General features: G+C 45.8%; 1 protein-coding gene and 1 pseudogene across 1 annotated transcript; both read left to right on the top strand.

Annotated features, from left to right (window-relative positions):
* Window positions 1-20792: 20792 nt before the first annotated feature.
* On the top strand, window positions 20793-20901 carry LOC137347856 (U2 spliceosomal RNA; annotated as a pseudogene).
* A 5967-nt stretch (window positions 20902-26868) lies between these two features.
* Window positions 26869-64362, top strand: LOC137347503 (zinc finger protein 585A-like). Its single transcript, XM_068011948.1, has 15 exons — window positions 26869-27337; window positions 28239-28359; window positions 31382-32622; window positions 33421-33515; window positions 34898-35032; window positions 42445-42542; window positions 42768-42958; window positions 43907-44062; window positions 45702-45765; window positions 47343-47452; window positions 55413-55538; window positions 55655-55749; window positions 55884-56001; window positions 60552-60605; window positions 61191-64362. Exons 3-15 carry the CDS (start codon window positions 31708-31710, stop codon window positions 62304-62306), a joined length of 3273 nt encoding a protein of 1090 aa, XP_067868049.1. The 5' UTR covers window positions 26869-27337; window positions 28239-28359; window positions 31382-31707; the 3' UTR covers window positions 62307-64362.
* The last annotated feature ends 7727 nt before the right edge of the window (window positions 64363-72089 follow it).

Raw genomic sequence — 72089 nt, 5'->3', positions numbered from 1 at the left:
TCCAAACTGCAGAAGCCACATCCATATCTATCCTCTCCCAAACTGCATAAACTACATCCTTATCTATCCTCTCCCAAACTGCAGAAAGCACATCCTTATCTATCCTCTCCAAACTGCAGAAACTACATCCTTATCTATCCTCTCCCAAACTGCAGAATCTACATCCTTATCTATCCTCTCCCAAACTGCAGAATCTACATCCTTATCTGTCCTCTCCCAAACTGCATAAACTACATCCTTATCTATCCTCTCCAAACTGCAGAAACTACATCCTTATCTATCCTCTCCAAACTGCAGAAACTACATCCTTATCTATCCTCTCCACACTGCAGAAACCACATCCTTATCTATCCTCTCCCAAACTGCCGAAACTACACCCTTATCTATCCTCTCCCAAACAGCATAAACTCCATCCTTATCTCTCCTCTCCAAACTGCAGAAACCACATCCTTATCTATCCTCTCCCAAACTGCAGAAAGTACATCCTTATCTATCCTCTCCCAAACTGCAGAATCCACATCCTTATCTATCCTCTCCAAACTGCAGAAAGAACATCCTTATCTATCCTCTCCCAAACTGCCGAAACTACACCCTTATCTATCCTCTCCCAAACAGCATAAACTCCATCCTTATCTCTCCTCTCCAAACTGCAGAAACCACATCCTTATCTATCCTCTCCCAAACTGCAGAAACTACATCCTTATCTATCCTCTTCCAAACTGCAGAAACCACATCCTTATCTATCCTCTCCCAAACTGCAGAAACCACATCCTTATCTATCCTCTCCCAAACTGCAGAAACCACATCCTTATCTATCCTCTCCCAAACTGCAGAAACCACATCCTTATCTATCCTCTCCAAACTGCAGAAAGCACATCCTTATCTATCCTCTCCCAAACTGCAGAAAGCACATCCTTATCTATCCTCTCCCAAACTGCAGAAACCACATCCTTATCTATCCTCTCCCAAACTGCAGAAACCACATCCTAATCTATCCTCTCCAAACTGCTGAAAGCACATCCTTATCTATCCTCTCCCAAACTGCAGAAACCACATCCTTATCTATCCTCTCCAAACTGCAGAAACCACATCCTTATCTATCCTCTCCAAACTGCAGAAACCACATCCTTGACTATCCTCTCCAAACTGCAGAAACCACATCCTTACCTATCCTCTCCCAAACAACAGAAACCACATCCTTATCTGTCCTCTCCAAACTGCAGAAACTACATCCTTATCTGTCCTCTCCCAAACTGCAGAAATCACATCCTTATCTATCCTCTCCAAACTGCAGAAACCACATCCATATCTATCCTCTCCCAAACTGCATAAACTACATCCTTATCTATCCTCTCCCAAACTGCAGAAAGCACATCCTTATCTATCCTCTCCAAACTGCAGAAACTACATCCTTATCTATCCTCTCCCAAACTGCAGAATCTACATCCTTATCTATCCTCTCCCAAACTGCAGAATCTACATCCTTATCTGTCCTCTCCCAAACTGCATAAACTACATCCTTATCTATCCTCTCCAAACTGCAGAAACTACATCCTTATCTATCCTCTCCAAACTGCAGAAACTACATCCTTATCTATCCTCTCCACACTGCAGAAACCACATCCTTATCTATCCTCTCCCAAACTGCCGAAACTACACCCTTATCTATCCTCTCCCAAACAGCATAAACTCCATCCTTATCTCTCCTCTCCAAACTGCAGAAACCACATCCTTATCTATCCTCTCCCAAACTGCAGAAAGTACATCCTTATCTATCCTCTCCCAAACTGCAGAATCCACATCCTTATCTATCCTCTCCAAACTGCAGAAAGAACATCCTTATCTATCCTCTCCCAAACTGCAGAAACCACATCCTTATCTATCCTCTCCAAACTGCAGAAACCACATCCTTATCTATCCTCTCCAAACTGCAGAAACCACATCCTTATCTATCCCCTCCCAAACTGCAGAAACTACATCCTTATCTATCCTCTCCAAACTGCAGAAACTACATCCTTATCTATCCACTCCAAACTGCAGAAACCACATCCTTATGTATCCTCTCCAAACTGCAGAAACCACATCCTTATCTATCCTCTCCCAAACTGCAGAAACCACATCCTTATGTATCCTCTCCAAACTGCAGAAACCACATCCTTATCTATCCTCTCCCAAACTGCAGAAACCACATCCTTATCTATCCTCTCCCAAACTGCAGAAACCACATCCATATCTATCCTCTCCAAACTGCAGAAAGCACATCCTTATCTATCCTCTCCAAACTGCAGAAAGCACATCCTTATCTATCCTCTCCAAACTGCAGAAACTACATCCTTATCTATCCTCTCCAAACAGCAGAAACTACATCCTTATCTATCCTCCCCAAACTACAGAAACCACATCCTTATCTATCCTCTCCAAACTGCAGAAACTACATCCTTATCTATCCTCTCCAAACTGCAGAAACTACATCCTTATCTATCCTCTCCAAACTGCAGAAACCACATCCTTATCTATCCTCTCCAAACTGCAGAAACTACATCCTTATCTATCCTCTCCAAACTGCAGAAACTACATCCTTATTTATCATCTCCAAACTGCAGTAACCACATCCTTATCTATCCTTTCCCAAACTGCAGTAACCACATCCTTATCTATCCTCTCCAAACTGCAGAAACCACATCCTTATCTATCCTTTCCCAAACTGCAGTAACCACATCCTTATCTATCCTCTCCAAACTGCAGAAACCACATCCTTATCTATCCTTTCCCAAACTGCAGTAACCACATCCTTATCTATCCTCTCCCAAACTGCAGAAACCACATCCTTATCTATCCTCTCCAAACTGCAGAAACCACATCCTTATCTATCCTCTCCAAACTGCAGAAACTACATCCTTATCTATCCTCTTCCAAACTGCAGAAACCACATCCTTATCTATCCTCTCCCAAACTGCAGAAACCACATCCTTATCTATCCTCTCCCAAACTGCAGAAACCACATCCTTATCTATCCTCTCCCAAAGTGCAGAAACCACATCCTTATCTATCCTCTCCAAACTGCAGAAAGCACATCCTTATCTATCCTCTCCCAAACTGCAGAAAGCACATCCTTATCTATCCTCTCCCAAACTGCAGAAACCACATCCTTATCTATCCTCTCCCAAACTGCAGAAACCACATCCTAATCTATCCTCTCCAAACTGCAGAAAGCACATCCTTATCTATCCTCTCCCAAACTGCAGAAACCACATCCTTATCTATCCTCTCCAAACTGCAGAAACCACATCCTTATCTATCCTCTCCAAACTGCAGAAACCACATCCTTGACTATCCTCTCCAAACTGCAGAAACTACATCCTTATCTATCCTCTCCAAACTGCAGAAACCACATCCTTACCTATCCTCTCCCAAACAACAGAAACCACATCCTTATCTGTCCTCTCCAAACTGCAGAAACTACATCCTTATCTGTCCTCTCCCAAACTGCAGAAATCACATCCTTATCTATCCTCTCCAAACTGCAGAAACCACATCCATATCTATCCTCTCCCAAACTGCATAAACTACATCCTTATCTATCCTCTCCCAAACTGCAGAAAGCACATCCTTATCTATCCTCTCCAAACTGCAGAAACTACATCCTTATCTATCCTCTCCCAAACTGCAGAATCTACATCCTTATCTATCCTCTCCCAAACTGCAGAATCTACATCCTTATCTGTCCTCTCCCAAACTGCATAAACTACATCCTTATCTATCCTCTCCAAACTGCAGAAACTACATCCTTATCTATCCTCTCCAAACTGCATAAACTACATCCTTATCTATCCTCTCCACACTGCAGAAACCACATCCATCTCTATCCTCTCCCAAACAGCATAAACTACATCCTTATCTATCCTCTCCCAAACTGCAGAAACTACACCCTTATCTATCCTCTCCCAAACAGCATAAACTCCATCCTTATCTCTCCTCTCCAAACTGCAGAAACCACATCCTTATCTATCCTCTCCCAAACTGCAGAAACTACATCCTTATCTATCCTCTCCAAACTGCAGAAACCACATCCTTATCTATCCTCTCCAAACTGCAGAAAGAACATCCTTATCTATCCTCTCCCAAACTGCAGAATCCACATCCTTATCTAGCCTCTCCAAACTGCAGAAAGAACATCCTTATCTATCCTCTCCCAAACTGCAGAAACCACATCCTTATCTATCCTCTCCAAACTGCAGAAACCACATCCTTATCTATCCTCTCCAAACTGCAGAAACCACATCCTTATCTATCCCCTCCCAAACTGCAGAAACTACATCCTTATCTATCCTCTCCAAACTGCAGAAACTACATCCTTATCTATCCGCTCCAAACTGCAGAAACCACATCCTTATGTATCCTCTCCAAACTGCAGAAACCACATCCTTATCTATCCTCTCCCAAACTGCAGAAACCAAATCCTTATGTATCCGCTCCAAACTGCAGAAACCACATCCTTATCTATCCTCTCCCAAACTGCAGAAACCACATCCTTATCTATCCTCTCCCAAACTGCAGAAACCACATCCATATCTATCCTCTCCCAAACTGCAGAATCAACATCCTTATCTATCCCCTCCAAACTGCAGAAACCACATCCTTATCTATCCTTTCCCAAACTGCAGAAACCACATCCTTATCTATCCTCTCCCAAACTGCAGAAACTACATCCTTATCTATCCTCTCCCAAACTGCAGAAACCACATCCTTATTTATCCTCTCCAAACTGCAGAAGGCACATCCTTATTTATCCTCGCCAAACTGCAGAAAGCACATCCTTATCTATCCTCTCCAAACTGCAGAAAGCACATCCTTATCTATCCTCTCCAAACTGCAGAAAGCACATCCTTATCTATCCTCTCCCAAACTGCAGAAACTACATCCTTATCTATCCTCTCCAAACTGCAGAAACCACATCCTTATCTATCCCCTCCAAACTGCAGGAACCACATCCTTATTTATCCTCTCCAAACTGCAGAAAGCACATCCTTATCTATCCTCTCCCAAACTGCAGAAACCACATCCTTATCTATCCTCTCCAAACTGCAGAAACCACATGCTTATCTATCCCCTCCAAACTGCAGGAACCACATCCTTATTTATCCTCTCCAAACTGCAGAAAGCACATCCTTATCTATCCTCTCACAAACTGCAGAAACCACATCCTTATCTATCCTCTCCAAACTGCAGAAAGCACATCCTTATCTATCCTCTCCAAACTGTAGAAACCACATCCTTATCTATCCTCTCCCAAACTGCAGAAAGCACATTCTTATCTATCCTCTCCAAACTGCAGAAAGCACATCCTTATCTATCCTCTCCAAACTGCAGAAACCACATCCTTATCTATCCTCTCCAAACTGCAGAAACTACATCCTTATCTATCCTCTCCCAAACTGCAGAAACTACATCCTTATCTATCCTCTCCAAACTGCAGAAACTACATCCTTATCAATCCTCTCCAAACTACAGAAACCACATCCTTATCTATCCTCTCCAAACTGCAGAAACTACATCCTTATCTATCCTCTCCAAACTGCAGAAACTACATCCTTATCTATCCTCTCCAAACTGCAGAAACCACATCCTTATCTATCCTCTCCAAACTGCAGAAACTACATCCTTATCTATCCTCTCCAAACTGCAGAAACTACATCCTTATCTATCCTCTCCAAACTGCAGAAACTACATCCTTATTTATCATCTCCAAACTGCAGTAACCACATCCTTATCTATCCTTTCCCAAACTGCAGTAACCACATCCTTATCTATCCTCTCCAAACTGCAGAAACCACATCCTTATCTATCCTTTCCCAAACTGCAGTAACCACATCCTTATCTATCCTCTCCAAACTGCAGAAACCACATCCTTATCTATCCTTTCCCAAACTGCAGTAACCACATCCTTATCTATCCTCTCCCAAACTGCAGAAACCACATCCTTATCTATCCTCTCCAAACTGCAGAAACCACATCCTTATCTATCCTCTCCAAACTGCAGAAACTACATCCTTATCTATCCTCTCCAAACTGCAGAAACCACATCCTTATCTATCCTCTCCCAAACTGCAGAAACCACATCCTTATCTATCCTCTCCCAAACTGCAGAAACCACATCCTTATCTATCCTCTCCCAAACTGCAGAAACCACATCCTTATCTATCCTCTCCAAACTGCAGAAAGCACATCCTTATCTATCCTCTCCCAAACTGCAGAAAGCACATCCTTATCTATCCTCTCCCAAACTGCAGAAACCACATCCTTATCTATCCTCTCCCAAACTGCAGAAACCACATCCTAATCTATCCTCTCCAAACTGCAGAAAGCACATCCTTATCTATCCTCTCCCAAACTGCAGAAACCACATCCTTATCTATCCTCTCCAAACTGCAGAAACCACATCCTTATCTATCCTCTCCAAACTGCAGAAACCACATCCTTGACTATCCTCTCCAAACTGCAGAAACTACATCCTTATCTATCCTCTCCAAACTGCAGAAACCACATCCTTACCTATCCTCTCCCAAACAACAGAAACCACATCCTTATCTGTCCTCTCCAAACTGCAGAAACTACATCCTTATCTGTCCTCTCCCAAACTGCAGAAATCACATCCTTATCTATCCTCTCCAAACTGCAGAAACCACATCCATATCTATCCTCTCCCAAACTGCATAAACTACATCCTTATCTATCCTCTCCCAAACTGCAGAAAGCACATCCTTATCTATCCTCTCCAAACTGCAGAAACTACATCCTTATCTATCCTCTCCCAAACTGCAGAATCTACATCCTTATCTATCCTCTCCCAAACTGCAGAATCTACATCCTTATCTGTCCTCTCCCAAACTTCATAAACTACATCCTTATCTATCCTCTCCAAACTGCAGAAACTACATCCTTATCTATCCTCTCCAAACTGCAGAAACTACATCCTTATCTATCCTCTCCACACTGCAGAAACCACATCCATATCTATCCTCTCCCAAACAGCATAAACTACATCCTTATCTATCCTCTCCCAAACTGCAGAAACTACACCCTTATCTATCCTCTCCCAAACAGCATAAACTCCATCCTTATCTCTCCTCTCCAAACTGCAGAAACCACATCCTTATCTATCCTCTCCCAAACTGCAGAAACTACATCCTTATCTATCCTCTCCAAACTGCAGAAACCACATCCTTATCTATCCTCTCCAAACTGCAGAAAGAACATCCTTATCTATCCTCTCCCAAACTGCAGAATCCACATCCTTATCTATCCTCTCCAAACTGCAGAAAGAAGATCCTTATCTATCCCCTCCCAAACTGCAGAAACTACATCCTTATCTATCCTCTCCAAACTGCAGAAACTACATCCTTATCTATCCGCTCCAAACTGCAGAAACCACATCCTTATGTATCCTCTCCAAACTGCAGAAACCACATCCTTATCTATCCTCTCCCAAACTGCAGAAACCACATCCTTATGTATCCTCTCCAAACTGCAGAAACCACATCCTTATCTATCCTCTCCCAAACTGCAGAAACCACATCCTTATCTATCCTCTCCCAAACTGCAGAAACGACATCCATATCTATCCTCTCCCAAACTGCAGAATCCACATCCTTATCTATCCCCTCCATACTGCAGAAACCACATCCTTATCTATCCTTTCCCAGAATGCAGAAACCACATCCTTATCTATCCTCTCCCAAACTGCAGAAACTACATCCTTATCTATCCTCTCCCAAACTGCAGAAACCAGATCCTTATTTATCCTCTCCAAACTGCAGAAGGCACATCCTTATTTATCCTCTCCAAACTGCAGAAAGCACATCCTTATCTATCCTCTCCAAACTGCAGAAAGCACATCCTTATCTATCCTCTCCAAACTGCAGAAAGCACATCCTTATCTATCCTCTCCCAAACTGCAGAAACTACATCCTTATCTATCCTCTCCAAACTGCAGAAACCACATCCTTATCTATCCCCTCCAAACTGCAGGAACCACATCCTTATTTATCCTCTCCAAACTGCAGAAAGCACATCCTTATCTATCCTCTCCCAAACTGCAGAAACCACATCCTTATCTATCCTCTCCAAACTGCAGAAACCACATCCTTATCTATCCCCTCCAAACTGCAGGAACCACATCCTTATTTATCCTCTCCAAACTGCAGAAAGCACATCCTTATCTATCCTCTCACAAACTGCAGAAACCACATCCTGATCTATCCTCTCCAAACTGCAGAAAGCACATCCTTATCTATCCTCTCCAAACTGTAGAAACCACTTCCTTATCTATCCTCTCCCAAACTGCAGAAAGCACATTCTTATCTATCCTCTCCAAACTGCAGAAAGCACATCCTTATCTATCCTCTCCAAACTGCAGAAACCACATCCTTATCTATCCTCTCCCAAACAACAGAAACCACATCCTTATCTATCCTCTCCAAACTGCAGAAACTACATCCTTATCTGTCCCCTCCAAACTGCAGAAACCAGATCCTTATCTGTCCTCTCCCAAACTGCAGAAATCACATCCTTATCTATCCTCTCCAAACTGCAGAAACTACATCCTTATCTATCCTCTTCCAAACTGCAGAAACTACATCCTTATCTATCCTCTCCCAAACTGCTGAAAGCACATCCTTATCTATCCTCTCCCAAACTGCAGAAACTACATCCTTATCTATCCTCTCCCAAACTGCAGAATCTACATCCTTATCTATCCTCTCCAAACTGCACAAACTACATCCTTATCTATCCTCTCCAAACTGCAGAATCTACATCCTTATCTATCCTCTCCCAAACTGCAGAATCTACATCCTTATCTATCCTCTCCCAAACTGCAGAATCTACATCCTTATCTATCCTCTCCCAAACTGCAGAATCTACATCCTTATCTATCCTCTCCCAAACTGCAGAATCTACATCCTTATCTATCCTCTCCCAAACTGCAGAAACTACATCCTTATCTATCCTCTCCCAAACTGCAGAATCTACATCCTTATCTATCCTCTCCAAACTGCAGAAACTACATCCTGATCTATCCTCGCCCAAACTGCAGAAACCTCATCCTTATTTATCCTCTCCAAACTGCAGAAACTACATCCTTATCTATCCTCTCCCAAACTGCAGAAACCACATCCTTATCTATCCTCTCCCAAACTGCAGAAACTACATCCTTATCTATCCTCTCCAAACTGCAGAAAGAACATCCTTATCTATCCTCTCCCAAACTGCAGAAACCACATCCTTATCTATCCTCTCCCAAACTGCAGAATCCACATCCTTATCTATCCCCTCCAAACTGCAGAAACCACATCCTTATCTATCCTCTCCCAAACTGCAGAAACCACATCCTTATCTATCCTCTCCCAAACTGCAGAAACCACATCCTTATCTATCCTCTCCCAAACTGCAGAAACCACATCCTTATCTATCCTCTCCAAACAGCAGAAACCACATCCATATCTATCCTCTCCCAAACTGCAGAATCCACATCCTTATCTATCCTCTCCAAACTGTGGAAACCACATCCATATCTATCCTCTCCCAAACTGCTGAAGCCACATCCTTATCTATCCCCTCCAAACTGCAGAAACCACATCCTTATCTATCCTCTCCCAAACTGCAGAAACCACATCCTTATCTATCCTCTCACAAACTGCAGAAACCACATCCTTATCTATCCTCTCCCAAACTGCAGAAACCACATCCTTATCTATCCTCTCCCAAACTGCAGAAACCACATCCTTATCTATCCTCTCCAAACTGCAGAAAGCACATCCTTATCTATCCTCTCCCAAACTGCAGAAAGCACATCTTTATCTATCCTCTCCCAAACTGCTGAAACCACATCCTTATCTATCCTCTCCCAAACTGCAGAAACCACATCCTTATCTATCCTCTCCCAAACTGCAGAAACCACATCCTTATCTATCCTCTCCAAACTGCAGAAAGCACATCCTTATCTATCCTCTCCAAACTGCAGAAAGCACATCCTTATCTATCCTCTCCAAACTGCAGAAACTACATCCTTATCTATCCTCTCCAAACTGCAGAAACTACATCCTTATCTATCCTCTCCAAACTGCAGAAACTACATCCTTATCTATCCTCTCCAAACTACAGAAACCACATCCTTATCTATCCTCTCCAAACTGCAGAAACTACATCCTTATCTATCCTCTCCAAACTGCAGAAACTACATCCTTATCTATCCTCTCCAAACTGCAGAAACCACATCCTTATCTATCCTCTCCAAACTGCAGAAACTACATCCTTATCTATCCTCTCCAAACTGCAGAAACTACATCCTTATTTATCATCTCCAAACTGCAGTAACCACATCCTTATCTATCCTTTCCCAAACTGCAGTAACCACATCCTTATCTATCCTCTCCAAACTGCAGAAACCACATCCTTATCTATCCTTTCCCAAACTGCAGTAACCACATCCTTATCTATCCTCTCCAAACTGCAGAAACCACATCCTTATCTATCCTTTCCCAAACTGCAGTAACCACATCCTTATCTATCCTCTCCCAAACTGCAGAAACCACATCCTTATCTATCCTCTCCAAACTGCAGAAACCACATCCTTATCTATCCTCTCCAAACTGCAGAAACCACATCCTTATCTATCCTTTCCCAAACTGCAGTAACCACATCCTTATCTATCCTCTCCCAAACTGCAGAAACCACATCCTTATCTATCCTTTCCCAAACTGCAGTAACCACATCCTTATCTATCCTCTCCCAAACTGCAGAAACCACATCCTTATCTATCCTCTCCAAACTGCAGAAAACACATGCTTATCTATCCTCTCCCAAACTGCAGAAACCACATCCTTATCTATCCTCTCCAAACTGCAGAAACCACATCCTTATCTATCCTTTCCCAAACTGCAGTAACCACATCCTTATCTATCCTTTCCCAAACTGCAGAAACCACATCCTTATCTATCCTCTCCAAACTGCAGAAAACACATGCTTATCTATCCTCTCCCAAACTGCAGAAACTACATCCTTATCTATCCTCTCCAAACTGCAGAAACCACATCCTTATCTATCCTCTCCAAACTGCAGAAACTACATCCTTATCTATCCTCTCCAAACTGCAGAAACCACATCCTTATCTATACTCTCCCAAACTGCAGAAACTACATCCTTATCTATCCTTTCCCAATCTGCAGTCACCACATCCTTATCTATCCTCTCCGAACTGCAGTCACCACATCCTTATCTATCCTCTCCAAACTGCCGAAACTACATCCTTATCTATCCTCTCCCACACCTGTCCTTGTCCTCTCATAATCAAACCATTCTTATCTTTATCCAATATTTCCATTACCTTTACATTAACTGTGTCAGTTTATTATTGCTGATGCATTCTGGATCTAATCAAGCTGCTCCAATGTTCATTCTAATTCAATTTGCATTGTGGTTAATCACGGACTGTCACATCTGCTTTTATGTTCCTGTTGAGTCTGGTTTTGATCAAGTGAACTTCCTGTGCTCAGAATTCAGTTAAGCCACCTGTCCAGCTGCATGGATTTCCTCAGGTTAACTTGATTGTGTCCCTGGTGCATCTGTTCGCCATTCAGTCATTGTTTGTTTCTCAACCTGTATCGAAGCACATTTATTTTCCAGCAGGAACTGTTTTCAGTTTTGGCATCAAACCTCAGGACAGACACCTTTTAGATGGTCCCGAGCACATTCACCAGGGTGGAACAGGTTACATTATAAAAACAGGCTGCAGAAGCTGGGGTTATATTTCATTGAGTTTAAAAGTTTCAGGGGTGATCGAATAAATGTATTTAAATGATAAAGGGGAAATACAGTGAAACTATTTCCTCTGCTGCAGAATCCAGAACAAGGAGGCACAATCTAAACAGTAGAGCTCGGAGTGAAACTAAGGACAACTTATTCACACAAGTTGTGGTGGAAATCTGGAACAATCTTACCAAAAGGCTGTGGATGCTGGGGGTTAATTGAAATTCTGAAGACATCAATCGATAGATTCTTGTTGGGTTAAGATTTCAAAAGAAGTGGATCAAAGGCTGGAAAATGCATTTGAGGTGCAGATCAGGCATGATCCTACCACCTACCTACACAAGGGGCAATTTACAATGGCCAATTTACCTATCAACCTGCAAGTCTTTGGCTGTGGGAGGAAACGGGAGCACCCGGCGGAAACCCACACAGTCACAGGGAGAACTTGCAAATGCCGCACAGGCAGTACCCAGAACTGAACCCGGGTCGCTGGAGCTGTGAGGCTGCAGTGCTAACCACTGCGCCACTGTGCTGCCCTATCCCTAATTTTCCGTGTCCCTTTTCCTGTAAATACTGGCTGGAAAGGGAGCCAGCTCTCAAGAGGCTCCACACCGCTGGCTGCTCATGTGTAAGTGATCTCCTATCAGATTAATGTGCTTCTGCTGTGTGTGTGTTTAATAAAGTGCCTGAAAGCCTCACTGTAACACGCTCACAGATCCCAGCTGCAGTGTAATGTCTGTGCTGTCTGCTTCCTCTCCAATATCCCCCTGATCAAACTCCAAAGGGAAATGTCTCCTTCAAGCTGACGGTGTTGACAGTTCTGCAGTTCATTTCACAGTGTGAGTGTGTCAGAATGAAAAGCTTTAACAACAGCTGATGTTTCACAAAGGGAGACCTCACCAGACCAAAGGACGTTGGTGGAGTTTAATGGGCTGTTTGTGTCACTGGGCTACAGGAGGATATTTTTAATAGAAGGAAAACTAGTCACAGCAAACAGACAGTTTAACAGACTGTCCATGGTCCACTCTAACCTCCACCTGCTCTCTCTCTCACTATTTATGGATACTGCTGCAGTAATTGCTCCTCTGACCTTTCCTCTCTTGTCCCTCCTACACCACTAATACACAGCCCTACACAATCTCCCTCCCCCCACTTCCTCACTGTGCTGGAATCCATACCAGTCTCCCCATCTGCTCCTTATTCTCTCCCTGGATCCTAAAACTACTGAACTCAGCCTTCCCCTCCTGAAGTCTACAGGCTCTGAAAGTGAAGCCTGGTGTCCCTCAGTCCCTACACCTTGATGTGCCTCCTGTTCTCTCTTCTTTTCCAGTTTGGTTTTGTTCCACACTCTGAACCTTGGCCCTTCCCCTGGGATTCTCAGTATGAACAGGGTGGGATGTGTTTTGAGACAGGATGTCCCAGCTCTCCACCCTGGGATTCTCAGTGTGAACAGGGTGGGATGTGTTTTGAGACAGGATGTCCCAGCTCTCCACCCTGGGATTCTCAGTATGAACAGGGTGGGATGTGTTTTGAGACAGGATGTCCCAGCTCTCCACCCTGGGATTCTCAGTATGAACAGGGTGGGATGTGTTTTGAGACAGGATGTCCCAGCTCTCCACCCTGGGATTCTCAGTATGAACAGGGTGGGATGTGTTTTGAGACAGGATGTCCCAGCTCTCCATCCTGGGATTCTCAGTATGAACAGGGTGGGATGTGTTTGTGACAGGATGTCCCAGCTCTCCACCTTTAAAGGAATAAGGAGAACCAGTTGGGCTGAAGCGTGTTTCTTTATGACATCATTGCATTGCCCAGCAACCAACCTCCCTGAGCCCTGCTCATTATGGGCTGGGAGTGTTTAATGGAACAGTATAAAAGGAGCTTTAATCTGTGTCTAACCCATGCTCTACCTGCCCTGGGATGTTTGATGGGACAGTGTACAGTGAGCTTTACTCTGTATCCCAGCCAGGGTCAGCACTCTCAGGAGAGGAATATAAGAACATAAACAGGAGCAGGATTAGGCTACCCGACCCTTCCAATCTGCTCCACAACTCAATAAAATCATGGCAGATCTTCTGCCTCAACATGATGAATATGATGAAGAAAAATTATGCTTAATATGACAGATGTCAGGTAGATAATACAATGGAAAACCAAACTGAATAGCGAAGGTTCTGAGGGAAGTGAAAAAGCAAATAAGAGAAGCAAAGGCAGAGCATGAAAACAGCCAACATAAATGGGAATTCCGAAGTCTAGGCATATAAATAGTAGAAGAGTGGGCAAAGCTGGAGTAGGGCCGATTCGGGACCTAAAGGGGGATTTATGCATGGAGGCAGGGGAAAATTTGAGGTATTAAAAGAATACTTTGCATCTGTCTTTACAAAGGAAGAAGATGCAACCCAGGCCATGGTGAAAGAGGATGTAATTAATACACTAGAAGGATTTAAAATTGATAAGGAGGAGGTATTAGATAGGCTCCCTGTACTGAAAGTGGATAAGGCAGCAGGACAGGTGAGATGCATCCAAGGATACTGAGGGAAGTGAGAGTGGAAATTGCAGAGGCACTGTCCATCATTTTTCAGTCTTCCTTAGACTCAGAGTTGTGTTAGGGGACTGGAGAATTGCAAATGGTACACCCTTGTTCAAAACAGGATGTAAAGATAAGCCCAGCAACTACAGAACAGTCAGTTTAACTTCGGTGGTGTGGAAACTTTCAGACACAATAAGTCATGACAAAATTAATTGTCACATGGACAAATACGAGTTAATTAAGGAAAGCCAGCATGGATTTGTCAAGGGAAAATCATGTTTAACTAACTTACTGGAGCTTTTTTGAGAGCATAATCGAGAGGGTTGATGAGGGCAATGCTGTTGATGTGGCAGACATGGACTTCCAGAAGTCATTTGATACAGTGCCACACAAACGATGTGTGCAAAGTTATCGCTCATGGAATAACAGGGACAGTAGCAACATGGATATGAAATTGACTGAGTGACAGGAAACAGAGAAATGGTTAATGGATGTTTTTTGGGCTGGAGGAAGTTTTGTTGTGGAATTCCCCAGGGGTCAGTGTTGCGACCATTGCTCTTTCTGATATATATTAATGACCTAGACCTTGGTGTACAGGGCACAATTTCCAAATTTGTGGATGATATGAAACTTGTGAACTGTGAGGAGGATAGTATAAAACTTCAAAAAGATATAGGCTAACTGAAGGAATTGGCAGACAAGTGGCAGATGAAGTTCAATGTGAAAAAATGTGAAGTAATTCATTTTGGTAGGATGAACATGGGGAGACAATATAAAATAAATAAATATTAATACAGTTCTAAAGTGGGTGCAGGAACAGAAAGATCTGGGTGTATATGTGCATAAGTCATTGAAGGTGGCAGGACAGGTTGAGAGGATAGGACAGTATCCTGGGCTTTATTAATAGGGGCATAGAGTTCAAGAGCAAGGAGGTCATGTTGAAATAAAAACAAGAAATGCTGGAAATACTCAGCAGGTCTGGCAGCATCTGTGGAGAGAGAAACAGAGTTAACGTTTCAGGTCAGTGACCCTTCATCAGATTTCCAGCATCTGCAGTATTTTGCTTTTATTTTAGAGGTCATGTTGAACTTGTATAAGACACTAATTTGGCCTCAGCTGGAGTATTGCGTCCAGTTCTGGGCACCACATTTCAGGAAAGTTGTGAAGGCATTGGAGAGAGTGTAGAAAAGATTCATGAGAATGGTTCCAGGGTAAGGAACTACATTTATGAAGATAGATTGGAGAAGTAATAAGGGTGGCGCAGTGGTTAGCACTGCAGCCCCACAACTCCGGTGACCCGGGTTCAGTTCTGGGTACTGCCTGTGAGGAGTTTGCAAGTTCTCCCTGCGGCCACGTGGGTTTCCGCCGGGTGCTCCAGTTTCCTCCCACAGCCAAAGACTTGCAGGTTGATAGGTAAATTGGTCATTGTAAATTGCCCCGAGTGTAGGTAGATGGTAGGTGAATGGTGGGGATGTGGTAGGGAATATGGGATTAATGTAGGATTAGTATAAATGGGTGGTTGTTGGTCAGCATAGACTCAGTGAGCTGAAGGGTCTGTTTCAGTGCTGTATCTATAAACAAATAAGTTGGGGCTGTTTTCCTTGGAAAAGAGAAGGCTGAGAGGAGATTTGATGGAGGTAGTCAAAATCATGAATGGTTTGGACAGAGTAGATAAGGAGAAAATGTTCCCACTCGTGAAAGGATCAAGAATGAAATGGATTTAAGGTAATTGGCAGAAGAAGCAATGGCGACATGAGGAAAAACTTTTCATGCAGCAAGTGGGTTAGGATATGGAATGCACTGGCAGACAGTACGGTCGAGGCATTTTCAATCGAGGCATTCAAAAGGGAATTAGATAGTTACCTGAAAAGGAAGAATGTGCAGGGTTATTGGGAGAAGGCAGGAGAATGGCTCTAAGTAAATTGCTCACTCGAAGAGCTGGTGCAGACACAATGGGCTTAATGGCCTCCTTCTGTGCTGCAACAAATCTGTGATTATTTGATTCTATGAACACCACCCTCCCACACTATCTCCATAGATGGGAAATGGATGAAGAAAAAAAGATAATGAAAATAATAATGAAGAATAGAAGCTGGAGCACTGGAAATAAAACTGGGAGAGAGGAAACACTAGTTACTAAGATTGTTGCAAGAAATTTTCTTGGGAGACAAACAGCTGTAAGGCATTTGATGAAGATACATTTGTGTGACATAACAAACATGAAATACACAGACAATTCCTGTTTATATTATGTTCCCAGCAGATCTACCAAGGCATGGCTGAGTGAGCCACAGGAGCTTTTGATTTACAACCAAAGAAGTGTTACACGGTGTTATGGACCATTTATCAGACCCACTGATTTACATTTGTAAAATATGTGCATTTCCCATATTTATTGAATGGAAATTATAGCAGTGTTTAGGGGACTAAATTGGAGATACAAGCACAGACGTGTCAGGAATCAAATGTCTTAATGTGTGGACTATTAATGCTCCTGTGAAGAGTCTCGGGACATTTTTACACTATGTTCACTTTGGAGAAGGACGATGTAGGTGTAGCGATTAGGGAGGGGGATTGTGATATATTTGAACATATTAGCATTGAAAGAGAGGAAGTATTAGCGGGCTTAAAAGTGGATAAATCCTCAGGCCCAGATGAGATGTATCCCAGGCTGTTATGTGAGGCAAGCGGGGAGATAGCAGGGGCTCTGGCACAAATTTTCAAATCCTCTCTGGCGCAGGAGAGGTGCCAGAGGACTGGAGAACAGCGAATGTGGTACCATTATTCAAGAAGGGTAGCAGGGATAAACCAGGTAATTACAGGCCAGTGAGTCTAACATCACTGGTAGGGAAACTATTGGAAAAAATTCTGAGGGACAGGATTAATCTCCACTGGGAGAGGCAGGGATTAATCAGGGATAGTCAGCATGGCTTTGTCAGGGGGAGATCGTGTCTAACAAGCTTGATTGATTTTTTTGAGGAGGTGACTTGATATGTAGATGAGGGTAAGGCAGTTGATGTAGTCTACATGGACTTCAGTAAGGCTTCTGATAAGGTCCTGCATGGGAGATTGGTCAAGAAGGTAAGAGCCCATGTGATCCAGAGCAATTTGGCAAATTGGATCCAAAATTGGCTTAGTGGCAGGAGGCAGAGGGTGATGGTCGAGGGTTGTTTTTGTGATTGGAAGCCTGTGACTAGTGGTGTACCCAAGGGATCGGTGCTGGGAGCCTTGCTGGTTGTAGTGTACATTAATGATTTAGATGTGAATATCGGAGGTATGATCAATAAGTTCGCAGATGACACAAAAATTGGTGGTGTCGTAAATAGTGAGGAGGAAAGCCTTAGATTACAGGACGATATAGATGGGCTGGTAAGATGGGCAGAGCAGTGGCAAATGGAATTTAATCCTGAGAAGTGTGAGATGATGCATTTTGGGAGGACTAACAAGGCAAGGGAATATACAATGGATGGTCGAACCCTAGGAAGTACAGAGGGACCTTGGCGTACTTGTCTACAGATCACTGAAGGCAGCAGCACAGGTAGATAAGGTGGTTAGGAAGGCATATGGGAGACATGCCTTTATTAGCCGAGGCACAGAATACACAGGGAGGTTATGATGGAGCTGTATAAAACCATAGTTAGGCCACAGCTGGAGTACTGTTTTCCTTCGAGCAGAGAAGGCTGAGGGGAGAACCTGATTGAGGTATACAAAATTATGAGGGGCATTTATAGGATAGATAGGAAGGAAACTTTTCCCTTAGCGGAGGGATCAATAACCAGGGGGCATAAATTTAAGGTAAGGTGCAGGAGGTTTAGAAGGGATTTGAGGAAAAACGTTTTCACCCAGAGGATGGTTAGAATCTGGAACACACTGCCTGAAGGGGTGGTAGAGGCAGGAACCCCTCACAACATTTAAGTATTTAGATGTGCACTTGAACTGCCATAGCATACAAGGCTACGAGCCAAGTGCTGGAAAATGGGATTAGAATAGAAAGATGCTTGATGGCCGACACAGACACAATGAGCCAAAAGGCCAGTTTCTGTGCTGTATAACTCTATGACTACATTAAATGCACATTGTTGTTGACTGTTCAATCTCACTTTGAAGAGCTGGAACCTGTTAGAAGCCGCTAAGGCGCTGTGCAAATGACTACTGGCAACACCGATGCAGTCATATTCAGCTGGCCTCAGACACCGGAAACATCAGAGGAATGTATGATGGCATTAAGAGAGCTTTTGGGCCAACCATCAAGAAGATCGCCCCCCTCAAATCTAAATCGGGGGAAACGATCATTGACCAACGCAAGCAAATGGACCGCTGGGTGGAGCACTACCTAGAACTGTACTCCAGGGAAAATGTTGTCACTGATACCGCCCTCAATGCAGCCCAGTCTCTGCCAGTCATGGATGAGCTCGACGAACAGCCAACAAAATCAGTGATGCCATTGATTCTCTAGCCCCTGGAAAGGACGGCATTACCCCTGAAATAATCAGGAGTGCCAAGCCTGCTATACTCTCAGCACTCCATGAACTGCTTTGCCTATGCTGGGATGAGGGAGCAGTACCACAGGACATGCGCGATGCCAATATCATCACCCTCTATAAGAACAAGGGTGACCGCGGTGACTGCAACAACTACCGTGGAATCTCCCTGCTCAGCATAGTGGGGAAAGTCTTTGCTGAGAAGCTGGCTGAGCGTGTCTACCCTGAGGCACAGTGCAGCTTTCGAGCAGAGAGATCGACCATTGACATGCTGTTCTCCCTTCGTCAGCTACAGGAGAAATGCCGTGAACAACAGATGCCCCTCTACGTTGCTTTCATTGATCTCACCAAAACCTTTGACCTCGTCAGCAGACGTGGTCTCTTCAGACTACTAGCAAAGATCGGATGTCCACCAAAGCTACTAAGTATCATCACCTCATTCCATGACAATATGAGGGGCACAATTCAGCATAGCAGTGCCTCATCAGACCCCTTTCCTATCCTGAGTGGCGTGAAACAGTTCTCACACCTACACTGTTTGGGTTTTCTTCTCCCTGCTGCTCTCACGTGCGTTCAAGTCTTCAGAAGAAGGAATTTTCCTCCACACAAGATCAGATGGCAGGTTGTTCAACCTTGCCCGTCTTAGAGCGAAGACCAAAGTACGGAAAGTCCTCATCAGGGAACTCCTCTTTGCTGATGATACTGCATTAACATCTCACATTGAAGAGTGTCTGCAGAGTCTCATCGACAGGTTTGTGGCTGCCTGCAACGAATTTGGTCGAACCATCAGCCTCAAGAAAACGAACATCATGGGACAGGACGTCAGAAATACTCCATCCATCAATATCAGTGACCACGCTCTGGAAGTAGTTCAAGAGTTCACCTACCTAGGCTCAACTATCACCAGTAACCTGTCTCTTGATGCAGAAATCAACAAGCGCATGGGAAAGGCTTCCACTGCTATGTCCAGACTGGCCAAGAGGGTGTGGGGAAATGGCGCACTGACACGGAACAGAAAAGTCCGACTGTTTCACGCCTGTGTCCTCAGTACCTTGCTCTACAGCAGCGAGGCCTGGACAAAGTATGTCAGCCAAGAGCGACGTCTCAACTCATTCCATCTTCGCTGCCTCCGCAGAATCCTTGGACCGTCTCTCCAATGCCGAAGTCCTCGAGGCGGCCAACATCCCCAGCATATACACCCTACTGAGCCAGCGGTGCTTGAGATGGCTTGGCCATGTGAGCTGCATGGAAGATGGCAGGATCCCCAAGGGCACACTGTACAGTGAGTTTGTCACTGGTATCAGACCCACCGGCCGTCCATGTCTCCGCTTTAAAGACATCTGCAAACGCAACATGAAGTCCAGTGACATTGACCACAAGTTGTGGGAGTTAGTTGCCAGTGATCGCCAGAGCTGGCAGGCAGCCATAAAGGCGGGGCTAAAGAGGGGCGAGTCGAAGAGACTTAGCAGTTGGCAGGAAAAGAGACGGAAGTGCAAGGAGAGAGCTAACTAAATAACTGAGGCCAAAGAAAGAAGAAGATAAATGCACGTTGTTGTTGACTGTGGGCAGGAATTCAGCTGCAGTCTGAGCTGGAAACTCATGGGTGCAGTCATGTCAGGGAGAGGGCGTTCACCAGCTGAATGTGGAAATGGATTCACTCAGTCGTCCCATTTACTAATACACTAGCACAGTCACACAGAGACTGTTCAGATATTTCACATATGCGAAGGGATCGACTCAGTTTTCCCACCTGCCAACATCCTAGATTTCAAAGTTCAAAAGATTTAATGCATAATCAGCAGATTCTTACTGGAGAGAAGCTGTTTAAATGTGTGTGTGGGGGAAGAGATTCACTCGTTCACCCCACCTGCTGACACACCAGAGTTCACCTTACTGTGGGAGTTGGATTCTGCTGTTCTTGCTGCTGTTTTGGTGACTCTCGATTACCCATTCCCCTTGTTTCTGGTAGATAATGAACAGTCCATGCTCGGCCTTTTGGCTAAGATCAAGTGTAGTATCTGTTCTTATCAGTGCTTATTTGATTGAGAAGAGACCATGATCATTGCTTTTTGATCCTGGAGAAGCTTTGAGTAAAATGGCTATAACCAATTTTCGAGCTTCGGGCCAGGGAGTGCGCAACACCGTTCGGGTGGTCGTGAAGGACAAGGAAGGAGATGCACCGGTCGATCGCACCTTCTTCATCAAGAAAATTCTCTTCGATTGCTGTGGATTTCAAGCGACGGACGTCTTCTGCCTGCAGGATTTCCCCAGCAGTGGATACTTCGACGTGACGTTCCGGAACGTGGCGGGATGCATCAAGTTCCTGAAGGCGTTCAAGGAGAAAGGGGACCGGGCGCCACTGTCGATCCTCACAGCGGAGCCGCTCTTCACGCTTCCGTCACAACGGGACCGGGTGGTGACGATTCACCTCTACAACCCCCATGTTCCGGTGGTGGATGTACTCACCTTTCTCGCCAGGTACGTCGAGGTGGCCGGCAGCAGCACTGATGTCAAGGACCCCTTTGGGATCTGGACCAGCAAGCGGCAGGTCAAAGTGACCTTGAAGGTAGATCCCAGTGGAGCCATCATCCACCCTCCCTCCAGCTTCGCTATTGGGGGAAGTCGAGGCTTCTTGGTCTACGCTGGGCAGCCCAGAGTATGCCGCACATGTGGCAAATCTGGTCACATGGCAGCCAACTGCAGCACGGTTGTTTGCAAGAACTGCAAGGAGGAAGGCCATCAGACCAAGGACTGTAAGCAGACTAAGTGTTGCAACATGTGCGGTGCGGCAGGCCATCTCTACAAGACCTGCCCCAAACGTTGCCTCAGCTATGCTCAGGCGGCAAGGTCCAAGGAAAGGCCGGGAGAAGGTTCGACGAAGGCGTCCGCTGTTCGAAAGGAGACCAGCAACTTTCTCCGCAGTGAGGAACTTCAACCTGAGAAGGAAGGGGAGGCAGCTGAAACCAACGACCCAGCACCTACCCAGTGCCCGGAAACCCCTCCTCCACAGACAGAATCAATGGAGGAGGAGGCAGCAGATGGACAAACAGGTCAGTGGCAAGTGGTCCAGAGGAAAACCACAAAGAAAAAACATCCCAAAGCCACCACCCAAACCAGTGGCAAGAGGAGGCTCTCTTCTGAATCAGACTGCAACAACTCCTCTTCACTGGACGGGGAAATGCTGGAACGACAGCCCCTTCAAAAGAGGCGGCAGAACTCCGAGATGGATGATAAAGCATCCCAGCCCCCGGGCACTGGAAGCTGTGATGGGCCCGGCGTGCCCCAACCCCAATGCCCCACACGTAACGACGTGGCCAACGCATCTCAGCTCCGGGACACCGGGAGCAAAGACACGTCTGGCGCACCTGAGCTCCGGGAGACCGGGAGCTGTGATGTTTTCGAGGAGGAACAGATGGAAGCAGCTGAGGACAACCCAATGCTCTCTGCCTACAAGACCCCCCCGATGTCACCCGAGCGGCACAAACCCTGCATGAAAAATCAGGAGGGGTTTCTGGGCCCAACCAACGTGAAACTGCTTGCGCACACGATGGGTATGCAGGAACATCCCGAAGGACTGGGACTAGCGAGGACAAATGGTATGGGAAGCAACAACTAATTTTTAGTAAAAAATGGGTGTAAGAATTGCTTCCATTAATGTACGTAGCATTAAATCTACTACGCGATGTGTTTCAACCTTGGATTACCTCGCCAAGGTCAAAGCTGACCTCCTGTTTCTGCAGGAGTGTGGAATACCACACCTCAGCACCTACAGGCAGTGGTCGCGATGGTGGTCCCACGGGCCATCAATCTGGTCGGGGGATAATGACTGCCGTTCCTCCGGCCTGGGTATTCTGCTGCGGGGAGGTAACTTCACCATCTCCGAAGTTAAGGAGGTGGTGGGCGGCCGCCTCCTCGTAGCAGATGTGATGTACAACAACGCTCCGCTCCGGTTGATCAACGTGTACGCCCCGGTACAACGCAGCGAGCGGCTGACCGTCTTCCAGCAGCTCCCACTGCTGCTGGCGACGTCCAGGCCGGTCATCCTAGGCGATGACTTCAACTGCATCATCAATGCGGCTGGACGATCCGGCAGTGACGACAGCAAACTGGACGCTACGTCCAGATTCCTAATAGAAACAGTTAAGGATGCCAAACTGCACGACGTCTTCAGCAAACCTGCAGACGGAGCGCAGCGCAGATACACATGGTCAAGATCGGACGGGTCTGCCCGTTCCAGGATTGACTTCCTGTTTGTGTCCCGTGCTGTCACGGTCGGATCCACCGACGTCAAGCCGGTGTTCTTCTCCGACCACTGCCTCTTACTGGCCGACTGTCACTTACAGGACGACCAGCGGGTTGGCAGAGGGACGTGGAAGCTCAATGCGACACTGCTGACCCCAGAGAACGTTGAGGAACTCAAAAGGGATTACAAAGGTTGGAGGACCGTGAAACCCCTCTTTGAGTCTCCAGTTCACTGGTGGGAAGCGATTAAGGAGAACATCAAGAGGTTCTTCATCCACAAAGGTGTTCAGAAGGCGAGAGAGAGACAGAGGGAACTGTCCCGACTCCAGAAAATTATGCAAAATCTACTCCGGTTGCAGTCAATGGGGGTCGAGGTCAAGGAGGACCTCCAAGAGGTGAAGAGCCAGCAGGCCTCGCTCTTTGCCAAGGAGGCCTCCAAGATCATCTTCCGGTCCAGAGTCCGCTCCATCGAGCAGGATGAGACGTGCTCGCGTTACTTCTTCCAAAAGGTACACAGAGAGAGCTGTTATTAGCAGCCTGAAGGAAGAAGATGGCTCGGTAACGTCTTCACAGTCCGACATACTAAGGATCAGCAAATCCTTTTATGCTGGGCTGTATGACGCAAAGCCCACAGACAGCAGAGCCTCCCAGTCCTTCCTGTCATCTATCACAGAGGTCTTAGATGACAGCAGGAGGGAGGGACTGGACAAGCCACTAACTCTGGACGAGCTGACAAAGGCCGTCGAGTCTTTCGAGACGAGTAAAACCCCCGGGAGCGACGGCTTACCGGTCGAGTTGTACTCGGCCCTGTGGGACTGGGTCGGCCCGGACCTGCTGGAAGTATACAAGAGTATGCTCCTGGCCGGCAGCATGTCAGAGACCATGAGAAAAGGCATCATCACCCTCATTTACAAGCAGAAGGGGGAGAGGGCAGAAATCAGAAATTGGCGGCCCATCTCACTGCTTAATGTTGATTACAAGATTCTGTCCAAAGTCATAGCCAGTCGAGTCAAGTCTGCTCTGGAGTTGGTGATTCACCCGGATCAGACCTGTACTGTACCCGGCAGGAAGATCTCTGATAGTCTCGCGCTACTCAGGGATACGATCGCCTACGTACGGGACAGGAGGGTGGACACCTGCCTCATCAGCCTGGACCAGGAGAAGGCTTTTGACAGAATATCGCACACCTACATGATGGACGTGCTTTCCAAAATGGGGTTTAGGGAGGGAATCTGCAATTGGATCCAACTGCTCTACACAAACATCAGTAGCGCAGTGTCAATCAACGGGTGGGAATCGGAAAGTTTCTCGATCAAATCAAATCTCTCTCCCCGGTCTTGTTTGTTTGCTGTATTGAACCCTTTGCTGATTCTATTAGGAAGGATGCGAGCATAAGAGGGGTGACAATCCCAGGCAGCGGAGGCACTCAGGTCAAAACCTCCCTGTACATGGATGACGTCGCCGTTTTCTGCTCGGATCCGCTGTCCGTGCGCAGACTGATGAGCATCTGCGACCAGTTCGAACTGGCCTCGGGAGCCAAAGTTAACCACGGCAAGAGCGAGGCCATGTTCTTTGGCAACTGGGCTGACCGATCCTTTGTCCCCTTTACCGTCAGGTCAGATTACCTGAAGATGCTGGGGATATGGTTCGGAAGTGCCGGGGCGTGCACCAAAACATGGGAGGAGCGAGTAGCCAAGGTACGACAAAAGTTGGGCATGTGGGGGCAGCGATCTCTCTCCATTGTGGGTAAGAACCTGGTCATCAGGTGCGAGGCGCTCACGTTGTTGCTCTACGTGGCGCAGGTCTGGCCCATACCCCACTCCTGCGCCGTGGCAGTCACCCGAACCATTTTCCGCTTCGTCTGGGGATCTAAAATGGACCGGGTCCGGAGGGACACGATGTTCAAATCTCTGGACATGGGCGGGAAAAATGTACCCAACGTGGCCCTCATCCTGATGACCACCTTCGTGTGCGGCTGCATCAAGCTGTGTGTAGATCCCCAGTACGCAAACTCCAAGTGTCACTACGTGCTGAGGTTCTATCTGTCCCCGGTGTTGCAAAGGATGGGCCTGGTCACATTGCCGCGGAACGCTCCATGCAGTTGGGCCGTGCCGTCCCACCTATCCTTCGTGGAGCAGTTTCTGCGGGAAAACACCTTTGACCACCGGTCCATCAGGCAGTGGTCTGCACGGAATGTCCTCAAGGCCCTACGGGAAAAGGAAACGGTGGATCATGTCGGATGGTTCCCCGAGCAGACCGTCAAAGTCATTTGGCGGAATGCCTCATCACCAGAACTTTCAAACAAGCACCAAGACGTAGCTTGGCTGGTGGTGAGAAGGGCCCTCCCCGTCAGATCCTTCATGCACACCCGAAGTCTCGCCCCCTCCGCACAGTGCCCCCGCGGTGGCTGTGGTGGGGAAGAGACGGTCGCACACCTCCTCCTGGAATGTACCTTTGCAAAGCAGGTGTGGAAAGAGATGCAGTGGTTTTTGTCAAGGTTCATCCCAAGCAGCTCTGTAACACAGGAGTCTGTGCTCTACGGGCTGTTCCCAGGGACGCACACCGAGACAAACATCAACTGCTGCTGGAGGACTATCAATTCGGTGAAAGACCCCCTTTGGTCTGCCCGAAACTTGCTGGTCTTCCAGCGCAAAGAGTTGTCCACCAACGAATGTTGCAGACTGGCACATTCCAAGGTCCAGGACTACGTGCTGAGGGACGCACTAAAGCTTGGGGCAGCCGCAGCAAAGGCTCAATGGGGAAAGACAAGGTTCCCCCACCAAGCTGGACTGAGGGGCTGGATCCATGGGAAACCCCTCGAACTGTATCGTTAATATTCTCAATTGCTGTAAATGTAAAACTGTAATTGACATGACAATTGTGAAACGGAAGGGTTGGGAAGAAACTCATGACAGTATTGAAGGAAACTGATCTGCCTTGCAATGCTTGTATTTTTTGGTGCTGTTTGGAAACTGTTTGGCAATGTAATTTTTACAGATTTTTATGAATGAAGTATATTTTGGAAATTAAAAAAAAGTCCATGCTCTGGGGTTTCTGTATAAGTTATTTCCTAATTTCATTGATTAACCCTCCAGCCCCACTCTCCAACCCCTCAAAGCAAACATCAAACGCGTTTGCCTGCAACGGAACCACTAAATAGCGCAGGGCTGGCACATGCGCAAATGCAACTTCATCGACTGAAACATCAGTCCCCAGGCTGCTGCCAGGAACAAAGATGGCGCTGCTCAATTTGACACAAAAAGCGAAATATACCCAAATCCCCTCAATGGCCGATTCTCTTTCCCGCTTCCCGCGCCCGACTGCTTGCCGTTCCCAGCTAATCGCCACTCACTATCTCCACTCCCCCGTTGCCCGCTCGCTATCCTCACTCCCTCATTGGCCGCTCGCTATCCCCACTCCCTCATTGGCCGCTCGCTATCCCCACTCCCCCATTGACCACTCGCTATCCCCACCCCCCATTGGCTAGTCGCTATCCCCACTCCCCCATTGGCCGCTCGTCGCCACTCACCCACTCGGTGCGTGGTGACGTCATAGCAGCAAGTGTTCGGTGATACTGATGACGTCGGCAATCGTTCTGCTCTGTCTGCAGAAACAGTGATAAAAGCTGCCTTGTTGATTGCTCCGGTCACATGCTTCATCCCATTGCAGCAAAAAAAATACATAATTCACGCAGTCGGGCCGTCATGGCAGGGCTTTTACCCAACATTCCCCGATTCACACCAGGAGACCATACGCATGCGCCTTATGGCAGTGCAGTGATTCGTATCTGCAGCTGGTAAGCGGCAGCGGGAGGCTCAGAGACACCCGGTGTAGGCCTCAACATCTCCGGCAAGAAGCTCTTGGTCTAGCATCTGTACCGAGCTGGAAGGCAGCTGCGGGGTTTCTCCCGGTGACAGGCCCGGGTTGATTACCGCCATCTGTCCAGCTCTTTTGGAGGAACTAAGAATTAATAAACTGTAATATCAAAGGACAAAACTTTAAAGGAAACTTAGCTCAGTTATAAAGGGGTCTGGGGGAGGGAGGAACCATTTGGGACACAGCACAGGGCAGGAGGTCCCCCCCTCCCTGGTTCCACAAAGACTCCCCTTGGACTGGGCCACACCTGGGCAGGGCTGGCTCAAGGTGCAGGAAGCTGCTAGGCTGAGCTGTAGACTGGGAGGAGTGGGGGGTTTGACTGACAGGCCTGGGGAGGGGGATATCAGGGCAGGTACACACACTGCTCCCCCTTTTCCTCCTGGGATGTTTTACTGGAGTTGTGTTGGTGAGTGTTTCTAAACTCTCTCCCTATCCCAGTAATGTAGGTGGATTGTAGGTTGCTGTGAGTGTTGGACTATATTGCCTCTCCTCATTCTTCCTCCTCCCATTCTGAGTTCCAAGCTGCAGAGTCCAGCAGCTTGATGTCCCTGAAACATTAACTCTGTTTTTCTCTCCACAGATGCTGCCTGACCTGCTGCGTGTTTCCAGCATTTTCCCCTTTTTCAGATTTCCAGCATCCGCAGTATTTTGCTTTTTTATTGTAGCTATTGCTCACAGAACTGAGTTGAGAAACACAGACGGACCAATTAAGAGCCTGTTTGAATCAAGGTGGGTGTTGGAAGTCAGTCCCTGACCTCCTGTATAGGTCTTTTTTGTTGCATTAGTTTGAGATGGAGTTTAATCCCGAGTACTATTGAACTGAGTTGGGCCCAACAATTTCCAATGTGAGACCTCTCCCCCATTCCCTAGTTCAACAAGAGTCATGTTCACTGTTTTATATTAGAGTCTGGAAAATAATGTTCATTGTTTTATGTAAAAACAAGAAATGCTGGAACCACTCAGCAGATCTGGCAGCATCTGTGGAAAGAGAAGCAGAGTTAACGTTTCGGGTCAGTGACCCTTCATCGGTCACTGACCCGAAACGTTAACTCTGCTTCTCTTTCCACAGATGCTGCCAGATCTGCTGAGTGGTTCCGGCATTTCTTGTTTTTATTTCAGATTTCCAGTATCCGCAGTATTTTGCTTTTATTTCATTGTTTTATATTTGGGTTTGTGGAGGGATTATGTTCACTGTTTTATATGTGCACAGGTGCTTGCGTGGCCATCCTGGGCCAGGAAATAGGAGCAGAGAATGTGTGCATTTCTATTTTGGGCTGACTGACTGCTTTTGTAAACTCCTTTTACAGGGGCTTGGAAGGAGAGAATTTTCAAACGGGAAACTTGAACCAAGCATCACGTCAGGATCTGACAGTCACTTGATTCATCAGGACCTGAATATCTTTGGCCTTTGAACGTGCAAGGAAAAAGGTTTGTCTATCTGAGGGAAAAGATTTCAGGTATTGATGTGACTGGAAAAACTCTGAGAATGCCAAAAACCTGGTTAGAGCACATCTGGAATACTCTGTTCAGTTCTGGGCACACACTTTAGGAAGGATATATTGGCTTTGGAGGGAATGCAGTGCAGATTTACCTGACTGAAACTTGGACTCCAAGGATTAAATTACAAGAGATTATACAAATGATTCGTAGTCATTACGGCACAGAAGGAGGACATTCAGCTTTTTGATTCCATGCCAGCTCTCTGGAGAACAATCCAATCAGTCCTGTTTCCCCCGCTCTATCCCTATAGTCCTGCAGGTTTATTTCCCTCAAGTGCCTATCCAATTCCCTTTTGAAATTATTGATCATCTCTGCTTCCACCACCCTCGTAGACAGCAAGTTCTGGGTCATTATCACTCACTGCATTAGAAGTGTTCTTCCTCACATCCTCCTGTAGCTTTTTTGGCCAAAATCTTCATCTGTGCCCCCTAGTCCTTGTGCCATCAGCTGATGGGAACAGCTTTTCTTTATCGACCTTCTCCCTACTTGTCATAATTTTGAACACTTTTAGTTTTAGAGATACAGCACTGAAACAGGCTCTTCGGCCCACCGAGTCTGTGCCGACCATCAACCACCCATTTATACTAATCCTACACTAATTCCATATTCCTATCACATCCCCACCTGTCCCTATATATTCCTGCCAGCTACCTATACTAGGGGCAATTTATAATGGCCAATTTACCTACCAACCTGCAAGTCTTTGGCATGTGGGAGGAAACCGGAGCACCCGGAGGAAACCCACGCAGACACAGGGAGAACTTGCAAACTCCGCACAGGCAGTACCCAGAATCTAACCCGGGTCCCTGAAGCTGTGAGGCTGCGGTGCTAACCACTGCGCCGCCCATTCTATCAGATCTCCCCTCAATCTGCTTTGCTCCAAGTGGAACAACCCAATTTTTCCAACTGAACCTTGTAGCTAAATTTCCTCATCCCTGTGGCCGAACCAGCATTTAATACAATTCCAGCATAACCTCTCTGCCCTTATATTCTATGCCTCGGGTAATAAAGGCAGTATGCCATATGCCTTCTTGACCATCTTCTCTACCTGCCCAATCAGTGCTTGGGGTCCCAGCTGTTCACAATATATATGAATGATTTGGATGTGGGGACCAAATGTTGTATTTCCAAGTTCGCGTATGACACAAAACTAGGTGGGAATGTGTTGAGGAAAATGCAAAGCAGCTTCGAGGGATTTGGACAGACTTAGTGAGTGGGCAAGAACGTGGCAGATGGAATATAATGAAGAAAAATGTGAGATTATCCACTTTGGGCGGAGGATTAGATGTGCTTAAATGGTAAGAGATTAGAAAGTGTAGATATACAAAGGGACCTGGGTGTCCTTGTCAGTAAGTCACTGAAAGCTAACATGCAGGTGCGGCAAGCAATTAAGAAGGCTAATGGTATGTTAGCCTTTATCACAAGAGGATTTGAGAACAGGAGTAGTGATGTCTTGCTTCAATTGTATAGAGCCTTGGTTAGACTGCATCTGGAGTACTGTGTGCAGTTTTGGTCCCCTTACCTTAGGAAGGATATTATTGCCATTGAGGGAGTGCAACGAAGGTTCGCCAGACTTGTTCCCGGGATGGCAGGACTGTTCAATGAAGAGAGATTGGGGAAACTGGGCCTGTATTCTGCAGCTAAGATGTTTCCCATGGTTGGGGAGTCTAGAACTAGGGGACAACATTTCAAAATAAGGGGGAAGCCACTTCGAACAGAGATGAGGTGAAATTTCTTTACTCCGAGGGTTGTGAATCTTTGGAATTCTCTACCCCAGAGGACTGTGGAAGCTCAGTCATTGAGTATGTTTAAAGCAGAGATTGACAGATTTCTAAATACAAATGACATAGGGAATATGGGGATAGTGTGAGGAAAAAGGCATTGAAGTGTAAGATCAGCCATGATCATATTGAATGGTGGGGCAGGCTCGACGGGCTGAATGGCCTACTCCTGCTCCTATGTTCCTATGTTTATCACCTTCAGGGATTTGTGCACATGCACTTTAGGTTCCCTCTGTTCCTTTATACTTCTCAGTGTCCTACCATTTATTGTGTATTCTCTTGTCTTGTTTTAGCTGTCCCCAAATACATTACCTCACACTTCTCTGGATTGAATTCCATTTGCCATTGTTCTGCCCACCTGATGAGTCCATTGATATCTTCCTACAGTTTACTGCTTGCTTCATTATCAACCACATAGTTAATTGTATCATCTGCAAACGTCTTAGTCATACCTCCTACATTCAAGTCCAAGTCATTGATATATATCACAAATGCAAGGAACCTAGTACTGAGCCCTGTGGAACCCCACTGAAAACAGCCTTCCAGTCACAAAAAACACCCATCAACCATTACCCTTTACTTCCTGCCTCTGAGCTAATTTTGGATCCACCTTGCCACTTTGCCTTGGATCCCATGGGCTTTTACGTTCATGACCAGTCTGTCATGTGGGGCATTAACAAAAGCCTTGGTTACACTTTAACGCCACTCTCCTAATCTTTGGTCGCTCGGTGTGGCGGGGCAGGGGTGAGGTGGATAAGTCGGAGGATCTTCTGGACCTTATCTTGGGCCTGGTTAAAACATCAATGTGTAGGTCCAGGATGTGCAGGGACCATATTGGGGGTGGAGATATCACTCTGGCTGCTGTCCTCTTTTCCATAGTCTTCTCCGTGCCCGGTGGGCCCCGGAGAGGGAGCACACTTGATACCTTCTACAACTGGTGGACACCTCAGGTTACAGAGTGTCTCACAGACACTGGTAACAACATTCTGGTTTAGCTGGGAATGTTCCCTTTGCTTTTGTTGAGACTTATTTTGGCTTCTCTTAGTTTGAATGGAGCACATATTTGGGGGAAACAACAGAAGAAAGAATATTTCATAGAAAATAGAATTGCCTGTTCTGAATTTCTATTCTGTACTTACAGTGATGGCTTTTGTAAACTCCTTTTACAGGGTATCTGAAGGAGAGGATTTACAGAAGGGAAACTCAAACCAAACATCACATCAAGATCTGACCGTGTCACTCGATTCATTATGACCTGAATATCATCAGCCTTCGAATATGGAACAAAAAATGTTTGTCTGTTCTGTCTATGGGAAAAGATTTCAACCATCATCAGTGACTGGAAAAGCAGCGAGACACACACCTGAGTGAGAGTGTTCCAGTACACTGACTGTGGAAAGAGCTTTAACCAGTTACACAACCATTCACATGTTCTGTGTGTGGATGTGGCTTCAACTGATCATCCAACCTGAAGAGAGACACGGACACCCGCACCATGGAGAAACCATGGAAATGTGGGGACTGTGGAAAGGGATTCAATTACCCATGCAAGCTGGAAATTCATCAACGCAGTCACAGTGGGGAGAGGCCATTCATCTGTTCCCTGTGTAAGAAGGGATTCACACATTCATCCACCCTGCAGAGACACAAGCAAGTTCACACTGGGGAGAGGCCATTCAGCTGCTCTGTGTGTAAGAAACGTTTCTCCCAGTCATCCTCGCTGCTGATGCACCAGCGAGTTCACACTGGGGAGAGGCCGCACACCTGCTCTGTGTGTGGGAAGGGATTTAATCGATCATTCAACCTTCTGACACACCAGCGAGTTCACACCGGGAAGAGGCCATTCACGTGCTCCGTGTGTGGGAAGGGATTCATAAATTCATCCAACCTTCTGACGCACCAGCGAGTTCACACTGGGGAGAGGCCGTTCACCTGCTCTGTTTGTGGGAAGGGATTTAATCGATCATCCAGCCTTCTGACGCACCAGCGAGTTCACACCGGAGAGAGGCCATTCATCTGCTCCGAGTGTGGGAAGGGATTCATTAATTCATCCAACCTGCTGACACACCAGCTAGTTCATACTGGGGAGAGACCGTTCACCTGCTCCTTGTGTGGGAAGAGATTCACTGGAGCATCTCACCTTTCGCGACACCAGCACATTCACACTGGGGAGAGGCCGTTCACCTGCTCTGTTTGTGGGAAGGGATTTAATCGATCATCCAACCTTCTGATACACCAGCGAGTTCACACTGAGGAGAAGCCGTTCACCTGCTCTGTATGTGAGAAAGGATTTAATCGATCATCCAACCTCCTGACACACCAGCGAGTTCACACCGGGGAGAGGCCGTTCACCTGCTCAGAGTGTGGGAAGGGATTCACTCAGTCATCCCACCTGCTGAGACACCAGCGAGTTCACAAGTGACTGCAGCGGTTGGATTCTGCTGTTATTGCTGCTGTTAATCACATCCAGGACCTTACCATATTCATTCTGACAGTTGGCCTATGTTTCTGCTGTGTTCATCAGCTGTGTTTGAGCTCAAATTTATTAGAGACATAGGAGCAGGAGTTGGCCAGTTACCTGGAGGGATTTGGGAGCGATGGACCTGCGTGGAGACAACTACCAGGAGCGGATAGAGAGACGCAGGCTTGGGGCCTTCCATTTACCTGGAGGGAGTCAGGAGCAGCAGTGACGGTGGCGGACCCTGCGTGGAGACCACTATCTCTACAGTTCGGAGTCTTAAAAAATAGAAGTGGGGGAGTAAACTAACGTCATGGGAAAGCGGCAGGTTGATTGGCTCGGGAGCACTACTGCTTAGGGACTGAGTCTAAACAACTGGGACTTAAACTTTAAAAATATCAAGTATGAGAGCAAGTAAAAAGTGAGTAGCTGGTGAATCTTATAATTTATAAGTAAGATTTATTATTGCTATTGGTAACATTTTAATATTAATAGTGGTAAAGTAGATTAGTATTGGTAAAGTTTAACATTAGCAGTAGTAAGCTATATTACTATTAGTAAGCTATGTTACTATTGGTAGGGTTATTAGTATTAGTAGCAGGGTTTATTTGTAGTACAAAGATTTATTATCTAATAGAGGAATGGCAGGGCTGCTCCAACCTCGGGAGTGCACATTCTGTGCTATGTTGGAACTCCAGGACGCTTCTCATGTCCTGAATAACCATATGTGCAGAAAGTCAATTGCCACAGCTTGCGCTCCATGTTTTGGAAGTTAAGCAGCAACTGGCATCACGACAGAGCTTCCATGAGGTTGAGAGCTTTGTTGCTAGCACGTTTATAGATGTGTAGCTTAAGAGTATGCAGGCAGAGAGGGAATGGGTGACTGCGAGGCAGAAGAGGAACAGGCAGATAATGCAGGAGTCCCCCGAGTGCATCCCAGTTTCCAACCGGTTGTCAGTTCTGAATACTGAGGAAAGGGATGGTTCATCTGGGGAGTGTAGCCAGATCAAGGACATGGCACCACAGGTGGCTCAGCTGTACAGGGGGTACAAGGAAGACTGGAAGAGGAATAGTAATAGGCAATTCTGTTGGGGAATAGATGAGCATTTCTGTGACCGCAGACATCAATCCAGGATGGTGTGTTGCCTCCCTGGTTCCAGGGTCAGGGATGTCATTGAACGGCTGCAGAGCACCCTGAAGGGGGAGGGTGAACAGTCAGCAGTCGTGGTATTGGTACCAACAACATAGGTAGGAAGATGGATGTGGTCCTGCAGAAAGAGTTTAGTGAGCTCGGGAAGAAATTAGCAAACAGGAGCTCAAAAGTAGTAATCTCCAGATTACTCCCAGTACCACGCACAAGTGAGTATAGAAATATGAGGATAGTGCACATGAATGCATGGCTGGAGAGCTGGTGTAGGAGGGAGGGTTTTAGATTCCTGGGGCACTGGGACAAGTTCTGGATAAGGTGGGACCTGTACAGGCCAGGCAGGTTGCACCTGAACAGAGCTGGGACAAATTTCCTTGCTGGGCGATTTGCTAGTGCTATTGGGAAGGGTTTAAACTAACTTGGCAGGGGTGTGGGAACCAGGAGATAATAGAAGAGAGGAATACCAAGGTGCACAGAGAATTGGAAAGAGACAAGTAGCACTAGAGTAGGACATAGCAAATTATTAGGTGAGGTCAGAGTGAGAGTGTTAGACAGTACTAGAGAAGGGAGTAGTTCCGTATATGATGGGAGTAGACTGAGAAGTGCTACGAGGAATGCAAAGACAGGATTGCAATGCATGTGTGTAAATGCACAAAGTGTAGTGAATAAGGTTGGTGAGCTACAAACATGAATAGCAGTTTGGGAATATGATGTTGGCAAAAACGGAAACGTGGCTTAAAAGTGGCGAGGACTGGGTGCTTAATATACAAGGATATAAATGTTCAGAAAAGATAGAGAAAGGGAAAAAAGAGAGGTGGCAGGCAGTCCTGATTAGGGAAGAAATTTCAGTGTTGGGAAGGAAGGATGTCCTTGAAGGGGCAAGGACAGAATCCATTTGGTTAGAGTTGAGAAGCAAAAAGGGGGATGATCACACGACTAGGGGTATTCTATAGACCTCCAGATAGTGTGAGAGAGAGATAGAGGAGAAAATCTTCAGGGAAATCACAGAGATGTGCAAGAACTATAAAGTGGTGATATTGGGGCACTTTAATTATTCAAATATTGATTGGATAAATTTAGAATAAAGGGTAAGGTGATGGAAGAATTCCTCAAATGTGTTCAGGAGAAGTTCGTTGATCAGTATGTTCTCAGCCCAACTAGGAAAGAGGCATTGCTGGGAAATGAGGTGGACCAAGTGTCTCAGGGGACACTTGGGCAAGAGTGATCATTGTATCATAAGGTTTAGACTAGTAATGCAGACAAACAAGGAACAAAATAAGGTAGAATGTCTAGATTGGAAGAAGGCTAACTTCAATGCGATGAGAAGGGATCTAGCCAGGTAGAATGGAACCAAAAAACTGACAAGAGCTGTATTGGAAGAATGGGCTATCTTTAAGGAAGAGATATTTCAGGTACAGACTAGGAACATTCCAACAAGGGTGAAAGGTAGGGGAACCAAGAACAGGGCTCCTTGGTTGATGAGGGAGATAGAGATGACGATGAAACAAAAAAGAGGGTGTGTGATACACGTCAGGAGAACTCATCAATTGAGAGCCAGGCCATATACAGTAAGTTAAGAGGGGAGGTGAAGAGGAAAATAAGACTGGCAAAGTGGGAATATGAAAATAGAATGGCAGTCAACATAAAAGGGAACCCAAAGATCTTCTACTGGCATGTAAATAGTCAGTGAATAGTAAGAAGAGGAATGGGGCCCATTAGGGACAAAGGGTAACTTATGCTTAGAGGCGCAGGGCAAGGCTAATATACTGAATGAATACTTTGTATCAGTGTTCAACTAAGGAAATGGAATCTGACAAAATATCGGTCGAAGGAGAGAGAGTAGAGACAATGGGTAGGATAAAAATGGAGAAGGGTGAGGTACTAAAAAGGTTGATTTATGCTTAGGTTGATAAATCACCTTGCATCCCAGATAGCTTAAAGTAGGTGGGGATGGAGATAGCAGAAGGGCTTGCCATAATCTTGCAATCTTCCCTGGATACTGGTAGGTGCCAGAGGATTGGAGAGTGGCAAATGTGACACCCTTATTCATGAAAGGGTGTAAGGGCAACTACAGGCCAGTTAGTTTAACATCAGTGGTGGCTAAGGTTTTGGAAACAAAAATCAGGGAAAATATCAACAGACACTTAGATAGGTTTGAGTTAACTGAGGATAGCCAGCATGGATTTGTAAAAGGCAGATCTTGCTTGACTGCTTGTCTGGATTGGAAGAGGACTAAGTGAATTTTTTGAAGTAACAGAGAAGGTTGATGAAGGGAATGGGGTGGATGTTTATATGGATTTTAAGAAAGCATTTGATAAGGTAACACATAAAAGGCTGGTTAAGAAAATTAAAGCTCGTGGAATAGGAGGGTCAGTGACCAATTGGATTAAAAAAATTGGCTTAAGGTCAGAAAACAGCGAGTTGTAGTGAATAGTTGATTTTCACGTTGGAGGATGGTGTTCCCCAAAGGTCAGTGCTGGGAACACTGCTTTTTTGCGATATATAAATGATTTGTATCTTGGAATACAAAGTAGAATCTCAATTTGCTAATGACACCAAACTTGGAGGTGAGGCAAACAGTGAGGATGATATGAACTGCCTGCAACAGGTCATTGATAGCAGAATGGGCAGAGAGCACAGAGGGCACAGTGGCAGGGCGGCACAGTGGCGCAGTGGTTAGCACCGCAGCCTCACAGCTCCAGCGACCCGGGTTCGATTCTGGGTACTGTCTGAGTGGAGTTTGCAAGTTCTCCCTGTGTCTGCGTGGGTTTCCTCCGGGTGCTCCGGTTTCCTTCCACATGCCAAAGATTTGCAGATTGATAGGTAAATTGGCCATTAGCAATTGCCCCTAGTATAGGTAGGTCGTAGGGAAATATAGGGACAGGTGGGGATGTGGTAGGAATATGGAATTAGTGTAGGATTAGTATAAAATGGGTGGTTGATGGTCGGCACAGACTCGGTGGGCTGAAGGGCCTGCTTCAGTGCTGTATCTCTAAACTAAAAGAGGTGGCAGATGGAATTTAATACTGACAAGTGTGAGATGATGCATTTTGGCATCAGAAATATGGAGAGGCAATACATGTAACAGTTCTGAAGAGTGTGCAGGAACAGAGGGACCTAGGGGTAAATGTGCATCGATCTTTGAAGGTGGCAGGGCATAGTGAGAGTGGTTAGTAAAGCATATGGAATCTTGAGCTTTATAAATAGAGGCATTGAGTACAAAAGCAGGGAAGTTATGCTGAACCTTTATAGAGCCTTGGTTAGGTTCTAACTGGGGTATTGCATCCAGTTCTGGTCACCACACTTCAGGAAAGATGCAAGGGTTCTTGAGAGGGCGTAGAGGAGATTTATTTACTTTATTTAGAGATACAGCACTGAAACAGGCCATTCGGCCCACCGAGTCTGTGCCAACCAACAACCACCCATTTATACTAGCCCTACAGTAATCCCATATTCCCTATCACCTCCCTACACTAGGGGCAATTTACAACGGCCAATTAACCTATCACCTGAAAGTCTTTGGCATGTGGGAGGAAACCGGAGCACCTGGCGAAAACCCACGCAGACACAGGGAGAACTTGCAAACTCCGCACAGGCAGTACCCAGAATCGAACCCAGGTCCCTGGAGCTGTGAGGCTGTGGTGCTAACCACTACGCCGCCAGGGATGCTTCCAGGGATGGAGAAGTTTAGTTACAAAGTTAGGTTGGAAAAGCTGGGTTTGTTCTCCTTGGAACAAAGGAGATTGAGGGGAGATTTAATTTAAGTGTAAAAGATTATGACGGGCTCAGATAAGTTAGACAAGAAAAAACTGTTCTCATTAACAAATGGTACAAGCACTAGGGGGACAGATTGAAAGTTTGGGCAAAAGATGAAGGGCGAGTATGAGGAAGCACTTTTTTACACAACTGGTGTTAATGACCTGGAACTCACTGCCCACAAGGGTGGTGGAAGCGAAGATGATCAATGACTTCAAGAGGAAGTTGGATGGCCACCTGAGAGAAATAGATTGGCAAGGCTATGTGGATCGAGCCAGGGAGTGAGACTGACAGCATAGCTTTGTGGAGAGCCAGCATAGACTCGATGGGCTGAATGGCCACCACTTGGAGCGTCTTTTTTTTTTATTACATGGAATGTGGGTGTCGCTGGCAAGGCCAGTGTTTGTTGACCATCCCTAATTGCGGTTGACAACTGGTTGCTAGGCCATTTCAGAGGGCAGTTAGGAGTCAGCTACTTTGCTATGGGTCTGGAGTCACATGTAGGATGGCAGATTTCCCTTCCCTAAAGGACAGTAGTGAACCAGATGGTTTGATCGTCTCTTGGCAGTATTACTGAGACTAGTTTTCAATATTTTTTCAATATTTTTATTAATTAATTGAATTTAAATTCCACCAGCTGCCATAACCGGATTTGAACCTGTGTCCCCAGGGCATTATCCTGGGCCTCTATTATTAGTCCAGTGACATGGAGTATTGTGTCCAGTTCTGGGCACTGCATTTTAGGAGGGATGTGAAGGCATCAGAGAGGGTGCAGAAAAGATTTACAAGAATGTTTCCAAGCCTGAGGGACTTCAGTTCCATGGAGAGATGAGAGAAGCTGGGGTTGTTCTCAGAGAAAATAAGGTCGAGAGGAGATTTCATAGCGGTGCTCAAAATCATGAGGGGTCTGGACAGAGGGGATAGGGAGAAATTGTTCCCATTGGCGGAAGTGCCAGGAACCAGAAGACACCAATTTAAGGTGAATGGCAAAAGAACCAAAGGCAACATGAGGAAATATTTTTTTCTGCAGTGACTGGTTAAGATCTGAATGCACTGCCTAAGAGTCTGGTGGAGGCAGATTCAATTGTGGGTTTCAAAAAGGTATTGGATAATTATCTGGAGAGAGAAAATTTGCAGGTCTAAGGAGTAATGGTGAGGGAGTGGGACTAGGTGCGATGTTCCTGCAGAGAGCTGGCAAAGACACCATCTCTTTCTATGCTGTAATCTTTCTATGATTTATATGATTACCACTACGCCACCGTCTCCCCTATAAATGGAAATAAAATGTAAATGGAGACTGGGCAAGGAGCGTCTTTGTTTATTTATTTATTTAGAGATACAGCACTGAAACAGGCCCTTCGGCCCACCGAATCTGTGCCGACCAACAACCACCCATTTATACTAACCCTACAGTAATCCCATATTCCCTATCGCCTACCTACACTAGGGGCAATTTACAACGGCCAATTTACCTATCACCTGCAAGTCTTTTGGCTTGTGGGAGGAAACCGGAGCACCCGGAGAAAACCCATGCAGACACAGGGAGAACTTGCAAACTCAACACAGGCAGCACCCAGAATCGCACCCGGGTCGCTGGAGCTGTGAGGCTGCGGTGCTAACCACTGCGCCACTGTGCCGCCCATGTTAATGAAGGTGAGATTGGAACTGGGTAGGGAGTGTCTGTAAATGAAGGAGAAATTTAAAAAAGACTTGCATTTGCATCGAACCTTTCGTGGTCACAGGGCATCCCAAAGTGCTTTACAACCAATGAGGTCCATGTAATGAATGATCAGATAACCTGTTTTTGTGATGTTGATCAAGTGTTAAATATTAGCTTGGACACTGGGGATAACTTCCTGCTCTTTGAAATAGTGCCATGGGAACCTTTACATCCAACTTTTTGTGCTCAAGTTCTGGAGTGAGATCTGAACGCCAACCTTGTGACTTAGAGGCAAGATTGCTGCCAACTGAGCCACGACTGACAAGTTTGGCTGGTCAGGGAGCATCTGTAAATGGAGGAGAAATGGAGACATGTTACTGAGAGCCTGTAAATGGAGGAGAAATGGGAGACTGGGCAGGGAACATCTATAAATGTGGAGAAATGGCGATTGGCCAGGGAGTGTTGCTAAATCAGGAGGAAGTTTCCTTATTGTAAGTGTCTGTAACTGAGAATCAATGATGGGAGTGTCTGTAAATGAAGCAGCTGTGGAGTTGGGTCACGATCACTGATAATGGAAGGAGAATTGGTGACAGGTCAGGGATCGTCGATAAAGAAAGTATTTGTAACGAATCATACTTACCTAGTTAACACCGGCTGAATTCAACACAGCAGTATTATATTGGTATCTTCAACAGATCACCTCAAGTCAGGTTGCAAAACTACTAGACTGATCAACAGGGATAGGCACTTGCATGTTGCAACTCGTACATTTGACAAAATTATTGACTCAGCCATGGACATGGGGGTAATTAGTTTGTAAATAAAGTGTATACCTAATCTAATGCCATCAAAACACAGTAACTTATAACATATTTCTCCCAGGAAGATATAGACGGGATGGTCAAATGGGCAGAAAAGTGGCAGATGGAATTTAACGCTGAAAAGTGTGAGGTGATACAATTTTGGAAGGAGTAATGTGACATGTGACACTGGTAAGCTCTGAGGAACAAAGGGACCTTGGCATGTTTGTCCATCGATCTCTGAAGGCAGAAGGGCAGGTTAATAGGGTGGTGAAAAAGGCATATGGGACACTTGCCTTTATCAATCGAGGCATCTATTACAAAAGCAGGGAGGTCATGTTGGAGTTGTACTGAACTTTGGTAAGGCCACAGCTGGAGTACTGTGTGCAATTCTGGTCGCCACATTATAGGAAGGATGTGATTGCATTGGAGGGGGTGCAGAGACAATTCACCAGGATATTGCCTGGGATGGAACATTTAAGCTATGAAGAGAGGTTGGATAGGCTTGGGTTGTTTTCGCTGGAGCAGAGAAGAATGAAGGGTGACCTGATCGAGGTGTACAAGATTATGAGGGGCATGGACAGGGTTGATAGGGAGCAGCTGTTCCCCTTCGTTGAAGGGTCAGTTACGAGGAGTCACAGGTTTAAGGTGAGGGGCGGGAGGTTTAAGGGGGATTTGAGGAAGAACCTTTTTACTCAGGGTGGTGACGGTCTGGAATGCCCTGCCTGGGAGTGTGGTAGAGGCGGGTTGCCTCACATCCTTTAAAAAGTACCTGGATGAGGACTTGGCACGTCATAACATTCAAGGCTATGGGCCAAGTGCTGGCAAATGGGATTAGGTAGACAGATCAGGTGTCTTTAATGCATCGGTGCAGACTCGATGGGCCGAAGGGCCTCTCCTGCACTGTATTATTCTGTGATTCCATAAAGTAGCTAAGCATACCAACATCAATGGAGAGCAGTACAACTGTATTCACTAGCTAGCAAGCAAAATAATATGCATTGTCTGTGAATTACTTTTGTTGACAATAAAGCTAGCTATGCCATGTCACAGATGGTAGATGGACCTTATCGGATGACCTCTGGATTCGCACTCAGGAGTGCTAATTCATCCAATAAACCATGAAACTCAAGGAGAGGATTGTTATTGTGGTTACTAAGGTTAGGCAATAGAAAAATCAGCAATAGGAAGACAGACCATTACTTTTACTGCTGTTGTCACAAGACAATTTAACCCAAGATGGTCAGTGTTTGTGCAACTTCTCCACCTGCTTGTAATATGTTTCTGAAAATAGGGCAAATGATCTGCAAATCAGGAGAATTTATAGGTTGGAGCAGATAGTACTTCAGAAGAGTTACGTAAAACAGAAAAGCAGAGTGGGACAGAGAGTTAAAAAGTAGATAGCCAAGACTAGATTATTCATCTCGACAGGCTGTTAAACTAGGTCCTGGATTCTAAAATAAACAACAGAATCTCTCATGGACAAAATGTTATTTGCTCACCAAAGCTAGTGACCAAATTAGATAAACACAATTATAAATAAAGAGCGCCCTTCAGTTCCTCCAATGAAGTGATTCTCTTAATTCACTTATGTCTCTATCTCAGTCCATTGCTGTCAATTCCGGTTCAGCTCTGACAACATAATTATTAACAAAAAGCTTTTCTGCAAAAGGTTGAGCGGTTGTTACTGCATGTTTGTTCAGTTACAAAATATTTAGCCACTAAGTGTAAGATTGTACTCCAGACTAATCAATTTCTGTCCAAGCCAAATATCTTGCTTATTAGCAAAGGTGCACTTTTAACATAATGTAATTATATGATACAGATAACTTTCAATTGTCATTGGCCGTTCAAGTTATCTGCCCTCAAACTGGATAATAAATGATGCACATTACAGTAACTGATCTTTGAGGTACTTGTAAAACTTTAATTCGCAGCAAAAAAAATCCGTTAATGACTTTAGAACATGGTCTTTGAAACATAAAACATTTTTACTATGTCTTCCCTGACAGTTTTTTAAACTGTAAATACAGCATAGATTTTGTTAATGAATCATAGTTCATCATAGATTAAGGTTTATTAAAACTTCATTCAAGCCAGCAAGATTTTAAAACAAAGGGGGTCACCCTATAAAGCTTTACCAAAGTGAAGAAAGTAATACGGATTCAAAGTTTGGAATGCCAGAAAGTTTTCAAGATCTAGAAGGATGGAATCCGGTTCAAAATTGGTCTCTTTGAAGGAAACAATTCCTAAGGTTTAGGATTCTTTCCCAACTCTATCCAAAATCAGAAGTTGAACAGGTCAACACCCTTTTATATTCAGTAGGTGTCATTGTGGACGATGTAATTGACAAGGGATCAGTGAGGCTTCCGATACATTCAAGCCTTTGACAAATACTTTCGTCTTCGCAGAAATAAAATCTTGGAAAGCACCAAATTTAATGAGCAGGTGCAGAAGATTGGTGAATCTGTAGTCTCGTATATTAATGACCTGTATAGATTGGCAGAAGGTTGCGAATAGGATGAATTAAAGGCAAAACTAATCAGCGTTAGGATAGTCATCGGCATAGCTGATGAATCCTTGTCAGACCGTTGCAATCAAGGAAGACCTTGCACTGGAAAAGGCCATTCAAATGGTTAGACAAGCTGAAGTTCACAAACAGAATAGAGATATCATGCGACCTGAAGACAAGCCATGGATGAGAAGGACTCCAATGCCTGTATAATTTGTTAAGCCAAAGCCTGGAAACACTTTGTGGAGCAGAAAAAAGAGAAGGCACATGACATAGGTAAACCATGCCAACGTTGTGGAGCCAGGAAGGTCCACAGACGAAAGCAGTGCCCAACAAGTAAAGCTGAGTGTTTTCATTGTGGAAAAACTGGACACTGTGGGAGGATGTGCCGCAGCAAATTTCTTCGCTTAAGGGTAAAAAGCAGAAGAAACTCACTCAGAGCAGTGAATCAAGTACAGCAATATCCAGAAGAGAAAGAACAAGGAGATTTCTTGGGAGAAATACGTACATACGAACATAGAAACTAGGAGCAGGAGTAGGCTATTTGGCCCCTTGAGCCTGCTCCACCATTCTATAAGATCACGGCTGGTCTGTTTGTGGACTCCACTCCACTTTCCTACCTACTTCCGATACCTTTTGACTCCCTTGTTTGTCAAGAATCCATCTACCTCTGCCTTAAAAATTTCAATGACCCTGTCTCCGCTACTCTCCAGGGAAGAGAATCCCACAGACTCACGACCCACAGAGAAAAAAATTCTCCTAATCTCTGTCTTAAATGGGAAACCCCTTATTTTTGAACTGTCGCCTAGTTTTAGTCTCTCCCACAAGGAGAAAAATCCTTTCAACATCGACCCTGTCAAGTCCCAGCAGGATCTTGTATGTTTCAATAAGATCACCTCTCATCCATCTAAATTCTAATGAATACTGACCGAACCTGTCCAACTATTCCTCATAAGATAACACTCTCATCCCAAGAATCAATCGAGTGAACCTTCTCTGAACTGCTTCCAATGCTATTATATCTTTTTAAGTAAGGAGACCAAAATTGTGCACAATATTCTAGATGTGGTCTCACCAATGCCCTGTACAATTGTGGCAAAACATCTCTCCTTTTATATTCCCATTCCCCTTGCATTTCATTTGCCACCTTAATCTCTTGTTGTACCTGCATACTAACTTTTTGTGTTTCGCATACTAGGACACCCAGATTCCTCTGCATCTCAAGTTCTTCTATCTCCATTTAAATAATATGTTGCTTTTCTACTCTTCTGGCCAAAGTGGATAAGTTCACACTTTCACACATTATACTCCATCTGCCAAATCTTTGCTCACTCACTTAACCTATCTCTTTCCCTTTGCAGACTGCTTGGGCTGGATTTTACCTTAGGTGGACAGGAATTTGCCACCGACATAAAATTCGGTGGCAAACCTGCTTCCACCTAGGCCGGGGCTTCGACCTACATTTTATGGGTTCCCGAGCTTTAATTGTCCCGAGGCGTGACTTCCACCCACTTGAGGCAGGAAGTCCCGCCTCATTGAGCTGCCGGCCAATCAGCAGGCTGGCAGCTCTTAGTCCCAGCAGCACCACCAGAAACGGTGGCCACTGTTGGGACTGCAGCCCAGCCGACCAGATGGAGCCAGAAGTCCAGGTAAGTTGGGCATACCTCACCAGTGAGATCGGTCCTTCCCTGGTGAGGCTGGAGTGGTCGTTTGGGGGGAAGGGGGGGTGTCTTGGGTCATGGGGCTGGGTTGGGAGGCAGGGGCGGCCCTCAAATGGGAACCCTGTGCCCGACTGCCATGCCCCCCCGCGGAAAGGCCAGCAGCTATTGCTGGGTGGCTTTTCACATCCCCAACACGCCCGCTTGCCATGGGTAAAATACACATGGAGGTGGGTGAGGGCCGTTAAGTAGCCACCTAAGGGCCTGGATTGGCCTCGGGTGGGCAGGCCGTTCCCCTTCTCCCCCCACCCCCCCATGCCTGACTGAAGGCAGGAGCGGGGTGGGTAGGCCTCCTGGAGCCTCCGCACAATTTTACACAGCCCCCACACCACCATCCGACCCGCTGGGGTGGCGTAAAATTCAGCCCCTGATGTCCTCTTCATAACTTGCTCTCTTACCTATCTTTGTGTCATCAGCAAATTAAGCAACCGTACATCCTGTTCCTTCATCCAAGTCATTGATATAGATTGTAAATAGTTGAGGACCAGCACCGATCCCTGTGGCAATCTACTAGTTACAGCTTGTCAACCTGAAAACGACCAATTTATGCCTACTCTCTGTTGCCTGTTAGCTAACCAATCTTCTGTCCATGGTAATATGTTACTCCATACCATGGGCTCTTGTTTTGTTTAGTAACCTTTGATGTGGCAGTTCAGCCATGATCTTACAGGATGGCAGAGGGGCCAAATAGCCTACTCTTGCTCCGTGTTCGTATGTATGTTCAAAGCTTGTCCAATTACACCACATCCACAGGTTCCCTCTTGTCCACATTGCTTGTTACTTCCTCAAAGAACTCTAATATATTTGTGAAACATAATTTCCCTTCCACAAAACCATGTTGACTGTGCCTAATTGCATTGAGATTTTCTAAATGATCTGTTCTAACTTCCTTAATAATAGATTCCAGCATTTTCCCTATGACAGATGTTAAGCTAAGTTTCCTGATTTCTGTCTTTCTCCTTGAATAGCAGTTATATTTGCTAGTTTCCAATCAGATGGGACCTTTCCAGAATCTAGGGAATTTTAGAAAATTAAAACCAATGCATCCATTATCTCAGCAGCCACTTCTTTTAAGACCCGAGGATGAAGTCCATCAGGACCTGGAGACTTGTCAGCTTTTAGTTCTAATTTTCTCGGTCCTCTTTCCCTGGCGATGGTAATTGTTTAAAGTTCCTCCCTGCCTTTCAACTCTTGATTCACAATTATTTCTGGGATGTTATTTTTATCCTCTACAGTGAAGACAGATGCAAAAAATACGTTCAATTCCTCTGCCAATTCCTTATTCTCCATTATGAGCTCCCCAGACACACTCTCTAGAGGACCAACACTCTACTTATTCTTTTCCTTTTTAAATACCTGTAGAAACTCTTACTATCCATTTTTATATTTATAGCTAGCTTTCTCTTGTACTAATTTCTCTCTCCCATTCTTCTTTTAGTCATTCTTTGCTGTATTTTATATTCTGGCCAATCTTCTGACCTGCCACTGCTCTTCGCTGAATTGTATGCTTATTCTTTCAATTTGATATTATCTTTAACTTCCTTAGTTAGCCACGGATGGTGCGTCCTTCCTCTAGAGTCTTTCTTTATCACTGGAATGTATCTTTGCTGAGTGTTATGAAATATCTCCTTAAATGTCTGCCACTGCATCTCTACTGACTTATCCCTTAACCTAATTTCCCAGTTTACTTTAGCCAGCTCTGTCTTCAGACCCTCATAATTACCCTTATTTAAGTTTAATACATGAGTCTTAGATCCACTCTTCTCACCTTCAAACTGAATGCAAAATTCAGTCATGTTGTGATCACTGCTACTGAGGGGTGCCTTTACTCTGAGGTCATTAATCCCGTTTCATTACACATTACCAGATCTAGAGTAGCCGGCTCTCTGGTTGGCTTTAGTATGTGCTGCTCCTGAAAACACTCCATGAACCTATCTTCCAGGCTACCTTTGCCAATCTGATTCGTCCAGTAGATTAAAATCACCCATGATTATCACCATACCTTTCTCACAAGCCCGCATAAATTCTTCCTGTATACCCCATCCTACAGTATGGTTACTGTTAGGGGGGCCGAAAACTACTCCCAAAGTGTTTCCTACCATTTTCTACCCAAACTGATTCGATATCTTGATTTTAGAACCAAGGTCACCTCTCTCTATTGTACTAATGGCATCCTTAATTAACAGAGCTACCCCTCCACCTTTTCCTAGCTTCCTGTCCTTCCTAAATGTCATGTACCCTTGAATATTTACATCCCAGCCTTTGTCATCTTGCAGTCATGTCTCTGAAATGGCTATCAGATCATGCTTATTTAATTCTATTTGAGCTATCAATTCATTTATGTTGTTACAAATGCTATGCACATTCAAATACAGAGCCTTTAGTTCTCTGCTATTTACGCAACTTCTAGCCTTAGCTGCTTGCACACTCTTAATTTTGTATATTCTGTCCCTTCCTGCCACGCTCTGATTATTATTTCCCTTATTGCTATGTTGCTCGCTTGCCTTGTCCTCTTTCTTTGATTTATCATATCTTCTCACTTGATCCCTTGCCCCCACAATTTAGTTTAAAATCCTCTCCACTGCCCTAGTTATTCGACTCACCAGAACACATAATGAGAAAGGAAGTAACTAGCGGGTCAGCATCCTTGAAAGTGTATAAATTGCCAGGGCCAGATGGATTGCATCCCAGGTTGTTAAAGGCAGGTAGGGAGGAAATAATGGATGCTCTGAGGATCATTTTCAAATCCTCACTATATACAGGTGAGGGACCAGACGATTGCAGGTCTGCAAATGTTGTACCATTGTTTAAAAAGGGTGTGAAGGATAGGTCAAAATATTATAGGCCAGTCACTCTGACCTCGGTGGTGGGCAAATTATTAGAATCAATTCTGAGAGATAGGATAAACTGTCACTTAAAAAGGCACGGTTAATCAGGGACAGTCAGCATGGATCTATTAAGGGAAGATCATATCTTGCTAAGGGGAGGCGGTGGCATAATGTTATTGTTAGCTGACACCTATCAGGTGAATGCCAGGCATCTTTTGAAAAGCTAAAGGCAATTTTGACTAATGAACCAGTATTGACTGTTCCAAATTTTGCTGAACCCTTCAAGGTAGTGATTGATGCTAATGGCGTGGGGGTTGGTGCAGTCCTTTTACAAGATGACGAATCGGTCATAGCAGAATCAGTAGAGTGCTTTTCAAAAAAACTGAATCACCTCCCCCCGCCCCCCCAACCCCAAACTGTGTTAACTAGTATAGGTAGGTGGTAGGGAAATATAGGGACAGGTGGGGATGTGGTAGGAATATGGGATTAGTGTAGGATTAGTATAAAATGGGTGGTTGATGGTCGGCACAGACTCGGTGGGCCAAAGGGCCTGTTTCAGTGCTGTATCTCTAAACTAAACTAAACTACCAGTAGAGTGAATGAGGAGCATGAGTGCGAAAATATGTTTAAAATGTTTTCAAATTCTGTTTTTACATTGTAATGAAATGCATTCAAAAATGGCACTTCATTTCGCCAAGGGCGGAGGTGTTACAAGAAGTTTCATTTTTGTACTAAAATCTTTTTTAAAAACTGGAAAAAAGATTTTCAGTAGACTTGGACACCTGCAAATAGCTGGAATTTTTGGATGTTGACTTTGTAGACAATAATAGGAAAAGCAAACAATTTCAAGGAAACAGAAAGGGGCTTGGCCTCCTCAAAATAACACTTTGAATGACAGGGGAGACATTGTGTCTGATCACATGATCGGCTCAGGAAGGCGTTTTGCTATGACTTTGGACTTTCAAAAACCAGTGAGTTGGACAAAGAGCAGGCATTTGAACTTAGACCTGACCTGTCTGGAGACTAGAGAAAAAGACCTCGCTCTGTAAAGGAGACTTGTATCTCTTGAAAAGAAATCCTGCATTTGAAATGTGGCAGATTCCTATTGCCTCCAGTCTCTTAAGAATTCCTGCATCCAGTGTGGTCCCTGTTGCCTCCTGTGTTTTGGGAAATCCAGGAACCTGAACAAAGCTTCGACGGCTGTGTTGCTGCTGTGAGTCCTGAGCAGACCTGTTTCTACACACTGCTGAAAGACCTATGTGACGCCTGCTGGAGTTGAATTGCCTTGAATGCCTAACCATCAAAGACTGTTCATCAACCTCACTCGGAGAGATTACGAGTGGCATTCAACGATTTGACTCTGGGGCATCTCACAGTACCGAAAACATCCTACCAGAATATGACAAACTGATTTATTTTTATTATTCCTTCTATTCCTAAGAAACAGCTGTAAACCAAAAATCCTTTTTCCCTGGTTAACTTTTTTTTTAATGTATGTGTGTGCATGAGGGCTAAGGAACTAAGGAGCTTTTCATATATATAGATTTATCATTAGTAGTTAAGACTTATTATTTCTTTTCTAATCAATAATTAATGTTGTTTAAAGAAATCTGGTTTGGTGTGTTTTATTCTGGGGGACAAATAGAGTGTCGAATTTGGCTATTTTTCCATAGGTTGGAAAGTTTATTGATATGCTGTGACCTGAGGAGTAGTGGGACTGAATTAATAGTGCATTTCCCCCATCTTGGTCATAACATGATCATGAAAGTTAGCAGGACATACTGACAGAATAGTTGGCAAAGCATTTGGGATCTTATGTGTCATATATAGAGGTATTGAATGCACAAGCTGGGAAGTTATGTTGAATCTTTATAGACCTGGGTTGCCCCTAACTAGAGTATTGGGTCCAGTTCTGGTCATCACACTTTAGGAAGGCTGTGCAGGTCTTTGAAAGGGTGCAGGTTGGAGAAGCTGGGGTTGTTCTCTTTGGAGCAAAGGAGATTGATGGGAGATCTGATAAGAGTGTACAAGATTATGACAGCTTCTGATAAGGTAGACGAACAAAAGCAGTTCCCATTATCTGATTAAGCTTTTGGGCAAGAGATATAGGACGGATGTGATAACTTCTTTTATGCACAGTGTTAATGACCTTGGGCACTCTGACGACAAGGGTCGTGTAAGTGGAGATGATCAATGATTTCAAAAGGAAATTGGATGGGCACTTGGAAATAAACCTGCATGACTATGGGGATAGAGCAGGGAAATGGGACTGACTGGACTGCTCTACAGAGAGCTGGCATAAAAACAAAAAGCTGAATGCCCCCCTCCTGTGCCGTAATGACTCTATGACTCATTTGTGTAATCTCCTCATAATGTAAACCATGGTGTCCAGCTATCGTTTGGGTAAATCTTTGCACTCTCTCCAAGGCCAATATATCCTTCATAAGATGTGTGCCCAGGACTGAGCACATTCTGTACTGGGAGCATATCTGGTGGCTTCAGCCTTTAAAATACTCATCCTTTTGTTCATTTCCCACCATGGCTTCACCCCTCCCTATCTCTGCGACCTCCGCCAGCCACACAACCCTCTTAAGGAGAGACTGTTTCCAGTGCCAGAAGGGTCGATAAGCAGATGGCGCAGAATTAAGGTAATTGGTAAAAGAACCTGAGGTGACATGGGGGAAAACACGATGCAGTGAGTTGCTTTTTTAAAAATATTCATTCATGGGATGTGGGCATCACTGGCTATGCCAGCATTTATTGCCCATCCCTAATTGCCCTTGAGAAGGTGGTGGTGAGCTGCCTTCTTGAACCGCTGCTGTCCAAGTGAGGTATGTACACCCACAGTGCTGTTGGGAAGGGAGTTCCAGTATTTTGACCCAGCGACAGTGAAGGAATGGCGATATAGTTCCAAGTCAGGATGGTATGTGACTTGGACGGGAACTTGCAGATGGTGATGTTCCCATGCATCTGCTGCTCTTGTCCTTCGAGGTGGTAGAGGTCGCTGGTTTGGAAGGCGCTGTCTAAGGAGCCTTTGTGCGTTGCTGTAGTACATCTTGTAGATGGTACACACTGCTGCCACTGTGCGTTGGTGGTGGAGGGAGTGAATGTTTGTGGTTGGTATGCCAATCAAGCAAGCTGCTTTGTTCTGGATGGTGTCGAGCTTCTTGAGTGTTGTTGCACCCATCCAGGCAAGTGGAGAGTATTCCATCACACTCCTGATTTGTGCCTTGTAAATGGTGGACAGGCTTTGGGGAGTCAGGAGGTGAGTTACTCACTGCAGGATTCCGAGCCTCTGACCTGCTCTTGTAGCCACAGTATTTATATGACTACTCCAGTTCAGTTCCTGGCCAATGGTAGTCCCTAGAATGTTGATAGTGGGGGATTCAGCGATGGTAATGCCATTGAATGTCAAGGGGAGATGGTTAGATTCTCTCTTGTTGGAGATGGTCATTGCCTGGCACTTGTGTGGCGCAAATGTTACTTGCCACTTATCAGCCCAAGCCCCGATATTGTCCAGGTCTTGCTGCATTTCTACACGGACTGCTTCAGTATTTGTGGAGTTGCGAATGGTGCAGAACATTGTGCAATCATCAGCGAACATCCCCACTTCTGACCTTATGATTGAAGGAAGGTCATTGATGAAGCAGCTGAAGATGGTTGGGCCTAGGACACAACCCTGAGGAACTCCTGCAGTGATGTCCTGGAGCTCAGATGATTGACCTCCAACAACCACAGCCATCTTCCTTTGCGCTAAGTATGACTCCAACCAGCAGAGAGTTTTCCCCCTGATTTCCATTGACTTCAGTTTTCCTAGGGCTCCTTGATGCCATACTCTGTCAAATGCTGCCTTGATGTCAAGGGCAGTCACTCTCACCTCACCTCTTGAGTTCAGCTCTTTTGTCCATGTTTGAACCAAGGCTGTAAATGAGGTCAGGAGCGGAGTGACCCTGGCGGAACCCAAACTGAGCATCACTGAGCAGGTTATTGCTGAGCAAGTGCTGCTTGATGGCACTGTTGATAACACCTTCCATCACTTTACTGATGATTGAGAGTAGACTGATGGGGTGGTAATTGTCTGGGTTGGACTTGTCCTGCTTTTTGTGTACAGGACATACCTGGGCAATTTGCCACATTGCCGGGTAGATGACAGTGTTGTAGCTGTACTGGAACAGCTTGGCTAGGGGTGCGGCACGTTCTGGAGCACAGGTCTTCAGTACTATTGCTGGAATATTGTCAGGACCCAGAGCCTTTGCAGTATCCAGTGCCTTCAGTCGTTTCTTGATATCACGCGGAGTGAATCGAATTGGCTGAAGTCTGGCATCTGTGATGCTGGGGACTTCAGGAGGAGGCCGAGATGGATCATCAACTCGGCACTTCTGGCTGAAGGTTGTTGCAAATGCTTCAGCCTTATCTTTCGCACTGATGTGCTGGGCTCCCCCATTATTGAGGATGGGGATATTTGTGGAGCCACCTCCTCCAGTTAGTTGTTTAATTGTCCACCACCATTCACGACTGGATGTGGCAGGACTGCAGAACTTAGATCTGATCCATTCGTTATGGGATCGCTTAGCTCTGTCTATCGCATGCTGCTTCCGCAGTTTGGCATACACGTAGTCCTGGGTTGTAGCTTCACCAGGTTGACACCTCATTTTGAGGTATGCCTGGTGCTGCTCCTGGCATACCCTCCTGCACTCTTCATTGAACCAGGGTTGGTCTCCTGGCTTGATGGTAATGGTAGAGTGGGGAATATGCCCGGCCATGAGGTTACAGATTGTGGTTGAGTACAATTTTGCTGCTGCTGTTGGCCCACAGCGCCTCATGGATGCCCAGTTTTGCATTGCTAGATCTGTTCGAAATCTATCTCATTTAGCACGGTGATAGTGCCACACAACACGATGGACGTTATCCTCAATGTGAAGGCGGGACTTCGTCTCCACAAGGACTGTGTGGTGGTCACTCCTACAAATACAGTCATGGAAAGAAGCATCTGCGGCAGGCAGATTGGTGAGGACAAGGTCAAGTATGTTTTTCCCTTGTGTTGGTTCCCCCACCACCTGCCGCAGACCCAGTCTAGCAGCTATGTCCTTTAGTACTCTGCCAGCTCGGTCAGTAGTGGTGCTACTGAGCCACTCTTGGTGATGGACATTGAAGTGCCCCACCCAGAGTACATTCTGAGCCCTTGCCACCCTCGATGCTTCCTGCAAATGGTGTTCAATATGGAGGAGTACTGAGTCATCAGCTGAGAGAGGACGGTAGGTGGTAATCAGTAGGAGGTTACCTTGCCCATGTTTGACCTGATGCCATGAGACTTCATGGGGACCGGAGTCGATGTTAAGGACTCCCAGGGCAACTCCCTCCCTACTGTAGACCACTGTCCTGCCACCTCTGCTGGGTCTGTCCTGCCGCTGGGACAGGACATACCCAGGGATAGTGATGGCAGTGTCTGGGACGTTGTCTGTAAGGTATGATTCTGTGAGTATGACTATGTCAGGTTGTTGCTTGACTAGTCTGTGGGACAGCTCTCCCAACTTTGGCACAAGCCCCCAGATGTTAGTAAGGAGGACATTGCAGGGTCGACAGGGCTAGGTTTGCCGTTGTCGTTTCCAGTTCCTCGGTCGATGCCGGGTGGTCTGTCCGGTTTCATTCCTTTTCATTGACTTCGTAGCGGTTAGATACAACTAAGTGGCTTGCTAGGCCATTTCAGAGGGCATGTAAGAGTTAACCAAACTGCTGTGGGTCTGGAGTCACATGTAGGCCAGACCAGGTAAGGACAGCAGATTTCCTTCCCTAAAGGACATTGGTGAACCAGATGCGTTTTTACAGCAATCAACAGTGGTTTCATGGCCATCATTAAACTAGCTTTTAATTCCAGATTTATGATCTGGAATACACTGCCTGAAAGGGTGGTGGAAGCAGATTCAATATTAACTTTCAAAAGGGATGAATACTTGGAGAGGCGGGGAATAATCAGGGATAGTGAGCATGACTTTGTCAGGGGGCGATGGTGTCTAACTAACATGATTGAATTTTTTGAGGAGGTGACTAGATGTGTAGATGAGGGTAAAGCAGTTGATGGTAGTCCACATGGACTTCAGTAAGGCTTTTGAAAAGGTCCTGCATAGGAGATTGGTTAAGAAGGTAAGAGCCCATGGGATCCAGGGCAATTTGGCAATATGGATCCAAAATTGGCTTGGAGGCAGGAGGCAGACGGTAATGTTCGAGGGTTGTTTTTGCGAGTAGAAGCCTGTGACCAGCGGTGTACCACAGGGGTCGGTGCTGGGACCCTTGCTGTTTGTAGTGTACATTAATGATTTAGATGTGAATATAGGAGGTATGATAAGTTTGCAGATGACATGAAAATTGGTGGTGTCATAAATAGTGAGGAGGAAAGCCTTCGATTACAGGACGATATAGATGGGCTGGTAAGATGGGCAGAGCTGTGGCAAATGGAGTTTAATCCTGAGAAGTGTGAGGTGATTCATTTTGGGAGGACTAACAAGGCAAGGGAACATACAATGGATGGTAGGACCCAAAGAAGTACAGAAGGTCAAAGGGACCTTGGTGTACTTGTGCATAGATCACTGAAGGCAGCAGCAGGTGGTTAGGAAGGCATATGGGATACTTGCCTTTATTAGCCGAGGCATAGAATGTAAGAGCAGGGAGGTTATGATGGAGCTGTATAAAACGCTGGTTAGGCCACAGCTGGAGTACTGTGTACACTTCTGGTCACCACACTATAGGAAGGATGTGATTGCACTGGAGAGGGTGCAGAGGAGATTCACCAGGATGTTGCCTGGGCTGGAGCATTTCAGCTATGAAGACAGACTGAAAAGGCTAGGGTTGTTTTCCTTAGAGCAGAGAAGGATGAGTGGGGACATGATTGAGGTATACAAAATTATGAGGGGCATTGATAGGTTAGATAAGAAGAGACTTTTTCCCTTAGTGGAGGGGTCTATAACCAGGGGACATAGATTTAAGGTAAGGGGCAGGACGTTTAGAGGGGATTTGAGGAAACATTGTTTCAGCCAGAGGATGGGGGTTGGAATCTGGAATACATTGCCATAAGTGGTGGTAGAGGCAGGAACCCTCAACATTTAACAAGTATTTAAATGAGCACTTGAAATGCCATTGGATACAAGGCTACAGGCCAAATGCTGGAAAATGGGACTAGAATAGTTAGGTGCTTGATGGCCGGCACAGACACGATGGGCCGAAGGGCCTGTTTCTGTGCTGTCTCACTCTATGACCCCAGAAACTCGCCCTCCACTGTATTAATGCTCATCAGGTTTACCCAGTCTATATGGAGATTGAATTAACCCATGATTACTGTATTACCCGTACTACGTGCATCTCTGAACTCCTGATTAATACCATGCTGCACACTACCCCTACTGTTTGGTGGTCTATAAACAACTACCAATGTTTGCTGCCCCTTGCTGTTTCTTAGCTCCATTCAAACAGATTCCACATTTTGTTTTATCGATCTGAGATCCTCTCTTAATTTATTGATCCCATCCCTTATTATCAATCCAACAGCTTTTCCTTTTCCTTTTTGCCTTTCTCCCTAAATGTCGAATATCCTTGAATATTCAATTCCCAGTCTTGGTCATCTTGTAGCCACGTTTCCGTAATGGCAAATAGATCATACCCATTTATCTCTATTAGGGCCTTTAAAGCATCCACATTGTTGCGAATGCTGCATGCGTTCAGGTAGAGTGCCCTTAACCTTGTCTTATTCTGCATTCGAAGCCTATTTGATACTCACCTTTGTTTCGCCTGCCTTCTAATTTTGATTGCTACTTTTCTACTTCCTGTTACCAACTTTACTTCCTTCCAATGTGAGATACCCCTCAGGTTCCTAACCCCTGACAAGCTAGTTTAAACCCTCCCCAACAGCACTGGCCAATCTCCCTGCAAGGATATTAGTCGTGTCCTGTTAAGACTTAGTGCGTCCATCTTGTACAGGTCCCACCTGCCCCAGAACCGGTCCCAATGCCTCAGAAATCTGATGCCCTTCCTCCTACACCAATTCTCCAGCCATGTGTTCAATCGGTCAATCCTCCTATTCCTATAATAAATAAAAGCAAAATACTGCAGATGCTGAAATCTGAAATAAAAACAAGTGCTGGAAATACTCAGCAGGTCAAGCAGCATCTATGGAGAGAGAAGCAGAGTTAATGTTTCAGGTCTGTGACCTTTTATCAGAACTGGAGTTCACTATGCTCACTAGCACATGGTACTGGGAGCAATCCTGAGATTACTGCTCTTGAGGTCCTGCTTTTTAATTTCCTTCCTAACTCCCTAAAATCTGCTTTCAGGACCTCATCCCTCTTCCTCCCTATCTCATTGTTACCAATGTGGACCACGACCTCTGGCTGTTCACCCTCCCCCAGAAGGATGTCTTGCAGCTGCTGTGTGCCATCCTTGACCCTGGCACCAGGAAGGCAACAAACCATCCTGGAGTCACGTTTACTGCTGCAGAAATGCCTGTCTGATCCCCTGACTATCGAATCCCCTATCGCTATTGCTCTTTCACTCCTCTTCCTCCTGTCCTGTGCAGCTGAGCCACCCTGGTGCCACAGACTTTGCTGTGGCTGCACTCCCCTCAGGAACCATCGCCCTCACCGGTATCCAAAATGAAAAACCGATTAGCAGGCAAGATAGACTCAGGGGACTCCTGCAATATCTTCCTGGGTCTCTTAGACTGCCTGGTGACCACCCATTCCCTCTCTGCCTGCATGCTCCTAACCTGCAGTGTGAAAACCTCCCTAAACATGCTATCCACGTAGTCCTCTGCCTCGCGGATGCACTACAGTGACTCCAACCGCCACTTGCATTCAGAAACCGGGAACTCAAACTTCTGCAGCCAGTGACATTTCCTGCAGATGTGTTCATCTAGGACACAAGGTGCGTCCATGGCTTCTCACATACCCCGCAGGATGTACATTTCACTTGGCCGAGCTGACCTGCCATACCGTAACTTTAAAAACTATTTATTACAATTAGAATAAGTAGAGTAACTTACCAGTTACACACCTACCAGCTTCTTCCCCTGTACTGAAGTAAGAGCCAGCTAATGGAGGCTGAGAAAAGGTAGAAAAAGAAAGGATCATCTCCCTTACCAAACTCCCTGTCTCACCAAACTCCTACTTTACATTCTGTGCACTCAAAGCAGCTCTCAGTGCAGAAGCAGCAGCACTGAAGATGCCCTGCTTTCATACTTTCTGAAAAACAACTGATTGAAGCTTGTGAAATCTAGTTTAAGCTAGCTACCTAAGTAACTAGCTGCAGCTGCTCCCAGAGGGCTTGTATGCCCCTATTTTAAGCCTGAAATATAATTTAACTTCTCTTCACTTAAGGAGTAATTTTTAGTTAATTGCTAAAGAAAAAAATAACTCCTTCTCACCAGACTCAGTAACTCTCAGTGCAGACCTTTCCTCTCTTGTCCCTCCTATATCCCTAACACACAACCCTACACAATCTCCCTTCCCCAACATCTTCACTGTGCTGGAATTCACACCTGTCTCCCCAGCTGCCCTTTGTTCTCTCTCTGGAGCCTACAACTACTGAACTCAGTCTTTCCCTCCTGAAGTCTACAGGCTCTAAAACTGAAGGGTGGTGCCCCTCAGTCCCTACTCCTTGATTTACCTCCTTTTCTCTCCTCTATCGTCCTTTAGTTGTGTTCTACACTGTGGGCCTTTGCCTGGGATTCTCAGTATGAACAGGGTGTTTTGAGACAGGCTGTCACAGCTCTCCACTGTGGGATTATCAGTATGAACAGGTGGGATGTGTTTTGAGACAGTCTGTTGCAGCTCTCTTCCTTTAAAGGGGCAAGGAGACAACCAGCTGGCCTGAAAGCCATTTCTTTATGACATCATTGCAATGCCTCGTACCCAACCTCTCTGAGCTCATTATGGGCTGGGTGTCTTTGATGAGACAGTGATGAGGGAACCTCACTCTGTATCTAACCCATGTTTTTCAGTATCTAGGTAGTTTTACTCAGTATCTAATCCACACTGTACCTGCCCTGAGACTGTTTGATGGAACAGTGACGAGGGAACTTTATTCTCTATCTAACTCATGCTGTACCTGCCCTGTGAGTGTTTACAGGAACGGTGTAGAGGGAGCATTACTCTCTATCCAACTCATGCTGATGAAGGGTCGCAGACCTGAAACATTAACTCTGTTTCTCTCTCCTCAGATGCTGCCAGATCTGCTCAGTATTTCTGGCACTTTCTGTTCTCATTTCATGCTGTACCTGCCCTTGGAGTGTTTGAGACAGTGTAGAGGGAGCTTTACTCTGTATCTAACCTGTGCTGTACCGACCATGAGTTTTTACAGGGACACCATAGAGGGAGGAGAGAGCCTTACTCTGTATCCTTGTCAGAGTCAGCAGAGGAACATAACATAAATAGTAGCAGGAGTAGGCCACAAGCCCCTTTGAGTCTGCTCCACCACTCAATAAGATCATGGCTGACCTTCTACCTCAAAACCACCCACTCTATCCCTATATGTCCTGACTCCCTTAATATCCAAGAATTTATCAATCGCTGCCTTGACTATACTCAATAACTTCATATCCACAGCCCTGAGGTAGAGGATTTCAGTCCTTTCACTGAAAACAATTCTATCATATCGGCTCAGCACAGTCTTCTCAAAGGCAATTAGGGATGGGCAACAAATGCTGGCCTTGACAGCGATGTCCATGTCCTATGAAAGAATAAAATTAATAAAAATCCTAAATGCCTGAACTCGTAATTCTGAGTCGGTAACCTCTACATCCAGACTCACCAGCCAGCGGAAACATCTTTCCAATGACATCACCTCAAATTCATCAAACTCGAAGTAATGTAGCCTTCGGCTACTCAATCTCTCCTCATAGAAGCATCGTAGAATTAATCTAAAGAGCCTTTGTTGCACTCCCTCTCTGGCAAGTAGATCTAAAGTGTTATTAATCACAACCTTCGCAGAGGGTCGACAAAGAACAGTACAGCACAGGAACAGGCCATTCGGCCCTCCAAGCATGCGCCGATCTTGATGCCTGAAACTAAAACTTTCTGTACTTCCGGGGTCCGTATCCCCCTATTCCCATCCTATTCATGTATTTGTCAAGATGCCTCTTAAACGTCGCTATTGTACCTGCTTCCACCGCCTCCCCCGGCAGCAAGTTCCAGGCACTCACCACCCTCTGTGTAAAAAAACTTGCCTCACACATCCCCTCTAAACTTTGCCCCTCGCACCTTAAACCTATGTCCCCTAGTAACTGACTCTTCCACCCTGGGAAAAAGCTTCTGACTATCGACTCTGTCCACGCTATTCATAACTTTGTAAACCTCTATCATGTCGCCCCTCCACCTCCATCGTTCCAGTGAAAATAATCCGAGTTTATCCAACCTCTCCTCATAGCTAATGCCCTCCAGACCAGGCAACATTCTGGTAAACCTCTTCTGCACCCTCTCCAAAGCCTCCACATCCTTCTGGTAGTGTGGCGACCAGAATTGTACGCAGTATTCCAAGTGTGGCCTAACTTAGGTTCTGTACAGCTGCAGCATGACTTGCCAATTTTTATACTCTAGGCCCTGACCGATGAAGGCAAGCATGCCGTATGCCTTCTTGACTACCTTATTTACCTGCGTTGCCACTTTCAGTGATCTGTGTACCTGTACGCCCAGATCTCTCTGCCTGTCAATACTCCTAAGGGTTCTGCCATTTACTGTATACTTCCCACCTGTATTAGACCTTCCAAAATGCATTACCTCACGTTTGTCCAGATTAAACTCCATCTGCCATTTCTCCGCCCAAGTCTCCAACCGATCTATATCCTACTTTATCCTCTGACAATCCTCATCACTATCCGCAACTCCACCAACCTTTGTGTCGTCCGCAAACTTACTAATCAGACCAGCTACATTTTCTTCCAAATCATTTATATATACTACAAACAGCAAAGGTCCCAGCACTGATCCCTGCGGAACACCACTAGTCACATCCCTCCATTCAGAAAAGCACCCTTCCACTGCTACCCTCTGTCTTCTATGACCGAGCCAGTTCTGTATCCAGCTTGCCAGCTCACCTCTGATCCCGTGTGACTTCACCTTTTGTACCAGTCTGCCATGAAGGACCTTGTCAAAGGCTTTACTGAAGTCCATATAGACAACATCCACTGCCCTTCCTTCATCAATCATCTTGGTCACTTCCTCAAAAAACTCGATCAAGTTAGTGATACAAGACCTCCCCTTCACAAAACCATGCTGCCTCTCGCTAATAGTTCTATTTGTTTCCAAATGGGAGTAAATCCTGTCCCGAAAAATCCTCTCCAATAATTTCCCTACCACTGACGTAAGGCTCACCGGCCTATAATTTCCTGGATTATCCTTGCTACCCTTCTTAAACAAAGGAACAACATTGGCTATTCTCCAGTCCTCTGGGACCTCACCTGTAGCCAATGAGGATACAAGGATTTCTGTCAAGGCCCCAGCAATTTCCTCCCTTGCCTGCCTCAGTATACTGGGGTAGATCCCATCAGGCCCTGGGGATTTATCTACCTTAATGTTTTTCAAGATGCCCAACACCTCCTTTTTGATAACGACATGACCCAGACTATCTACACTCCCTCCCCTAGACTGATCATCCACCATGGTTTCTGTATGACTTATTTAACAATTTCATCACAATCCGAACACAGTGTATCAATTTTCGTCACTAATTGGGGCTTTCAATGGCAGTTGCTGGTGTCCAGCATTCCTCGCGGCAATGAATGTGACCTATTCACTCTGCAGCAGCCCAGCGCACAGGCGCAGTGCTAGCATTTGGCGCATGCGCAGTGTCACTGTGAGCAGAACGCTGGAGACGCTTTTGCAGCGGGTGAGAGCCGGCGGTGGGCGTGGAGGCTTCAGAAACACCCGGTGTCGGCCGCAAGGCCTAATTAAGAAATTCCCGGTCCCGCGTTTGCACCGAGTGGGGCGGCAGCTGCGGGGCTTCTCCCGGTGACAGGCCCTGTTTGAAACTAATAATAAATTAAAAGGAGGGACTAAGTTCCACCATTGAAGCGAGATCAGGAATATCCGGGAACAAAAACACTAATGGACTGAGGCGGAACAGGCGGCTCGGGAGGAGATTGTGGGCGCAGGGGAGGAATTGGAGCCGTGAGTGGGCGGAAAGCTTCACAAACACCTGGGGTTAGTTGAGGCCCCACCGTTACAAGCGCGAAGCACTGGCCGCCATCTTGAACAGGGCAGGGTCAGGGCGTATGTGCGGCCATCTTGCTGCGGGCATGAGTGGGCGGGGCTTGAAAGTCTGTTCCCAACTGGGTCTTAGTGCCCGAAGGATGAAACCCAGGACAACAGCGTTTTAAGCAGCTTCACACACACTCAGGCTGCATGGACCATCTAGATATTCAGTGCGAGAGGTTACAGGTTCTGTATGGTTACCTGAATGCGCTGCTTCTCAACTTTTAGGAACAGTTTAGCCCCATGCTTCTAATCTTTGGTCGCTCGGTTGGAGGTGAGTGGGTAAGTGGGAGGATCTTCTGGACTTGCTTTTTGGGCCTGGTTAAAACAGCAGTGTGTAGATCCAGGATGTGCAGGGACCATGTTGACAGTGGGGGTGTCACTTTGGCTGCCAGCCTCCCATCTGTCTTCTTTTAGTTTGAATGGATCACATTTTTGGGGGGAACAAGAGAGGAAAAAATGTTCCATAGGAACTAGAATTTTCTGTTCTGAATTTCTATCCTGGACTGATGGTGATGACTTTTGTAAACTCCTTTTACAGGGTATTAGAAGGGGAGGATTTGCTGATGGGAAACTCAGACCAACCATCACAACAAGATCTGACTCGATTCATCAGGACCTGAATATCATCGATCTTTGAAGGAGAAATGTTTGTCAGTTCAGTCTGTCGGAGATTTTAATTGTCAGTGTGACTGGAAAAACATTGAGACACACACACACCCAAGTGAGAGTGTTCCAGTGCACTGACTGTGGAAAGAGTTTAGCCAGTTACGCAGCCTGAAAAAACATCACACTACTCACAGCGGGGAGAAACCATAGACGTATTCTGTGTGTGAACGAGGCTTCAGCTGATCGTGCAACATGGAGAAACACGAGGACCCCCACACAATGGAGAAACCGTGGAAATGTGAGGACTGTGGGAAGGGATTCAATTACCCATCCAAGCTGGAAAGTCATCAACGTACTCACACTAGGGAGAAGCCGTTCACCTGCACTGAATGTGGGAAGGGATTCACCTGTTCATCCACCCTGCTGGCACATCAGCGGGTTCACAGTGGGGAGAGACCATTCACCTGCTCCGAGTGTGGGAAGGGATTCACTCAATCAGCCAACCTGCTGGCACATCAACGAGTTCACACTGGGGAGAGGCTGTTTACCTGCACTGAGTGTGGGAAAAGATTCACCCGTTCATCCACCCTGCTGGCACACCAGCGAGTTCACAGTGGGGAGAGACCGTTCAACTGCTCCGAGTGTGGGAAGGGATTCACTCAGTTATCTGCTCTGTTGAGACACCAGCGAGTTCACACTGGGGAGAGGCCATTCACCTGCACCGAGTGTGGGAAGGGATTCACTCAGTCATCTACTTTGCTGACACACAAGAACACTCACAGTGATAAGAGACCTTTTCAATGTTCTGAATGTGAGAAGACCTTTAAAAGCAGACGTGAAATGGTATCACACCAACGCACTCACACTGGGGAGAGGCCATTCAGCTGCACGGAGTGTGGGAAGGGATTCATTCGTTCATCCAACCTGCTGGCACACCAGCGAGTTCACACTGGGGAGAGACCTTTCACCTGCTCTGAGTGTGGGGAAAGATTTGCTCGTTCATCCCACTTACTGACACACCAGCGCATTCATACTGGGGAGAGGTCATTCACCTGCTCTGTGTGTGGGAAGAGCTTCACCCGTTCATCCACTCTACTGACACATCAGCGCATTCACACTGGTGATATGTTGTTCACCTGTTCGGTGTGTGGGAAGAGATTCACCCGTTCATCCGCCCTGCTGACTCACCAGCGAGTTCACACTGGGGAGAGGCCGTTCACCTGCTCCATGTGTGGGAAGGGATTCACTCAGTCATCTGACCTGCTGAAACACCAGCGAGTTCACACTGGAGAGAGGCCATTCACCTGCTCCGAGTGTGGGAAGGGATTCACTCGGTCGTCCAACCTGCTGGCACACCAGCGAGTTCACAAGTGACTGTAGAGGTTGGATTCTGCTGTTGTTGCTACTGTTAATCACATCCAGGACTTAACCATGTTCATTCTGATGGTTAAAGAAAGATCTGCATGCACACAGCACCTTCCACTCTCTCAGGACATGCAAAAGCACTTTACAGCCAATGAAGTATGATTGAAGTGCAGTCACTGTTGTAATGTAGGAAACACAGCAGCCAGTTGCAGACAGCAAGCTCTCTGGAGTGGGACTTGAACCCACAACGTTCCTGATTCGGAGGCGACAAAGGTACCAACTGAGCCACAGTCCCGATTCATTTCTGTTGATGTGAACTGGTTTCAGGAGCACTGGACCGTGTAACGTGATTATAGATTGTGAATTTTTTTTAAAGTTCAAGATGGAATCCAGGTGATCAGCTGACCTCACCTCCACTGTGCAAAAGGTTACCAGGGCAACAGAGAGAACAGATCAAAGACTGTTTTCTAAAGAACAGAGACTACAGCACAAACACCTGAAGAACAATGGGTTTGCTGTCCCAGACTTTTTGGTTGTCAAACAAGGAGTCAGCCATTGGGAACATGCAAATGAACCGGCAGGTGGTAACACCTGGGGGCAATGGAAAGGCCGAGTGACTTTGTGAAACTAGACTTCTGCTGCAGCTGTACAGAACTTTAGTTCGGCCACACTTAGAATATTGCGTGCAATTCTGGTCGCCACACTACCAGAAGGACGTGGAGGCTTTAGAGAGGGTACAGAAGAGGTTTACCAGGATGTTGCCTGGTCTGGAGGGCATTAGCTGTGAGGAGAGGTTGGATAAACTCGGATTGTTTTCACTGGAACAACGGAGGTGGAGGGGCGACATGATAGAGGTTTACAAAGTTATGAGCGGCATGGACAGAGTGGATAGTCAGAAGCTTTTTCCCAGGGTGGAAGAGTCAGTTACTAGGGGACATAGGTTTAAGGTGCGAGGGGCAAAGTTTAGAGGGGATGTGCGAGGCAAGTTCTTTACACAGAGTGCCTGGAACTTGCTGCCGGAGGAGGTGGTGGAAGCAGATACGATAGCGACGTTTAAGAGGCATCTTGACAGATACATGAATAGGATGGGAATAGAGGGATATGGGTCCCGGAAGTGCAGAAGGTTTTAGTTTAGACAGGCATCAAGATCGGCGCAGGCTTGGAGGGCCGAATGGCCTGTTCCTGTGCAGTACTGTTCTTTATTCTTCTGGACTTTGCATTTTGGAGAAGAACAATCAATTGTTGAATTCTAGGATAGATAAATTTAACAGACTTTCTGGAAAAAAACAGGCTGTAAGAAGAGAACCCATCGGGCTGAGGCCTCAAGGGAAGCTGCAAGAGAAGACACCCAGCAGGGGTAGCTGGGGAGCGAGAGAGAGCAAATGTCTGCTCTCTGAAGTTATACAGTGAAAGGCTATGGAAACTTGAACCTTTTTTTTTAAGAGTGTAAGTTTGCAGAGGAGTAAAGGGCCCACAGGATCACTGGGAATCACATTATCCACGGATGTCCCGGTCAGAATTGCTTGGAAAAGTAAGGGGGGCAAATATTGTTTTTCTTTGAAATGTCTGGGAGATCCAGCCCATTGAACATTGAACTGTAAAGGATTTCATCATCAAAAAGGACTGCGTAAACCAGAGATGTCCAACACATGGCCTGCGGGCCAGAACCCAGCCTGCTGTTAGTTTCCATCTGGCCCGCCAATCTGCCCATGGCTCGGCTCTGATTGAGCTCGCCAGTATGTCTGGTGGTGGATGTAGGCGAGACATGCGTCTGATGGGCATGGGACCCCTGTCTATAATTGGTCACTCTCTGTAACTGACAGGGGATGCCCAGCAGCGTTAGCGCTGATTGGTGGAATGCATCGCAGGTGACCTGGGATTGGCCGCCCCTGCTGCTTTTGCACGGTTCAGTAAATGTCCTGTATACTGCACACTGGGCAGGTTCCCACCTCCACTCGCCCAACTGAAATAAAACTGGCATGGTAAGTAAATGTTTGTGGGAATAGCTGCTGCAGGGAGTGGGGGACACGAAGTGGGTAACATGGTGTGGGAAGCGAGGGAGAAATAGAGACAGGGGGGTGGGGGAGAGATAAAGACAGATGGGGGGGGGAGAGAGAGGGAGAGACAGATGGGGGGGTAAGAGAGACAGAAGGTGGGGGGAAGAGATAGAGGGCTGAATGGACTCCTGTGCAGTAAATTTTCTATGTTTCTATTTTGAAAGTTGGGTTTGTTTCTGTCGATAATAACCTTTTAACTTGGCTGGACTTTAAGCTGGATAAAAAATAAATCAGCTTTGTTTTAAACACATTGTTGTAGATTTTTATCTTTCCCATCTGAGTGTTTAGCACCACGTGGCTGGTGCTCAGAAAGGACAATCTGGGGGGAGGATCATCCGGCAGAAACAGAACTTCAGCCTGGACACAGACCATCAGGGTCACACTGAGAGGGACAAAGCTGAGCTTCAGTATTCTGACATACATGACGAGGAAGCAGAAGAATCCTTACTAATGAACTGTCTGAGGTTTTACCTGTCAGCATAGTGTTATAACCAAGGCGGGAGGAGTGCACTGTTAATTCAGTCCCCCTTCTCTGCGGGTGCCAGCAGGTCAATACATTTTCCCACTTACTGAAACAGCCAATTAGATACTCTATTTATCCCCAGAATAACGCACAACCAGTTTTTTTATCAACAACAAAATTAACCATTTGTTATAAGACCAAGTCTTAACCAATAGTGAAGTAAATCTATATCCGAATTGAGATATTAAAATTCCTTATTTTCCCTAACCCTCATGTACACGCACATACATCCAAAAGAAAACCGGTTAACTGGAAAAAAAGGGATTTTGGTTTACAGCTGTTTCAGACGAATGAAAGGAATAATAAAAGCTTAGACTGTCATGACCTGGAAGTGAGTTCTTCGGTTTGGTGAGGTGTCCCAAAGTCAAATACTTGGATGCGAGATTGATGAACAGTCTGTGATGGGTCGGCATTCAAGGAAATTCAACTGCAGCAGGCATCACATAGGACTTCCATCAGGGGTGTAGCAACAGCTATCAGCTCTCACATTCGATGCAAAAGTTTTTAAAAGCTTTTAACATTGCAGGATTTTCAGCAAATTCAGGATTTCTTCAAAATGCAGGAGGCAACAGTACCACTTCCTACAAGCTTTTACTTCTCCAGAGCTAGTAATCTTTACAGAGAGGTAATACTTTTTCTGGTTCTTCTTCTGATCTCCAGGCAGGTCAAAATCAAATTTGCTTTAGTCCAAACCCACTGGCTTTTAAAGTTCAAAACTGAAACCAAAACCTTCCATAAACAAGTCACATGCCCAGTCATACATTTTCTCTGGTCAGAACAGAAGGTAGCTCTGAGGTCAAACCCCCTGCTGGTTTCCTTGAAATTACCTGCTTTTCAGTCCTTGTTTACCAGTTCAACATTTGTTGAACTTTTTTCAAAACATCCATAAAATTCAGCTATCTCAGATGTCTCAATGTGCACTGAAATCCTTTTCAGTAAAAAAAAAAGAATCCCAAGTTTTAATATAAAAAAGAAAGTCCTTGTAACAAGCAGCGATAGTGCGAGCGAGGTGTCAGCTGGGAAGGTGAGTTTCAGTTTAAAATAACTTACCTTTTGTTTCGGCGGACAAGGGGACTGCTGGGTAAGTAAACCTATATATTTGGGCAGTTGCTAAACCCGAAACACTACACGTGTAGTGTCTCCCACCCATCCTCCTCCTCTAACCAAAAAAAAAGGCCTCTTGTGTGGAGGGTTTGGTAAGGTAAGGTTTTCCTTTTTTTTTTAATCTCTGTCGTCAACTTGGTGCAGAGGGGATGGAAGCTAGGGCAGTTGCATGCTCCTCTTGCAGGATGTGGGTGGTGAGGGTCACCACTGGTGTCCCTGCTGACTTCACCTGTGAGAAGTGCACCCAACTCCAGCTCCTCGCAGACCGCGTTAGGGAGCTGGAGCTGGATGAACTTCGGATCATTCAGGATGCTGAGGGGGTGATAGCGAGCAGTTATAGGGAAGTAGTGGCACCTAAGTTACAGGATAAAGGTAGCTGGGTGACTGTCAGGGGAGGGAAAGGGAATAGGCGCACAGTGCAGGGATCCCCTGTGGTCGTTCCCCTCAATAATACATATAGCGTTTTGGATACGGTTGGGGGTGACTACCTACCAGAGGAAAGCCACAGTGGCCAGGTCTCTGGCACTGAGCCTGGCTCAGTGGCTCAGAAGGGAAGCGGGGAGAATAGGAGAGCGATAGGAGATTCAATGGTTAGAGGAACAGACAGGAGATTCTGTGGTTGCGAATGAGACTCCCGGATGGTATAATATGGCATATTAATAGAGACATAAGATAATCAGAGGGTTGGACAGGGTGGATAGTGAGAGCCTTTTTCTTCGGATGGTGATGGCAAACACGAGGGGACATAGCTTTAGGTTGAGGGGTGATAGATAAAGGACAGATGTCAGAGGTTGTTTCTTTACACAGAGAGTAGTAGAGGCATGGAACGCCCTGCCTGCAACAGTAGTAGACTCGCCAACTTTAAGGGCATTTAAGTGGTCATTGGATAGACATATGGATGAAAATGGAGTAGTGTAGGTCAGATGGTTTCACAGGTCGGCGCAACATCGAGGGCTGAAGGGCCTGTACTGCGCTGTAATGTTCTACGTTCTATGTATGTTGCTTCCCGGGTGCCAGGGTCAGGGATGTCTCGGATCGAGTCCACAGGATTCTTAAGGGGGAGGGGGAGCAGCCAAGGTCGTGGTACATATCGGTATCAATGACATAGCTAGGAAAAGGGATGAGGACCTGAAAAGCGAATATAGGGAGTTAGGTTGGAAGCTGAAAGGCAGGACGAGCAGAGTAGTAATCTCAGGATTGTTACCGGTGCCACGTGCTAGTGAGACTAGAAACAGGGTGCGAGTGCAGCTGAACACGTGGCTACAGAACTGGTGGAGGGAGGGATTTAGATATGTGGATCATTGGGACACCTTCTGGGGAAGGTGGGACCTGTACAAGAAGGACGGGTTGCATCTGAACTGGAGGGGCACCAATATCCTGGGCGGGAGTTTTGCTAGAACTCTTCGGGAGGGTTTAAACTAGTTTGGCAGGGGGATGGGAACCGGAGCCACGGATCAGTGGATGGGGTAGCTGTTGAACAGGCAGATACCGAGTGCAGAGAGTCTGTGAGGAAGGTTAGACAGTTGACAGGGCAAAGTTGCAGCCAGTATGATGGGTTGAAGTGTGTCTATTCTAACGCAAGAACTGTCAGGAATAAGGGTGATGAACGTAGAGCATGGATCAGTACTTGGAGCTACGATGTTATGACCATTACGGAGACGTGGATATCACAGGGGCAGGAATGGATGTTGGATGTTCCGGGGTTTAGATGTTTCAAAAGGAATAGGGAGGGAGGTAAAAGAGGTGGGGGAGTGGCATTGCTAATCAGGGATAGTATCACAGCTGCAGAAAGGGAGGTCGTCAAGGAGGGTTTGTCGACTGAGTCATTATGGGTGGAAGTCAGAAACAGGAAAGGAGCAGTAACTTTGTTGGGAGTTTTCTATAGACCCCCCCAATAGCAACAGAGACATGGAGGAACAGATTGGGAGGCAGATTTTGGAAAGGTGCAGAAGTAACAGGGTTGTTGTCATGGTTGACTTCAACTTCCCTAATATTGATTGGAACCTCCTTAGTGCAAATAGTTTGGATGGAGCAGTTTTTGTCAGGTGTGTCCAGGAAGGTTTCCTGACTCAATATGTAGATAGGCCGACTAGAGGGGAGACTATGTTGGACTTGGTGCTTGGCAACGAACCAGGCCAGGTGGCAGATCTCTCGGTGGGAGAGCATTTCGGTGATAGTGATCACAACTCCCTGACCTTTACTATAGTCATGGAGAGGGACAGGAGCAGACGGGATGGGAAAATATTTAATTGGGGGAGGGGGAATTATAATGCTATTAGGCAGGAACTGGGGAGCATAAATTGGGAACAGATGTTCTCAGGGAAATGCACGACAGAAATGTGGAGGCTGTTTAGGGAGCACTTGCTGTGACTGCTGGATAGGTTTGTCCCGATGAGGCAGGGAAGAAATGGTAGGGTGAAGGAACCTTGGATGACAAAAGATGTGGAACAGCTTGTCAAGAGGAAGAAGGAAGCTTACTTAAGGTTGAGGAAGCAAGGATCAGACAGGGCTCTAGAGGGTTACAAGGTAGCCAGGAAGGAACTGAAGAATGGACTTAGGAGAGCTGGAAGGGGACATGAAAAAGACTTGGCGGGTAAGATTAAGGAAAATCCCAAGGCGTTCTACACTTATGTGAGGAACAAGAGGATGGCCAGAGTGAGGGTAGGGCCGATCAGGGATAGTGGAGGGAACTTGTGCCTGGAGTCGGAGGAGGTAGGGGAGGTCCTAAATGAATACTTTGCTTCAGTATTCACTAGTGAGAGGGACCTGGTCGTGTGTGAGGACAGCGTGGAACAGGCTGATATGCTCGAACAGGTTGAGGTTAAGAGGGAGGATGTGCTGGAAATTTTGAATGATATGAGGACAGATAAGTCCCCGGGCCCAGACGGGATATACCCAAGGATATTATGGGAAGCGAGAGAAGAGATTGCTGCGCCTTTGGCGATAATCTTTGTGTCTTCACTGTCCACTGGAGTAGTACCGGATGATTGGAGGGTGGCAAATGTTGTTCCCTTGTTCAAGAAAGGGAATGGGGATAACCCTGGGAATTATAGACCAGTCAGTCTTACGTCGGTCGTGGGAAAATTATTGGAGAAGAATCTGAGAGACAGGATTTATGATTATTTGGAAAAGCATGGTTTGATTAGAGACAGCATGGCTTTGTGAGGGGCAGGTCATGCCTCACAAGCCTTATTGAATTCTTTGAAGATGTGACAAAACACATTGATGAAGGAAGAGCAGTGGATGTGGTGTATATGGATTTTAGCAAGGCGTTTGATAAGGTTCCCCATGGTAGGCTCATTCAGAAAGTAAGGAGGCATGGGATTCAGGGAAAATTGGCTGTCTGGATACAAAATTGGCTGGCCCATAGAAGTAAGAGGGTGGTAGTAGATGGAAAGTATTCAGCATGGAGCTCGGTGACCAGTGGTGTTCCACAAGGATCTGTTCTGGGACCTCTGCTCTTTGTGATTTTTATAAATGACTTGGATGAGGAAGTGGAAGGCTGGGTTAGCAAGTCTGCCGATGACACGAAGGTTGCTGGAGTTGTGGATAGTGTGGAAGGCTGTTGTAGGTTGCAACGGGACATTGACAGGATGCAGAGCTGGGCTGAGAAGTGACAGATGGAATTCAACCTAGAAAAGTGTGAAGTGATTCATTTTGGAAGGTCGAATTTGAATGCGGAATACAGGCTTAAAGACAGGATTCTTGGTAGTGTGGAGGAACAGAGGGATCTTGGGATCCATGTCCATAGATCGCTCAAAGTTGCCACCCAAGTTGATAGGGTTGTTAAGAAGGCATATGGTGTGTTGGCTTTCATTAACAGGGGGATTGAGTTTAAGAGCCGCGAGGTTATGCTGCAGCTCTATAAGGCCCTGGTTCGACCACACTTGGAATATTGTGTTCAGTTCTGGTCGCCTCATTATAGGAAGGATGTGGAAGCTTTAGAGAGGGTGCAGAGGAGATTTACCAGGATGCTGCCTGGACTGGAGGGCATGTCCTACAAAGAAAGATTGAGGGAGCTAGGGCTTTTCTCATTGGAGTGAAGAAGGATGAGAGGTGACTTGATAGAGGGGTACAAGATGATGAGAGGCATAGATAGAGTGGATAGTCAGAGACTTTTTCCCAGGGTGGAAAGGGCTATCACCAGGGGCATAATTTTAAGGTGATTGGAGAAAGGTTTCGGGGAGATGTCAGAGGTAGGTTTTTTACACAGAAAGTGGTGGGTGCGTGGAATGCACTGCCAGCGGTGGTAGTAGAAGCAGATACATTAGGGACATTTAAGCGACTCTTGGATAGGTACATGGATGATAGTAGAATGAAGGGTAGGTAGTCAGTTTGATCTTAGAGTAGGTTAAAGGTTCGGCACAACACCGTGGGCCGAAGGGCCTGTACTGTACTCTTCTATGTTCTATGTCGATCTAAGGATGAATGATTCCTGACTCCCTGAACTGTCTTGCATTGAAACCCAGTTTGGAACAAGATGGATTCGGTGTCCAGGAGAATCAGGACAAATATCACCCACAATTGATGGAGAGAAAAGCAGTCATTAGAGAAGCAGAAATAAAGTCCTAGTTATTTACAGCACAGGAAGAGGCCATTTTATCCATGTCAGTTCTGCACAGAGCTATGCATTCAGTCCCACTCTGCTACTCGATCCCCATAGCCCTGCAAGTCTATTTCTCTCAAGTGGCCATCCAACTTCCTCTTGAAGTTAATGATTGTCTCCACTTCCACCACCCTTGTCGGCAGAGAGTTCCAGGTCATTACCACCCGTCGCATAAAAAAGTGTTCCCTCAAATTACCCGTCTATCTTTTGCCTAAAACTTTCAATGTGTGACCGCTAGTCCTTGTACCATTAGATAATGGGAACAGTTTTTCCTTGTCTAATTTATCTAAGCCTGTCATAATCTTGTACACTTCTATGAAATCTTCCCTCAATCTCCTTTGTTTTAAGGAGAACAAACCCAACTTTTCCAACTTAACCTTGTAACTAAAATTCTCAATCCCTGAAACCATTCTGGTAAATCTCTGCACCCTCTCAAGGACCCTCACATCCTTCCTGAGGTGTGGTGGCCTGAATTGGACACAGTGCTCCAGTTGAGAGATAGCCAGAGCTTTATAAAGGTTCAGGGTAACTTGCCTGCTTTTGTACTCAGTGTGTTTATTTATGAAGCTTAAGATCCCATATACTTTACTAAGTACTCTCTCAATATGTCTTGCCACCTTAAAGGTCTATTCACATGCACCCTCTGTCCTGAAACACTTGTTAGAAATGTGCAATTAAATCTATATGGACTCTCATTTGTTATGAAAAGGTGAGAAAGAGGTCTAGGGATCCCTTTCAGCCTTCATCTGGTCTTACTGTAACAGGGTTTAATTTTTAAACACACTGTTATTTAGCTCCCCCTTGGTGAATACTTGTTCACCGCTTTCCAATAATAAGTCAAAAAACACCAACACAAGCAGGCTTTCTTGGGTTTAAAAAAGAAAAAGTTGAAATTTATTAAACTTGAACTACGGATACATGATGCACCCACGCTAGTATGCATACGCGATACACACATACAATGGAGACAGAAAAGAGCAAAAGAAAAATTAAGTGGAAAAGTTTGAGGCAATATCTGAAGAATTTTTGTTATGGTTCTTTGAGTTTACTGTAGAGTCCTTAATTGTAGGTAGATCTTGCTTTTTGTTGGAGCCCAGTATTCTTCTTAAACCTTGTTCGCTGTAGGAGACTTTTCTCTCTTGGGGTTCATGTGTCTTTCGTGGATTCAGAGGCTTGTGAAAAGAGATGGGAGGAGACAGGAGAGATCTTCTCAGTTCAGGAGCAAACAGACTTTCTGCCCAAACTGTTTGTACAAATTCAAAAAACTCAGGTTGCCCACCAGGTTAGTCATGTGGTTAGTTGGTTTGACCATTTCCATTTGTATATTCGGCCATCTTAGCAGTCAACCTGGAATGCGAGCTCCCCCACTTTCAACGTCTGGTGATCAAAATGCCATTGTGGGTTGAAAGTGTCAGAGAATGGTCCTTTGTCCTTTCCAAGCACTGTCTGTTAATATGCAAATATCTTTCCAGCCAAGGGTCCATTGTGGGTTGAATATGTCA

This window comes from Heterodontus francisci, chromosome 32, assembly GCF_036365525.1.
Source record: "Heterodontus francisci isolate sHetFra1 chromosome 32, sHetFra1.hap1, whole genome shotgun sequence".
Classification (NCBI taxonomy): Eukaryota; Metazoa; Chordata; class Chondrichthyes; order Heterodontiformes; family Heterodontidae; genus Heterodontus; species Heterodontus francisci.
Note: the sequence above shows the minus strand (reverse complement) of the source record. Positions and strands in the feature narration are given on the sequence as shown.

Bases quoted from the DNA above. Each gene is read 5' to 3' on its own strand.
- LOC137347503 (XM_068011948.1), top strand. From the start codon at position 31,708: ATGGAGAAACCATGGAAATGTGGGGACTGTGGAAAGGGATTCAATTAC. The intron at 42,543-42,767 runs GTTGCGAATAGG...TAATTTGTTAAG, and splicing joins CCTGTATAGATTGGCAGAAG to CCAAAGCCTGGAAACACTTT. The intron at 42,959-43,906 runs GTAAAAAGCAGA...TTCCCTTTGCAG, and splicing joins GCAAATTTCTTCGCTTAAGG to ACTGCTTGGGCTGGATTTTA.